Source organism: Odocoileus virginianus, chromosome X, assembly GCF_023699985.2.
Source record: "Odocoileus virginianus isolate 20LAN1187 ecotype Illinois chromosome X, Ovbor_1.2, whole genome shotgun sequence".
Taxonomy (NCBI): Eukaryota; Metazoa; Chordata; class Mammalia; order Artiodactyla; family Cervidae; genus Odocoileus; species Odocoileus virginianus.
This window is the reverse complement of record NC_069708.1, coordinates 15095554-15167642: the sequence shown is the minus strand read 5'-3', so window position 1 is coordinate 15167642 and position 72089 is coordinate 15095554. Positions and strand designations below refer to the sequence as shown.

Genomic DNA, 72089 nt, shown 5'->3' with positions numbered 1-72089 from the left:
AGAAAGTGTGATTTTAAAATATCATTTTACCTGTGTTCTCCTTTAAACTTTCTGACACTCAAGTCCCAGCCAAAGAAAAAGTTTAAAAGTAAATTATAAAAGTAAAGTAAACTCGCTCAGTTGTGTCCGACTCTTTGCTACCCCATGGACTGTAGCCTACCAGGCTCCTCCTGTGGATTTCCCAGGCAAGGGTACTGGAGTGGGTTGCCATTTCCTTCTCCAGAGGATCTTCCCCACCCAGGGATCGAACCCGGGTCTCCCACATTGTAGGCAGATGCTCTTCCCTTTTGAGCCACCAGGGAAGTCAAAAGTAAATTATAGGGTTGGCCAAATAGCAGGAAGCTGAGTCCATGTGTTGGCTAGAACTTCTCCAATACAAATGCATAAGGATTTACAGTAAAATAAACTAACATATAAATATTCTCCTAGAATATATGTTTAGATTGTAAGTTTTATTGTTTTTTAAATTGAAGTTTTACATTTACAATGTTGTGTTAATTTCTGCTGTACAGCAAAGTAATTCAGTTATGTGTGTGTATGTGTGTGTGTGTGTGTGTGTGTGTGTTAGTTGCTCAGTCATATCCAACTCTGCAATCCCATGGACTGTAGCCCACAAGGCTACTCTGTCCATGGAATTCTCCAGGCAAGAATATTGGCACGGGTTGCCATTCTTTTCTCCAGGGCATCTTCACAACCCACAGATTAAACCCAGGTTTCCTGCATTTCAGGCAGATTCTTTACTATCTGAGCCACCAGGGAAGCCCAATTCAGTTACACACACACACACACACACACACACACATATATATATATATTCTTTTTCACATTCAGTTCCATTATGATTTAGTACAGGATATTGAATATAGTTCTCTGTGCTATACAGCAGGACATTGTTTATCTATCTTGTGTATCAGTCAGTTCAGTTCAGTCACTCAGTTGTGTCCTACTCATTGCAACCCCATGGACTGCAGCACGCCAGGCCTCCCTGTCCATCACCAAATCCCAGAGGTTACTCAAACTCATCCACTGAGTCAGTGATGCCCTACAACCATCTCATCCTCTGTTGTTCCCTTCTCCTCCCGCCTTCGATCTTTCCCAACATCAAGGTCTTTTCAAATGAGTCAGTTCTTCACATCAGGTGGCCAAAGTATTGGCGTTTCAGCTTCAATATCAGTATATATCAGTGTGTGTGTGTGTGTGTGTATACATATATATATATATACACTTATATATAAGTATACAGTATGTATATATGAATATACACATATATGTTTATATGTATACAGTATGTATATGCATATACACATATGTATGTATATATGTATACAATATATACGTATACAGTATATATGTATACAGTATATACAAGTCAAGTGGGCCTTAGAAAGCTTCACTACGAAAAAAGCTAGTGGAGGTAATGGAATTCCAGTTGAGCTCTTTCAAATCCTGAAAGATGATGCTGTGAAAGTGCTGCACTCAATATGCCAGCAAATGTGAAAAACTCAGCAGTGGCCACAGGACTGGAAAAGGTCAGTTTTCATTCCAATCCCAAAGAAAGGCAATCCCAAAGAATGTTCAAACTACCACACAAATGCACTCTTCTCACACGCTAGTAAAGTAAGCTCAAAATTCCCCAAGCCAGGCTTCAGCAATATGTGAATCGTGAACTTCCAGATGTTCAAGTTGATTTTAGAAAAGGCAGAGGAACCAGAGATCAAATTGCCAACATCTGCTGGATCATCAAAAAAGCAAGAGAGTTCCAGAAAAACATCTATTTCTGCTTTATTGACTACGCCAAAGCCTTTGACTGTGTGGATCAAAATAAACTGTGGAAAATTCTAAAAGAGATGGGAATACTAGATCACCTGACCTGCCTCTTGAGAAAACTATATGCAGGTCAGGAAGCAACAGTTAGAACTGGACATGGACAAACAGACTGGTTCCAAATAGGAAAAGGAGTACGCCAAGGCTGTATATTGTCACCCTGCTTGTTTAACTTATATGCAGGGTACATCATGAGAAACGCTGGGCTGGAGGAAGCACAAGCTGGAATCAAGATTGCCGGGAGAAATAGCAATAACCACAGAAATGCAGATGACACCACCCTTATGGCAGAAAGTGAAGAGGAACTAAAAAGTCTCCTGATGGAAGTGAAAGAGGAGAGTGAAAAAGTTGGCTTAGAGCTAAACATTCAGAAAACTAAGATCATGGCATCTGGTCCCACCACTTCATGGCAAATAGATGGGGAGACAGTGGAAACAGTGTCAGACTTTATTTTTTGGGCTCCAAAATCACTGCAGATGGTGACTGCAGCCATGAAATTAAAAGACGTTTACTCCTTGGCAGGAAAGTTATGACCAACCTAGATAGCATATTAAAAAGCAGAGACATTACTTTGCCAACAAAGGTCCATCTAGTCAAGGATATGGTTTTTCCCGTGGTCATGTATGGATGTGAGAGTTGGACTGTGAAGAAAGCTGAGCACCGAAAAATTGATGCTTTTGAACTGTGGTGTTGGAGAAGACTCTTGAGAGTCCCTTGGACTGCAAGGAGACTCAACCAGTCCATCCTAAAGGAGATCAGTCCTGAATATTCATTGGAAGGACTGATTCTGAAGCTGAAACTCCAATACTTTGGCCACCTCATGCAAAAAGTTGACTCATTGGAAAAGACCCTGATGCTGGGAGGGATTGGGGGCAGGAGCAGAAGGGGATGACAGAGGATGAGATGGCTGGATGGCATCGCCGACTCGCTGGACATGAGTTTGAGTAAACTCCGGGAGTTGGTGATGGGCAGGGAGGCCTGGCATGTTGCAGTTCATGGGGTCGCAAAGAGTCAAACGCGACTGAGTGACTGAACTGACCTGAACTGAACTGATATATATACTTGTATATAGTATGTTCTAATGCCAAATTTATCCCTTCCACTTGTTTTATTCTCATCAGTAGTAATACTAGTTGACCTTGCTGGCCACTTACTGCATGCCAGGAGCTGAGCTAATGTTCCACACAAAATCTCAGTTGATCCTTTCTACAACTCTGTCAAGATCTTGCTATTAGCAGGTATTCCCTGTGTCCAAGCAAAAACAGAGGCTCAGAATGGTTAAGTAATTTCTTAGGTTCACAAATATTCTAAGCTACAGAAATAAGGATGGAATCTGGCCACCTCCATCATTCCTGCAGTCACTAAATTGCAACAAAATTTATCAGAAATTATTGCCCTTTCATTAACTCCAAGTAGCATCAAAATGAGATCACCTGACATGACCCACACTACACAAGGTAATGTTCTGAAAATGGGCCTTTTATTAAACTGCCAAAGTCCACAACAGTTTTTCAACAGATCTCCTCTGGTTTATCTGACAAAATGATTTGCATCTTAAAAGGTGTAGAATTACATACAAACAAGTTCAATGCTTGAAGGAATCTTTATAACTAATTCCCCTGAAGCAAGGAGTCTTTGTTCTCCTCTTCGAAAAGCAACTTCAAAATTCTAGAATGTCCTAGATCATCTAAAAAAAATCACATCACTAGATGATTTTTTTTGTCCTCAGATGGAGCCAAAATCCAAGGAAGAGTATATTTAAGGTTTACTGGCACAGTACAAAATATGGCCAAGCATCTTTTTCTCCTAATTCACACAGTAAATACTCAGATTTCTCATACTTGGAGGTTGAGCATGATAGTTACTGAGTGACTGTGAAAATTTCCAGCATTCTGAGCTAAGGACAAGGACCCTTATTATATTGGTATTTCCTCCATCCTGCCCTCATTCCCTAATTCTATGCCAAGATAGATATGTGTGTCTGCTAGGTCTTTGGGCTAAAAATAGAAATATTTGTTCAATGAATGAATGAAATTCTGAAGATTGGAAAGAACTGGGGGTAAAAACTTTTATAAATATAATTGAGTAATTAAGTTCTATCATGTGATTTATTGATATTCTCTTCCCTGATAATCATACATATATATACATACATAATACATATATATGTACTCAATTATATAGTGTTTTCCAGTTTCCTTATAGTAATCTTAGTACATTAAAAAGGCAAACAAAGTGCTGATTTACTTTATCACAATTCTAGAATCAAGAAGAATCACTGTATTATAAGATCAGTCATTAAACAAAATTGAGATAAAGACAAAATTCATCTAACTAATGTGTTGATTCTTACTGGATGATGTCAAGGTCAAACATTTAATGGATATAAATTATGCCCAGGGCTTCCCAGGTGGCTCTAATGGTAAAGAATCTGCCTGTCAATGAAGGAGATGCAAGAGACATGACTTTGATCCCTGGGTCTGGAAGATTCCCTCTAGTAGGAAATGTCAACCCACTCCAGTATTCTTGCCTGGGAAATCCCATGGACAGAGGAGTCCATGGAGCCGCAAAGAGTCAGACCTGACTGAGCACACACACATACAGACATGCCTCAGCCCTTTCTTTGACAGTCTATTCATCTACCTACTTCCCAATTGTCCTGATACTGCAGGAATAACACTGATTTATTAAAGACATATTTCTCAGGCACTTACAACTTATCAGGCTTCATTGTAGGATATTGGGATACATCTGATCCAGACAAAGATCTTGGCATTCATAGAACTTATATTCTACTGTACTGGGAAAACACTATGATTGATATTCATCATCCTCTTAATAAAACTAGTTTGGATTACGAAAATGGAATTAAAGCTCAAGAAAATTGCTTGAGAAAATTAGAAAAATGCTTGGTTGCTTTTTTCTAATAGACCTGCAATTTTTGTTTCCAAAATATTAAATCAGAACAGCAACTTGCAGAGAAATTTATATACTTTGTTAAAAGTATGTTTATATAAATAGAAAAATGCCATCAGGAAGTACACACCACAGTTAATGGAGGGTTGGATGGAATACATAGAGTTGATCATTTCTTCCTTTGCACAGATATTCACTGTTTCAAGTTGCTGAATGGAGGTACATTATTTTGGTAAGTGAAAGATATCCAGTACAGGTTTATGTATTTATTTAATGTGACCTGATTTTCAAATTACCAATTGAGAGATTAAACTAAATTATCAAATCTCAACTGTTTCTCTACTCATGGCAGATGACTTTCACCTGTTTAACACATTCTCAAAGGCATAACCAGACCTATATGTAATTACCTGGCAGGAGTCTAGCTTTACTCTTCCACTAAGGAGGGCATATCAGAAGTTAGATGTCAAGGAGAATAATATTATTAGGGGGATAACCTTAAATGACTTTCATTCATAGATACAGATACAAACAGAGACAGAGATAGAAGTAGGCAATAGATACAGCTACTTGAGGGAGTCACAAAGAGTCAGATACAACTGAGTGACTGAGCACACACACAAACAAAATCTTATAGTTACAGTGGGAGAAAAAACTTTGGTGATTCCCTAATATTGGTAACAAATTACCTGTGACACAATTACAAAACACTAGAATGTCTGAGAAGTGAAAGCAAAGCAGAAATGGTCTTAGACCTTGCTACTCAATAGGTGCTCCACTGACCAGCAGTATCGGCCTCACCTGAGAGCTTGTTGCATGCCTGCTAAGTTGCTTCAGTGGTTGTGACCATTGGACTGTAGCCTACCAGGCTCCTCTGTCCATGTGACTCTTCAGGCAAGAATACTGGAGTGGGTGGCCATGCCCTCCTCCAGGGGATCTTCCCGAATCAGATACAACTCTCCTCTCTTGCATCTCCTGCATTGGCAGGTGGGTTATTTACCACTATGGCCACCTGGGAAGCCTGTGAGCTTGTTAGACCTACAGAATCTCAGGACCTTCCTCCATGCCTGCTGAATCAAAATCTGCATTTTAACAAGATCACCATATGATTCATGAGCACATTAAAGTTTGAGAAACACTGGCCTAAATGTTGAGTCCCTTCCAACTCAGAGATTTCGGGAACCTAGGTAAAAATAGACCAGATATGACCTCAGTCTCTGCAATAAAATCTGACCCACTATATACCGACTTCCTTTATTCTTTCAAGCACTAACCATGCTACCAAAGGAGACAAACTATTTCTGGATAACAGTTGCTATTCAGCATTAAGTAGCTGCAGGATCGCTTGCACACAAAATTGCAATTCATAACTCAGGCATCTGCTTTGACTTTCAAGATTCCAAGCATTAGGTGCAACAGTTTTGAGTTTGTGATTTCATCTTCGTACCCATCCTCACCCCCAGGACTGTTGGCACATAGCTAAAGATCAATCAGAAAATAAAACCATAAAACAAAATGGTACTATAATTTGAAAGACAAGAGTGCTTTGAAATTTTTCATTATGTTGTCAAAAAAGAAAATTGGTGTTTGTAAGCATTCAATACTTTATGGTGGTTTTCTCATACAACACTTCGTATCTACTTTGTGATACCCAGTATCAATTTTGCAGCAATGCATTATGCATAGGGCTTCCCAGGTGTCACTAGTGGTAGAAAACCCACCTGCCAATGCAGGAGACATAAGAGATGTGCATTCAATCCCTGGGTTGGGAAGATCCCCTGAAGAAGGGCATGGCAACCCACTCCAGTATTCTTGCCTAGAGAATCCTCATGGACAGAGGAGACTAGGGGGCTACAGTCCATAGGGTCACACACAGTTAGACAAGACTGAAGTGACTTAGCACCCACACATGCACTCATTACGTATATACATAGGTCATATGAATGATTTTTGCCTTGTAGTTTGGCACTGATCTGGAAAAACCTTTCTCTAGTCTCTCTGATGAATAGACAAATGGGAAGAATTTTTTGTATATGTGTGAGAAGATTGGGTCACTAATGCAAGAAGCTTACTGAAAAGTAATAAACCTCATGATATACCGAATCTCACTTTCATCATGTCTCTTTGCATTACTCTGTTTTTCTCTATAGGAAATTTTTCCAAATGCCTTGGAAAACGTTACCAGATCAAGCCTAAATTTGTAAACCTAATTCATCTATTTTTCTTTCAGCTATTGTCTTCTCTTTGGTCCTTCATGTTTTTGTTTTAGAGTCCATGCATCTCAGTTTCTTGTTGATAAGCAGAGGGGAAAATGTCATCTTAATAATAGTTATAAGTTGCCCAACAGCCATTTCTCATTAGGTGATGACAGGCCCTGTCATATTCAATACTTATCCATGAAAATGTAAAATGAAAAAGAAAAGGGACTTTATTTCTGAAATAGTTGGAAGTATTGTGGCACAGAGAAACAGGAAATGGAATAATTCAGGACACAACTGACCCTAGTAAGACTTCAACAAACAATAGAGACAGAGATATATTGCTTGAGCCATGAAGCAATATTCTGTTTTGTCTCTGTATAAGTGCACATTTCTCAAAGAAAAAAAAACTGATGATAAAACATGTCATTTTGAGCACAATTATTGAAAGTGAGGGGTTCCCTGGTAACTCAGACTGTAAAGAATCTGCCTGCAATGCAGGAGACCTGGGTTCAGTTCCTGGGTTGGGAAGATCCCTTGAAGGAGGGCATGGCAACCCACTCCAGTATTCCTGCCTGGAGAATCCCATGGACAGTGGAGCCTGTGGGCTACAGTCCATGGGGACACAAATGAGCAACTAACACACACATGCACACACACACACTGAAAGTGACAGTTTTTCATTGAGATTGTGGCTAATCTCTTTGAAAAGTTGAGTCTGTCCACTGCAGGAAGATTTTCTATTAAGTCTAAGTCAGCCCTCAGAACAACCCGAAACAATGGACCATCTGATGGGTTCACCTGCATTGACCCCTGCTATTTATTAATGAGAGCATGTCTCGAGCCCCTCCTGTGTGCATTAACAGCTATGGGAACACATAGGATATCGGAAACGTGATGTCCACATGTTATGTACTTTCCACCTAGTGTTAATTGGAGCTTTTGTGAAAATTGAGCCATGGGAGTCACTGAGATTGGCTGTTGGATGCTTGGATGAATATGGCCAGCCTTACCTGCAGGGGATCATCTGGGAGATAAGATTTCAGAGGTGTCAAGAAGGCAATGGCAACTCCCTCCAGTACTCTTGCCTGGAAAATCCCATGGACAGAGGAGCCTGGTTGGCTGCAGCCCATGGGGTCGCTACGAGTCAGACATGACTGAGTGACTTCACTTTCACTTTTCATTTTCATGCATTGGAGAAGGACGTGGCAACCCACTCCAGTATTCTTGCCTGGAGAATCCCAGGGACGGGGGAGCCTGGTGGGCTGCCGTCTATGGGGTCGCACAGAGTCGGACACAACTGAAGTGACTTAGCAGCAGCAGCAAGAAAGTTGCACTGTCCAAAAGAACATACCCCTCAACCACTGTTTAGATGCCTAAAATACCACCAGCCTGCCATACTATTAAGTATGCATAGGTCTGTGCAACCTGTTACATGACAACTCCCTGGGGGAAAGCTATCAGCTAAGAGAAATTTGCTCTGCCTTTGCAGAATAATTATTCCTGTGGTTCTAGTTTGTACTGAGAAAAATGCAGACAACAGTGGAGCACCCATTGGAGGGAATGCCAGGGAACCCACCCTGCCAATTTCTTCTTGTACTTTTCTTTCTACACATGCAATCACCTCAAGTCATCAATGCGAAGATTTAATTAAGCAGAAAAGGATGGCCTCCTTCTTGTATCTCCTTATAAAATGAATAGCCACCCTACAGCTGCAGTGTGCGTGTGTACTCAGTAGCTTCAGTAGTGTTCGACTCTTTGTGACCCCAAAAACTGGAGCCCGCCAGGCTCCTCCACCCATGGGATTTCCCAGGTAAAAATACTGAAGTGGGCTGTCATGCCCTCCTCCAGGGGATCTTCCCAACCCAGGGATAGAACCTGTGTCTCCTGTGACTCCGGCACTGCAGGCAAATTTTTTACCACTGAGCCACTGGGGAAGCCCTTACTGCTGCTGTGTATCATAAATCAATCCCCAAAGCCATTTGTACTCATCTGCAATGGGCCACCTTCGCCACCCTCTACATGATATCACCTTACCTGGCCATCCTTCACCTCAGTGCCTGGTTCAAAAAAAGACCTATATATGAAGCCTTCTTTGTCCCCCTCAGGCAGAATGAATTTCTCTCCCTTGGTACCCTGTTTTGCGCTTGCTTGGCTTTCCAGAGAATAGAGAGTATTATCTCCAGCTGCGGATCTTGACTTGTCTGAGTCACCTGCCTGATGGAGCAAGATGTTTTCTGAGACTCCAGTACCTATACTGGCTCCTGGATCAACTCATCCACATTACCTGGGAGTTTGTTAGAAATACAACTTCTCAGACTCAGCCTGCCCCAGCCCTAACTGAATCAAAAGCTCTGGGGGTGGGGCCCAGTACTATGTGTTTTAACAAGTCTCCTCCCCGCTGCAGGGGGTTCTGATGTCCAGCCAAGTTTGACAGCCACTGTTCTCTGTCTCTGACTCCCTCCTTTCTGTCACAGTGTCGGAGCGGCCACCATAAACTCTTTTGCTGACTCTGTTTAAACACAACCAACATGTTGGCACAACTAAGATAGAACCAAAATCCACTGCTAGTTTACTTCTGTTGATGAGAGTTGAAATGTATTAACCTTAGCTACTGGACTGATTGTCAGAAAGGAAGAAGATTCTGTTGGTTTACATCAGCCAGAATAAATTGCCAGCTGATACTCTTTGTATGTGGTAATCACAAATACTCTAAATCATTGACTGGAATTTGGTGACAGCTTTCCTGCCCTACCTCCCGGCAGACAGCATCTTGTTAGTGTGTCATGGGGATGCTAACAATATATTTACTGCATCTTCTAAGAAATCTGACGATACTGGGAATTATTTTTCTTTTTGTGTGTGGAACATCATAAAAAAGAATTGCAGCGTTTCATTTCTTTTTCTATTACACTCTCTTGCTGCTTTTATAATGCTCTTTCTAAAAAATATAGATATATAATAACAACAAAATTTGTTTCCAGAAGAGAATGGATCACACATCGTGTTATATCTCTGTGTGTGTGTTTTTCTCCCCAGCCATATTTGTACACATGGGAAATAATCCTGCTATAATGTCATCTTTAAAGGTCTGCCTCAAGGAATCTCAGTGTTGTTGGCAAAATTGAATTTTGCTGACCTAGATCACATTATTGCTTTTCTAATTTGACTATGGCTCATCCAGAGCTAGAAAACTTGGTCAGCTGGCCTATTGATTCGTTGCCCCAAAACTTTTGCACTTGTGCCTCCAGCTGAACTTGCCTCTAATATTTTAACTTGTTCTACAGAGGACCCAAGTTTCAGGTTTGTAATCCTTTTGAAAATGGTGGTTTTGTTCTTTATTTTCTTCATTTAAGTGCTGGTGCTACTGGAGAATGGCACAGGCCCAAGAAGGCAGGGATGAGAAGGGAAATTCCTATCAATAGCTGGTTAGAATATGAGACCCATGCTGGGACCCCTTCTAGAGGTGGCAGGTAGCAATTAGGAAAGTGTACATCCAGAGCAGGCCCAGAGGACATGAAGACTTAGTGCTGGCTGTGCCACTAACCACCTGTGTGACCCTGGGCAAGTCACCATACCATTCTGGTCCTTAGTCTTCACAGCCAGGCACTGGGAACTTGGAGGATCTGACTTTCAGGATTTCCATCTAAGCCTTAATAATACTTTCTGGACTCTAATTTTATAATGCTTATAAATAAAAATAGTTGATAAGATTTTTAAGGATTATATGGCAGCTCTATTTTTAGTTTGTTAAGTAATATAATCAAGATTGCCAGGAGAAATATGAATAACAATAACGTCAGATATGTGGATGACACAAACCTTATGGCAGAAAGCAAAGAGGAATTAAAGAGCCTCTTAATGGAAGTTAAAGAGTGAAAAAGCTGACTTAAAACTCAACATTCAAAAAACTAAGATCATGGCATCCGGTCTAATCACCTCATGGCAAATAGATAGGGAAACAGTGCAAACAGTGAGAGATTTTATTTTGGGGGGCTCCAAAATCACAGCAGATGGTGACTGCAGTCATGAAATTAAAAGATGCTTGCTGCTTGGAAGAAAAACTATGACCAACCTAGACAGCATATTCAAAAGCAGAGACATTACTTTGCCAACAAAGGTCCATCTGGTCAAAGCTATGGTTTTTCCAGTAGTCACGTGTGAATGTGAGAGTTGGACCATAAAGAAAGCTGAGTGCCAAAGAATTGACGCTTTTGAACTGTGGTGTTGGAGAAGACTCTTGAGAGTCCCTTGGACTGCAAGGAGATCCAACCAGTCCATCCTAAAGGAAATCAGTCCTGAATATTCATTGGAAGGACTGATGCTGAAGCTGAAACTCCAATACTTTGGCCACCTGATGTAAGGAATTGACTCATGGGAAAAGACCCTGATGCTGGGAGGGATTGAAGGCAGGAGGAGAAGGGGACAACAGAGGATGAGATGGTTGAATGACATCACTGACTCGATGGACATGAGTTTGAGCAAGCTCCAGGAGTTGATGATGGATGGGGAAGCCTGGCGTGCTGCAGTCCATGGGGTCGCAAAGAGTCAGACACAACTGAGTGACTGAACTTAACTGAACTGATATCCATAGAAAACCATAATTAGAAAAGATATATGCACCCCAATGTTCATAGAAGCACTATTTACAATAGCCAAGACATGGAAGTAAACTAAATGTCCACTGACAGGTGAATGGATCAAGAAGATGTGGTATATATATATATATATGTTCAGGCTTCCCTGATAGCTCAGTTGGTAAAGAATCCGCCTGCAATGCGGGAGACCTGGGTTCGATCCCTGGGTTGGGAAGATCCCCTAGAGAAGGGAAAGGCTACCCACTCCAGTATTCTGGCCTGGAGAATTCCATGGACTGTATAGTCCATGGGTCGCAAAGAGTTGGACACGACTGAGCAACTTTCACTTTTATATATGGAATTCTCTGTGTGTGTGCTAAGTTGTGTCTGACCCCTTGCAACCCCAAGGACTGTAGTCCACCAGGCTCCTCTGTCCATGGAATTTTCCAGGCAAGAATACTGGAGCAGCTTGCCATTTCCTCCTTCAGGGGATCTTTCCAATCTAGAGATCAAATTCATGTCTCCTGCATCTCCTACGTTGGCAGGTGAATTCTTTACCACAGAGTCACCTGGGAAGACCAATGGAATACTACTGGGCCATTAAAAAAGAATGAAGTGATGCTATTTGCAGCAACATGGATGGACCTACAGATCATTATGCTAATGCAAGTCAGACAGACAGAGAAAGACAAATATCATATGATATTATGGATATATGGAATCTGAAAAACGGCTACAAGTGCACTTATCTACAAAATCAAAATAGAGCTATAGATATAGAAAATAAACTTATGGCTACCAGGGGTTAGGAGGGGAGGGATAAACTGGAAGATTGGGATTGACACATAACATTATTATATATAAAATAAACAACAAACACCCACCACATGGCACAGAAAAGTACTCAATATATTATAATAATGTATAAGGGAAAAGAATCTGAAAAATAATATATGTATTTATATAGCTGAATATGTATATACTGAATATGTATAACTATAAGTGAAAGAGGAGAGTGAAAAAATTGGCTTAAAGCTTAACATTCAAAACTAAGATCATGGCATCTGGTCCCATCACCTCATGGGAAATAGATGGAGAGACAGTGGAAACAGTGTCAGACTTTATTTTTGGGGGCTCCAAAATCACTGCAGATGGTGATTGCAGCTCTGAAATTAAAAGACGCTTACTCCTTGGCAGGAAAGTTATGACCAACCTAGATAGCATATTAAAAAGCAGAGACATTACTTTGCCAACAAAGGTCCGTCTGGTCAAGGCTATGGTTTTTCCAGTGGTCATGTATGGATGTGAGAGTTGGACTGTGAAGAAAGCCGAGTGCCAAAAAATTGATGCTTTTGAACTGTGATGTTGGAGAAGACTCTTGAAAGTCCCTTGGACTGCAAGGAGATCCAACCAGTCCATCCTAAAGGAAAGCAGTCCTGGGTGTTCATTGGAAGGACTGATGCTGAAGCTGAAACTCCAATACTTTGGCCACCTCATGCGAAGAGTTGACTCATTGGAAAAGACCCTGATGCTGGGAGGGATTGGGGGCAGGAGGAGAAGGGGATGACAGAGGATGAGATGGCTGGATGGCATCACCAGCATGAGTTTGAGTGGACTCCGGGAGTTTGTGATGGACAGGGAGGCCTGGCGTGCTGTGATTCATGGGGTCACAAAGAGTTGGACATGACTGAGCGACTGAACTCAACTGATATATAATACATATATATGTATGTATAACTGAATTACTTTCCTATAACCTGAAACTAACACAGCATTGTAAATCAACTAAACTTTAGTTAAAATAAAATAAATAGTTGATAAGTGAAACCTCAATTTTATCAATAGCAGGGTCAAGTGCAAGAGGAGGTTGAACATCTTTTTATTTCCCTAGCCATGAAACCTTCAGGTACTTTAGGAAGCAGGAAGAACATTTCTCTACTACAGACTCTTTAGCCCATTTCTACAGGGCCTGCCTTCTGATATCTTTGCCATTATTTTCTATGTAACTCCTGGCAGACATTCCCACTGATGACATTTTTCTTTACTGAACATTCCCAAACTAGATTACACTTTTGGAAGGAGGCAAAGTTGATGTTTACCATGTAACTTCAGAAATTCTCACTGATGTCCTGGCTCCTTTGTGACCCACTCTCAACAAAAATGTTAGTCTGTTTTTCCTGAAAATTTTACCTTCATTTTAGTTGCAAAGGATTTGTTACCAAAAGAAACCTCTCATTATACACAAATATACAATTTCAATGTTTTAGAGGAGATTATTTGACTTAATTTCAATAAACAGTCATTAGAAAGAAAGAAATAGAAACAATAGAGAGAAGTAACAGCACATACGTCATCAAATTGGACTGAGCTACATCCAGACTTAAACAGTGCTGGGAAGTCCCGAATAACAGCAATCTTGAATCCCAATAGGGAAAGGGTCCTGGGCAGTGCATCCACCCCATGGATGAGATTTCAAAGTGCAGTTTTGTGGGCTCCTGCTTATAATTCCAAGCTGAAAACTGACATCAGTTTACACACAAAAATGCAGCTTCTTTTTTTAAGTTTTACAATGTTGTTTGTTTCATTTTGTGAATCATAAGACTTAGACCCCGGGGGGGCTGGCCAGATCCTCAGGGGCTTAAGAGATTCTAAGACACATTCCCTTTCTTATCTAAATCACCATCTGACTTGTGCTTGCCAGAAGGCATGAAACTGGGCAGTGTCCAGGCAGGTCAGAAGCAGGTCAGAGGCCTTCTCTCCTGCTTCTAAAGCCTAAACAAGATTTCCTCCATTTTAATTTCCCTAACATGATCTGAATCTCCTCACTCCTACTCTCAGCTCCCATTCTTAAAAGAGGTGATCACACAGAAAATCAACCCTTGGGATCACATTGCTTTGGGCAATGACTCTCTCTTACAAGGATTTTCCAATTGATCCCTCTCCCCGAGTGCCAAGTGCCTGTGATGCCTCAGGAGCCATGTCTGAGATCCTAAGAAGTGAGAACTCTGGTGTCTCCACCTCCATTCAGACAGACCAACTCCATTGCTTCCTAGCTCCAATTGACCAAATTTTATTCTGGAGTTCTACATAAGGTTGAATTTGGAAAAAAAAAAAAAGATTTATTGCCTTAAAACTTAACAATGGAAAAGATGGAAAACCACTGTCTTACTGAACACCTCTAGATCTGCCAATACTTCCAGGCTTTTCCTTTCAAAGGATTTTTGCTCACTTCCCTCAGTTCATTCATCCACTTAATAGAAATATGAACATCTGCCACAGAATAAGGACATGTTCCAATTATTGTTTATGTAGGTGGTGGTAATAAAGATGAAATGCGCAATCCTTGCTTTTGTTTGGATTCCTTACTGCAAAGACAGAGCTGGAGAAAAAGGCTTTCCTTTAGGACTTGGATCCCAGGAAGCAGGATAGCAAGACAGGGTTTGTGAAACAGGGAATAAAAGAAAGCAGCATGGGTCTGCATCAGCAAGTTGGCCATCCACTTCCCAAGCTTCAGCCGGAATCCAAAGTGGCAGGGATTCATGCCTCTCCCTACTCCCAGCAGGCCTGAAGTCAAGATGGCAGCAATTGATGTACGAATATACTCTCCCTCCCTCACCAATGGGGTGGGGGTAGGCCATGGAGATAACTCTTCTACACTGGCATCTAGAATTTCTCAGGAGCATTAGGCTCTGGTTGCTTATGGTAGGAACTGTTTTTTTAATGCATCCTTTGCTTCCTGCCCTTCTCTGTCTCACTTCTCCACTCCCCTTACCAGTGCTTTGGGCAAATCTCCTCCCAAGTAAACTACTTGCACTTGAATCCTTATCTCATGATCAGTTTCTAAGGGAACCCAATCTAAAACAGTGATATTTAATAGAATATCAGAAATTTGAGTTTGGAATATGAGAGAGAGACAATAGGCAAATATATAGATTCAAAACCAAACAGCAGTTTTATTTTTATACTACACAATATCCAACATAATTCTCCAAGTACTGTAGACAATTCTTGGATGGACTGATGTATACCTTTGGATGCTACATGGTTGACTAGTATTAAGCTCCACTTCTGGCAGCATGATTGATCCTGAAAACCCTGACTGCCTCTCAGTGTTTTAACAATTTCTCACCAATAGTACCCAGTAGGACATCAGGGATAACTTCTCTGTGGTAGCTTTTGGTTTCCTAGGTGTTCCCACTTTTGGCTGAAAATTTCTTGGATCCTGACTTAGATCACCTTTTAACCAATCCCCGTATTTACACATTTTGAAAACGTCTCCATGGAAGGGAGGTAATTCTCAGTGGAAGAAACAAAGTTGTGGAGTTATCTACTGCCAGGCCGAACAATCATTTAATTTAAATATAAGTGATATTTTAAATGTATTTAAAAGTTGTGATGATAGAACAGCATGTATATTTAGATGTATTTATCACATATTAATCCAATGAAGACCACTGACACACAACCTCACTTTCTGTGCATTTAGAATAAAGGTTCTCTTACTAGACATAGTTGATGGTCACTAAATATTTGCTAGAAGAAGGGCTTTCTAAGACAGTATCTAAATTTCATGTAATGTGTCATTGACTGGGAAAGTTTTAGTCAGTTTTGAGTGTGTGTGTGTGTGTGTGTGTGTGTGTGTGTGATGGAACCACAGAGCAATCTGCCCAGGCATTGCCCTAGGCAATAGCAAGTGAGTCATGTAAGGAGCAATGTTGAAAGAAGTGTCAATCTTTTCTTTTAGGCTGGTGATAACATTGACTAGACTGAGAATTTTTAGTTCAATGGCAAAATCTCAAAATATGATTTTTTCTTAGGGCAATTTTCATGAAGCAAATTATTAACAAATGGTAGGTGAGAGGGATTACTTTGAAATAATGTGCAACTGAGATCTGCAACACTTGGTGATTTCTTTAAAAGATTTTGTTTGTGACCCAGGTCAGAAGGTCACAATTAAAATCCTCTTGCCCTAGTATGAACTACCATTGTGTTACTGAGTGATGAATTTCAGAAAACTCAAGAACTTTGCCATGGCTGAATGAGTGAGTGAAAGTCAATCTTTGCGACCCCATGGACTATAGCCTATGGAATTCTCTAGACCAGAACACTAGAGTAGGTAGCCTTTCCCTTCTCCAGGGGATCTTTCCAACCCATGGATCGAACCCGGGTCTCCCACATTGCAGGCAGATTCTTTACCAGCTGAGCCACAAAGGAAGACCTTGGGATGCCTGACTCATTCTGTATTGAACAGTTTGGATATTCAGACCACAGTATGTGGGGGTGGGTGCTGTGTACACACAAAAGCAAAATCCCAATGCACAGGAATCAGCATCTCCCTCAACACCCTGTTTACAGCTATACATGCACAGACCCACTGTGCCTACCAGCCAGGACCAATTGCATTTGTGCAGGTCTGTGCTGCCTTTCAGACAGGTTTTGAAAAGAGTAGCCTGGAGTATTTCTGAATACAGTGATGAAAGTTGTTTTTTCCCCCTTACATACCGGAGGGTTTTCCTATAGCCTTGAATATCAGCTTTTGAATCCCTGAAAGCTCTTACCACACAATACAGTTTTTTTTTTATTTAAAGAGTACAGTATCAGGAAATTCTTTTTCTGAGATGAATAATATAGTTTTAAAGTGATTGCAGAGTTCCTGAAGTTAGTAGGACTTTGGAGAATACAGGACAACTTGAACCTAAGGTGCTTAAGACCATTGTAAAAGTTTTACGGTTCTTTCATGCTTTTGCTTTTGTGTTTTAAAATGTTTGGAAAGACCTTGAGGGAGAGAAGAGGAAGCAAAACGTTATCAGAAGAGGGAAAAAAAAATCTTGTGAATGCTACCTGGAGGGGAAAATGTGAAACTGGATCTGAATTTCCTTTTTGTTTTTGAGAAGTATGTTACTGCCTATGAAATATGAGGCCTGTGAAGGACAAAATGTTTCAAAGTCACTCTTTTGGAACAGCCCCCAAATTCCACATGTGGGATGTTTTTGTCACGTGACTGAACAACTTGTAACTGACAGTGAAAGCTCTAGAGTCCCCTTTTCTGCACTCAGAAATCTCAGACTTCCAATTACCTATCACCTATCACTTATTATGGGGTTCCCAGGTGGCTCAGTGGTAAAGAATCTGCCTGCCAGTGCAGGAGACACAAGAGATTAAGGTTCAATCCCTGGGTCAGGAAGATTCCCTGGAGGAGGAAATGGCAAACCACTCCAGTATTCTTGCCTGGAGAATCCCCATGGATAGAGGAGCCTAGCAGGCTACAGTCCATGGGGTCACAAAGGGTCAGAAACGGCTGAGGATGCACATAGTAGCACTAGCCTATCACTTATTATTCATTCTGTAAAAATTGTGGTAATATCTACGATCTACCAGGTACAGCATCATGTTGTGAAGACGAAGATAATGGTGAGAAATCCAGTGTACACAGATAACAGACATAATGGCCACAACTCTGACTGCTGCCAGAGACAATAGGAGAGGCCATGAAAACAAGGAAGGCTGATATGCTTTGGAGGTCAGGAAACAGGTACCTGTAAGGCAGTCAGGACTGAGGTGAAATGTCAAAGGACATTCCAGGTTGTGGAAAGAACCTAGGGAGAAACTTTGGGATATGAAGGAAGGAAGGGGACTGCTCCTGGAACTAAAAGGTGGGGAGGAAAAGAGGTAGAGGTAGGGTGGAGAGAAATGGCAGGGAGAGGGCTCCAAATTGGTATCACAGCCCCTCATAGAGCCGCTTTTCCACCTCTTCTGGATTTCTGACTTTACGTTAAAAGAAAAAGGAACACCAATAAACGGTTTGAAAGAGAGATGTGACAAGATTTGATGGTGTTTCTAAAAATCCACACTGAATCTAAAGTAAATGAGAAGTTGGAAGCCAGCAGGAGACCTGATGGGGTGAGCAATGGGGGCTAGTTCAAAGGCTGTGGCTGTAACCCTGACCAGAGATGGTAGTGGCAGAAGAGATAGAATTGGAGTTTCTTGAAATATTAATAGTTAAGCCAGTAGCGAAGGACCAGATGGGAGAGGAAGCAATACGTGATCAGGGAAGATGTTGGGGTGGGCAGGAAAGGAGGATGCAGCGAAGTTACCCATGGTACCCGTGAGTGGCTGGGCATCCGGACCATTAATCGCGGGGCTGGTCAGAAGGGTTTGTGGAGGTGTGTAGGTACAGGGAAAGGGAGGGGTGGGTGGCAACAGGAGAGAGGGGCAGGGGTCGTGTTTGTGGGGGAGGGGTGGAAGTGAATGGCCCCTCTAGCACCTAGGCCTCCAGTCTTTCCAACCAAAGGAGTGGCTTTGAAACTTTGGACCGTGTCCCCCAGGGAGAAATACATTCTACACAGTCCGCCTGCACACAGACAGGGGATAGAGAAATTCACAAGACAGTGTTTCCAGTTTCATGCACAATGAAGGTAGATTTCCTATTTTGTGTGTTAGTGGTTCAGTCATGTCCAACTCTTTGCGACCCCATGGGCTATGTAGCCCACCAGGCTCCTCTGTCCATGGCATTCTCCAGGCAAGAATACTGGAGTGGGTTGCCATGCCCTTCTCCAGATTTCCTAATCTTACACTTTAAAAAAAAAAGAGGTCAGCTTGGGCATCCCCCCCACTCTCCCACCCCCTTCCCCTAGGCGATGACAGCGGTGCTGACGGAGGTGCTGACGGAGGTGCTGAGGGCGGTGCTGACGGAGGTGCTGACTGCGGTGCTGATGGCTGTCCCGACCATTGTGGCGTCACCCGCGGGGTACTTTATGACGCACGAGCTGGAACTAGGCCTTTAGGGCAGTCGGCACAGTCCGGCAGCCAGACAGAGTAGCAGTTTGTGCCTGAAGCTCAGCGGGCAGCTGCGGCGACCCAACACTCAGCGGAGGCCCTTCACTCTCCGAAGATGTCAGCCTCTCGCCGGCCCATCAAGGGTATCCTGAAAAACAAAGGTTCCACCACTTCCTCAGTCGCAGGCTCGGCCCAGCAGTCTGGTGGACCACTCCAGGTGGCCCGTAGAAAGAAGTCTCAGAAGTGGGACGAGTCGAACATCTTGGCGACCTACCATCAAGAGTACAGAGACAACGATTTCATGAGGATGAATGAGCCCAGCACTTCCCAGTTCGGTCTGCAGGACTACGGGGAAGAAACTGAAGAGGATGAAACCACGACCATCGACAACTTAGCCAAGAGATTATCCTCTATCTATACCTTCGATTCCAACTATCCAGTGCGGGAGCCAGAATTGGATGGAGCGCACAGCAGCAATATCTACCCTGACAGGCAAGAGAAACGTCGGCTGTTCGAACTGAAGAGGAAACTTCACTGCAGCGAAGGAAAGAACATCAAATTCGCCCGACTATTGATTTCCAGAGATGATCTGCATGACTACGAGGATGATAAATATGAAAAAAGTTCGCTTGTCACCAGCCACGGCAAGACTACCACCCAGGAAGAAGCCGAGCAAGGCACCACCAGCGACAAAGGCCTGCAGACAAAGACCTGCTGCTACGACAATTATGATGATGAAGACGACGACGACGAGTAGACCGCATTTGCTGAGTAGATAACGCTCGATCCACGCTGCAGTTGTTGGATCCACAACTTGTTCCCGTAATTTGCAACTTATTGTTTGGTGCAGCTCGTGCAAGTACTGAAATATTAGCAGTTACATTGCACTGGGATAATTCAATGGTAAACATAGTAAATAAGAGCTTAATTGGAAAAATCTCTGCTTGGTACTCTGGTTCTTTGCCGTAAATACCGATTCTGATATTCGTCTAAAACCCCATTACTTTGAGAAAATTGTTTGTTAACGTACATGTACATAGTATATAGCTTTTGATGTGTTAAAGTTTTAAAAAGGGTGGGGTGGGGGGACTAATTTATATTCACTTCTAGACATACTAGCTTTAATAGAAACGGTTTTGTTACAAAGGGAAAATGCGATTGGTACGGTGGGTTATGTAGTCTGATGAATATTCAGGCTGCAAAACACTTGTCTTCAGGGTGATCAGCCTGTTTGAGAGTGAATATATTATAAGAGTTATTGTTGCATTTTAGCTTTAAATTTTATCTTAATTTGCTTTCAGTGTTTACAATAAAATGACTAAATGTTTTCTTGTTAAAAAATGTCTTTTTCCCATGAATTATCAGGTTAAAATTGTCCCAATATTCTACTCTGTCTTTGTGCACTATATCAGCAGATTTGATATCAATTATCCTTGAAAGTCTAATGTTATCTCAGTGGTCCCTTCTCCAGACCTGTCTTGCCCTCTCCTCTCCACTCTTTATTTCCTCATCCCCAGGAAGTCTTGCCCTCTCACCCTTTGTTCCCTCATGCCCCGGGAGGACTGAGGAAACAAAGGGTGGAGAGAGTAAGACAGGTCTGAGAAGGAACCACTGAGATAATATTAGACTTTTAAGAATAACTGATATCAAATCTGCCTGTATAGTGCACACAGGCAGAGTAGACATTGGAACAATTTTAACCTGATAATTCATGGGAAAAGGACTATTTTTTAATAAGAAAACATTTAGTCATTTTCTTGTAAACACTGAAAGCAAAGATAACATTCACTTTCACTTTTCTGGGGCATACACAGCACATTTTTTATGGAGTCTCATAGATGGTCAAAACATTAGAAATGCTTCCTTCTCTCAAATATTCTTTCATTTGTTGCCACAGTGTCACTTCTGTTTCAACCATCATGGCTCCTTCAGTGTTCTAAGATGTAGAGAAAATAGACTGCATAGCAGAAGTGTAATAGTCAGGAAATAGAATTCAGTTGCTAAATTTCTGCACCTTTTTGTTTTACAGCCTGCTAAATAATTTGCTATTATTAGTTCATCGTTTGTTCTAATTACCTTTTAGAGAACAACTGAGGGTTTTTTTTTCACAACAGACTCCTGTGCAACCAGTGACATGATTACAGTCCCAGAATGTACGTGGACAGAAGACAATTCAAAGGTTTCATGTGTGTGTGTATTTCCTTTTTTCTCTTTGAAACATTACTGAGGTAATTGTGGGTTCACATGCCGTTGTGAGAAATAATACAGAGAGAGCCTGTGTACCCTTCACCCGGATTCCCCCTGGTAACATATTGCAAAACTAGTACAACGTCACAACAAGATATTGACATCATCACTACAATCAAGATACAGAACATTCCATCACAGCAAGAATCCCTCAGGTTGCCCTTTTGTAGCCACGTGGTCTCCATTTCTATAATGTTGTCATTTCAAGAATGTTATATAAATGAAAACATATAGCATGTAATCTTTTGGGATATACCAGATTTTCTAGCCTTTTATCCATTCAAGGACATATGGACTAGTTCCAGGTTTTGGTATTATAAATGAAGCTGCTATGAACATTCATGTACAGGTTTTTGTGTGAACATAAGTTTTCACTTCTCTGGGATAAATGCCCAGGAGTGCAATTGCTGGCTTGCATGGTAGTTGCAGTTTCCTAAGAAACTGCCAAATTGTTTTACAGAGTGACTGTGCCATTTTACATTCCCACCAGCACCCAGCAACGTGTGAGCATTCCAGTTTCTCTGCATCCTCACCAGCATTTGGTGTTATCTCTATTTTTTATTTGTCATTTTTATATATGTGTATTGGTGTCTTAATTTGCCTTTTGCTAATAGCTAATGATGTTGAACATCTTTCCATATACTTATTTGCAATCTGTAGATTCTCTTCAGTGAAATGCTTTCTGCTCATTTTCTATTTTGATTATTTTACTATTCAGCTTTGAGAGTTCTTTGCAATTTTTTTTCACAATTGGTAGCTTCTTATCCTCTTATAGACACTTTTGCAAAGCAAAAGATTTTGATTTTGATTTGATTCACTTTATCAAGTTTTCCTTTTCTTTGTGGTGATTTTGGTACCCTTGTCAAATGTAATCTAGAAAGATTTTTTTTTCCATATGATGATTTCCTAATTAAGTGACATGGTATTAGGATGCATAGAAAATAGACCTTTATTATTTAAGTTTGATTTTCCTTTTGAAAAAGGTATCTGAGAATGTTCAGTTCCAGTTTCAACTTTTTATCAACATCACCTCCTCTGCTTAACTCCTTTGATGTCACCATTTGTTCACTCATTTTAAAGTATGAAATTCAGCCAGGCTGGCTATTTAAAACCTGGGACAGAAAATGGTATAAATGAATTGCTAAAAAAGAGTAACTTTCACTTGAAGGCCAAAGCAAATCCATTTTCCCCCTAGATTTTGAAATTGCTTCCATTGTTTCCCCTCTACATTAGTACACTAAATAACATGCTATAATAAGGCAGAGTATTATTTTTAATAAATGATAGTCAAGAGTCACTAAATTGGTTCCTTTAAATTACAACTTCAATTTGACAAACACTGAACTCAAAGGATCAGAATTTTTTCTCTTAAAGGATTTTGTTCTGGGAGTAACACTGTAGGTACTTATCAACCCTTCACACCTTAGAGTAAATGAAGAACATGGTATGAATATTGATGAAAGGGATGGGATTATAAAAGTGAGAGAAAGAAGTGCCCAGAAGTGAAGAGCTGGGAAGGGAAGGGGTAAAATAAGAAAAAAAAAGTGGAGATTTAAGCTCACTAGCTTTAAAAGTTATGACTCGCTCTCAATGAGTCATTAACTCTGAACTGTCATCAAGAGGACACAAAATCTTAGTGAAGAAGTGATGAGGAAAAGAAGAGTTCTCCACTCAGCCAAATAATTAAAGCAATACTATTACCACTGCCACTACTACTAATCACCATTTATTGAGCATATGCAGTGTATCAGACATGGTACCAGGGCTTTGAAAGCTTTATCTCTTTCAGTGATGCCAATGATCCTTTGAAACAGTATTTTACCCATTTGAGAAATGAGAAAATTTCAAATAAAAAGCATTGCATAATTGGCCCAAATGTATAGCTGCTAGGTGGTAGAATCAGGGTTCATACCCAGACCTGTCTGGCTGACTCAGGCATGATGTTTTCCCCACCATAAAACACTGGCTCTGTGCAGGTCCTTAATGGTGGTGGAAGCCACCCCACCCCACCCTACCCCACCCCACCCCACCCCTCCCCCCTAATCACACACGTCTGCCCTGACCTTCTAGTAGGGGCTGCTTTTCTGTATAGATAGTGCAACTGGTCTAAGGACAATGTCCTCCAATCTATTCTAAGAGGTGCCTGTGACCTCTGCCACACTGCCCACATCCTTCTGCTGCCACCTCCCATCCCCTGCTCTGAGCTTGTGCTCAGCCAGGAGCCTGAGACATTCATTCATACAAAGATGCCACCAGGGGCAAGTATATTTGTCAACTGCACTTTGAAGTGCACAAATATTTTTGTGTGCATTTATCAAGTACGGCCCTGTGTCAGGTGCAGTAGCCAGGGAAAAAAAAGATGAATGAAACACAATCTCTGCCCTCAAGGAGGTCTAAGTCTAGTGCGGGAGAACTGTATGGTTCTGAAATGTTCATTGATGAAGACTTTCAAAGAAGAGGATGCCTGTATTTAAAGAAGGACAAGTCCTGATTTAGATTACATTAACGGCTTGAAAGCAACGAAGGGATTTCCACGTGCCTGGGGAGCAAGCAGCAGCCTTCAGAGGAACTCTGGTCTCCTGAAGGTGAGGACAGAGGGAGCCTAGCCTTTGAGACCTGATCTAGTTCAGCAGCATCAGACGCCTTGCTCACACCAGGCTGGGGCTGGGGAGGCGGGCAGTAAAGAGGGATTACGGGCCAACCATGGAAGGATTCACAAGTAGGGAGGTAAACAAACAGAGATGAGGACCTCTGAGGCAGTAACAAATGGTTCTGTGTTGTTTTCTGGGAGAATCCTTTTCTGCAATGCTCAGAGTTTTTATCTTATTTGAATGAGGAATTGTAGATACTTTGTCTCAGAAGTGAAGCAGTTATGTAAAATGTGAACCATGCTTCCTTTATTTGACTCCTGCTTTATGCCACTGTATTGTCCCCGTTTGGAACATTGGGGCTCATGGTTGAAACCATGGGTTGGAGAAGGTGCTGGCTTGTGCTCGGAGGAGAGAGGGACCCATCTTCATCCCTTCATCCCTCCCCAGATGGCTGGAGAGGAGGGGTGGAGGAAAGCCAGGAGAGTGGCAGCAAGAGAGACCAGCCAGGCTGGAGCCTGACTGAAGGAAAACACTAAGGGAGGAAAATAGAAGACGAAAGACTCCAGTTGTGTAGGGAAATACTGAGGTAGAAATGATAACATTCAAGACCATAAAGCTCTTGCATTTTTCTACTGTGTTAAAATTTTATGTCCCTTACTTGGGCCATTGAGCCAGTTCCTGTCTGTTTTACAAATGAGTTCTGCCACTCCTGTGCTACCCTGGTGACAAATCAGGGCTTTGGGGAGGGCCACCTGGCAAGAGGCTGGCGAGTGGGGACAAAAGTGAGGAGTGGGGAAGAGCCAAGGTGAACAGAATGAGGTGTCTGGACAGGTGATTTGGGGGTCTCAGGGGAATAAGATGACGTCCTGTGTAAGGCCACACCACTCAGGAGTCATTTTTTAGAAACTGAAGTATAGTTGATTTACAGTGTTGTATTAGTTTCTGGTGTACAGGAAAGTGATTCAGTTATATAACTATATACTGTGAAGTAAAAATGAAAGTGTTAGTTGATCAGTTGTGTGCAACTCTTTGCAACCCCAGGGACTGTAGCCCGCCAGGCTCCTCTGTCCTTGGGATTCTCCAGTAAGAATACTGAAGTGGGTTGCCATGTCCTTCTCCAGGGGAACTTCCTGACCCAGGCAGGGACTCAAACCCAGGTCTCCTGCATTGCAGGCAGATTCTTTACCACCTGAGCCACCAGGGAAGCCCTATATACTATACTATACTTCAATTAAATGTATATATTCTTTTCCATTATGGCTTATTACAGGATATCAAGTCTAGTTCCTCATGCTATACAGTAGTAGTTCCTTGTTTATCTATTTTATCTGTAATAGCTTGTATCTACTAATCCCCAGGAGCCACTTCTGTGCACTGCCCCTCTCCCCAGCTTGCTCTGGCTTCTTTACTGCCCCTCGCTTCTGCCTCAGGTGGCAGCCTACACTTTCCCCCAGGGGAATTGTTGACTACTTACATTATTGTTGGCCCTGCTTGCGTGCTCAGTGCTGTCTGACTCTTTGCCACCCCGTGGTCTGTAGCCTGCTAAGCTTCTCTGTCCATGGGGTTTTCCAGGCAAGAATACTGGAGTGGGTTGCCATTTCCTCCTCCAGGGTATCTTCCCCACCCAAGGATCAAACCCGCCTCTCCTGTGTCTCCTGCATCGTAGGCAGATTCTTTATCGCTTGAGCCATCAGGGAAGCCCAACAATATCATACTTCAATCATTAAGGTTATTAGGAAGAAAGGTGGACAGGGAGAGGGATGAGGGATGGAACCTCCAAAAACCAAATTTAAGGAAGAATACACCCAGAAATCTTTGATAAGAAACTTGATCAAATTAGCACTATCATTTTTAAATGGAAAAGTCAGTCCCTAAGCTGAAAAAGGCAGCATTAATAGACATTTGTAGGCGATGGGGTCGGGGGAGGAGAGGTTGAACTCTTTGCTGGTGTCCACATGGGTTGGGCTTTAGCAGCTGAAGCTGCATGTGCAGGGGCTTTGGGGGGATTTAAGGACACAGGCTGCAAAAAATCTGGGGAAAACTGAAAATTGCTGGTGTGTGTCTGTGTTTGTGGCAGGGAGGGGGACTGGGGTGAAAGCTGCCTTGGGCATTTTTTCTCACCAGTATAAACACAGCTCTCTAATATAAGGTTTTACATTATTAGCTCTTAAAAATATTTAAAAAAATTGTTTTTATCATTGTGTAGGCAGAGCATATTTGCATCACTGAACCTGCCTATGCATGCTGGGTACAAATATCTTATTCTTTCCTCTTCTTTTTTTTCTTGTTTTAAAGCAGACTTTGAAAGGTGCATATGAGCCCAGTTTCCATAGCAATTGCAAGCATCAGTGATAACCCAGAGCTTCTAAGTTATAATATACAGGCTACCCTATTAATGAGTTTCAAACTGCATTTCCCTGAGACAACGGCTCAGCCACTGATAGATAAGGTCAAACCCCATCTCCAAACTTTAAATTAAATCAGGATAGATCAAAATGCAACAGAAGGAGTGTCCTTTTGGAAAGTGTGCTGGTAAAAAAAAATACATTCTTTGTGGAGGCAAAACAGTTGCTTTTCTGGTTTGTAGTGCCCAGATGGAAAAATCCTAAAACAGATACTGCTTCTTCTGGGTTATTAATGGCATGTTGTCATTTCCTTATGCTATTTGTGAGTGAGTTTTTCCCATGGTAGCTCAGACTCTAAGAAAGCACATAATTCTTTACCCCAGGAAGAGCAGATATGATGGTTAATACTTGGTAGATCTGAAATGACACTAGTTCAACTGTAATTGATCAACTTGCTTATTCATGTACTTAGTGCCAAGACTCAGTGCCTGCCTTCAAGGAGCCCCCGGATTAGTGACAACTCAGCCTTGTCACCAGACCATTTCTATACTGTGCAAGAGAGCTTTAAAGAGGCCTTCAAGTGGCATTGCCAAGGTCTTAAAAGCCCTTCCCATGGAGTTGATTTCAAGGACAATACTTCCAAGTAAAGTGGAACTTAGCCAAATGCAGAGAAGTGGGCCAAGGGAGATTGGCATTACAGATGTAGGTCAAAAACAATGTGGTTTGTTTCAGGGACCTGCATGGTGTCTTATGAAAGAGAATGTGAGGGATTAAAGAGGTAAGATGGGTGCTGAAAGGTTTCACCTACAGTGCCAAGGTCAAGGGAGCCATTGCCATTTTATTTACTTATTTTTAATTGGACGACAATTATTTTACAATGTTGTGGTGGTTTCTGCCATACATCAACATGAATCAGTCATTGTTATACGTATGTCCCCTCCCTCTTGAGCCTCCCTCCCAACTCGTACCCCATCCCACCCCTCTAGCTTGTCACAGAGCACCAGGTTTGAGCTCCCTGCATCATATAGCAAATTTCCACTGGCTATCTAATTTTACATATGGTAATGTATATGTTTCAATACTACTCTCTCAATTTGTCCCACCTTCTCCTCCCACCCCCGCCCCCGTGTCCACAAGTGTGCCACTGCCATTTTTAAGAAGGAGGGTGACGTAATCAGACGCCTGCTTTTGAAAAACTATATGCTACAGGATGGGGCCTGGAAGAAACAGGGTGGAGAGGGGAAAGCTGGAGACAGGAACACAGACCTGACATTGGTCTCAGGAAGCTGATGATTTTTAACATTCTATTGTGGACCCTCTTCACTTCTCACTCACAGCAAAGGCACACCCCACTCTCCACCAGCGCCAGGCAAAGCTTTGTCCCCAGAACAGCAGCATCAGCATCACCCAGAAGCTGGTTAGAAATGCAAATTCTCAGGGCCCACCCCAGACTTATGAAATCATCATCTCCAGGACTAGTGCCCAGCAATCTCAGCAGGCTTTAACAAGCTTCCTGGGGGATGCTCATGGATGTTCAAGTTTGAGAACTTCTGCCGTACTGTACAGCTTTTTAATGAGCTGACCTCAACTCTCTGTGGGACAAATCTCACTGTTACTCTGTGTGTGTGTGTGTAAAGTGTATACAATTTTGCCAAAATTCATCACATTAGGTGTCACGACAACGCACAGATTTGGTGAGAATGAACAGGTATGCGTCCTGATTCAGATTACAACTCTACTCCAGCTGTCCCCCACCTGTCCATATGTAACTCTTCCCCAGCCCCTCCTCCTCATCTTTCTGTATACTGCCCCCCAATACACATCCACACACTCACTTATGCAGTGGATGTCCCTGTCGCCCCCCGCTCAGAGTCCCAGGATTTATCTGTATTTTCATCTTCTCTTGGGCTATTCATTTTCCCCAGAATATGTGTCTTCCTGTTTTTATCACATATCTTATTCAGTCTTCCACATTTCGTATCAACCACCTCAATCTCCTAAGCCAGAATAGTAGATGCCAACCTTGGGGGAATGCAAAAGAAAATAGTAATTGACAGTGAAACATTTAGAGTCAAAAAAATCTAGGTGTGCCCTATGTTCATAGCAGCACTATTCACAATAGTCAAGACATGGAAACAACCTAAATGTCCATCAACAGATAGATGGATAAAGAAGATGTGGTTCATATAGACAACTGAATACTCCTCAGCTGCAAAAAAAGGAATGAAATAATGCCATTTGCAGCAACATGGATGGAGCTAGAGATTATCATGCTAAGTGAAATAAGTCATAAAGTGAAAAACAAATGTCATGTGATATCACTTGGTTGTAGAATATAAAATATAACACAAATGAATCTGTCTACAAAACAGAAAAAGACTCACAGAAACAGAGAAGAGACTTGTGGTTGCCAAGGGGGAGGGGAGAGATGGGCTAGGACTCTGGGGTTAGTAAATGCAAACTATTATGTATAGGATGGATAAACAACAAGGTCCTACTGTATAGCACAGGAAACTATATTCAATATCCTGGGATAAATCATAATGGAAAAAATATAGGAAAGAATTATATATGTGTATAACTGAGTCACCTTGCTGTACAGCAGAAGTTAATACAACATTCAGTTCAGTTCCGTTCAGTCGCTCAGTCGTGTCCAACTCTTTGAGACCCCATGAACCACGGCACACCAGGCCTCCCTGTCCATCACCAACTCCCGGAGTCCACCCAAACTCATGTCCACTGAGTCAGTGATGCCATCCAACCATCTCATCCTCTGTTGTCCCCTGCTCCTCCCGCCCTCAGTCTTTCCCAGCATCAGGGTCTTTTCAAATGAGTCAGCTCTTCACATCAGGTGGCCAAAGTATTGGAGTTTCAGCTTCAGTATCAGTACTTCCAATGAATATTCAGGACTGATTTCCCTTAGGATAGATTGGTTGAATCTCCTTGCAGTTCAAGGGACTCTCAAGAGTCTTCTCCAACACCACAGTTCAAAAGCATCAATTCTTCAGCGCTCAGTTTTCTTTATGGTCCAACTCTCACATCCATACATGACTACTGGAAAAACCATAGCCTTGACTAGATGGACCTTTGTTGACAAAGTAATGTCTCTGCTTTTTAATACAACATTGTAAATTATAATTCAATAAAAATAGATTTATTTTACACATGGTATATATGTCAATACTACTCTCTCCATTAGTCCCACCCTCTCCTTCCCCTACTGTATCCACAGTCTGTTCTTTATGCCTGCATCTCTATTCCTGCTCTGCAAACAGGTTCGTCAGTACCATATTTCTAGTTTATATATATGTGTGTGTGTGTGTGTGTGTGTGTGTTAATATACAAAAGTTATTTTTCTCTTTCTGACTTACTTTACTCTGTATAACAAGCTCTAGGTTCATCCAGTGGGAAGAGGCTATATGGGCACAGGGAGCTCAACCTGGTGCTCTGTGACAACTCAGAGGGGTGGGATAGGGTGGGAGAGGGGGGGAATTCAGGAGGGAGGAAACATATGCATACTTGTGGCTGATTCACGTTGTTGTATGGCAGAAGCCAACACAAGACTGTAAAGCAATTATCTCTAATTAAAAAAAGAATAATTTATTCTTTAGCAGGATAGTTCTCAGACAAGTAAAACAAAACTAATACATTTTAACAATTGAAGTTTGAATCCAAGCTTTACCATTAATTAGGTGAGTGACCTAAGGGAAACCATGTTACCTCTTTAAAGCAAGTTTAATAATAACAGTGGCTTTCATGTATGATTGTTGGAACGATTAAGTGAAAAGAGGTCAGTGAAACACACGGCCTCTAATAAGTACTCCATAAGTGGGGGCCGTTACTGTTATTTTTCTCATCTGCCCACATTCCTTTTCTCCATCTGTTAAACTGCTGATCATTTCTGGAAGAGTGCTGGACATACCCGAGTCTATCTCTTCTCTCCCCCTAGACTGAGAGCCACTCGAAGACAGGAACTGTGACCACATGTCTGATGCCCCCCAGCACAGTGCTTTCTACCCAATAGATGTGAGAGAACTGAGCTGAGAAGTTGAATCTGGAAACTTCTTCCTCCTGTCCAAATTGGATTCTCTTATTCACCTACCATTTACCTATTCAAACACGCTTGTTTCTTCCCTGAGGCTCCTCAAGCTTCAGCACCATAAGCTGTGAGGGGCACAGGTGAAAACAAAGTGAAAAGGTGACAGTCCCCAAAGCCACGCTTGAGTGGCAGCTGCTTCAAGTAACCTTCTCTTTGAAGATGTCCTTGGTGTTTTCATCACCACTAAGTCTGCAAAGTAGGAGATGAAATGGAAGGGCAGCAAGCAGGATTTAGATATAAAGCCAGTCTTAATTTTAATTTTAAAATGCATTGAAACTTCTAGGACACAGCCAAGTTTATGAAATAAAGGAATTAATTCTGTCTCATGAATCCAAACCACCGGTAAGAACTGCATTCCGTTATTAATAGCAATACCTGACACTTTATATTCTCAGGGTGTTTCTAAATCTTTTTTCTTCTGAATTTGCTGTATTAATTGTTATCAATTTTGATAGCAACATAAAATTTTTAGAGCTGGGAGGAGTCTTAAAGTCCCTTTAGTCCAACTAAAGGGTTACCTCTAGCTCACCTTAGAGGTTAGTTTCTCTGTTTCATAAGTAGTTACAGAGACCAAAAAGGCACCCAAGGCATGTGAAGCCAAGGGGAAGTGATATTTGTATCTAGCCACACAATCTCTCCCTTTATATCTGGGAAACATAAATTGAAGACAGATTGAAGCATGTTTTCAAATTGATTAGGGCACTGCTCTTGTATTTAGAACTCAGAAAAGCCTTCAGGGAGACTGTCCTTTCTCAGAAAGCCTGACTCCAGACCAGCCCCTTATACCCTCTCAGGCTGACATTCTGCCTCTTCCAGCTGTGCAGGGAGGAGCACCTTGTTACTCTGGGAGTATCCAAGCATAAAGACAATGTGGGAAAATAAGAAAGATGGGCAGTGCACATGGAACCATGCATGACTCCTGAATTCCTCATCTTCTCTGAGTGAGGGAAGAGGAGACACCCCTGGTCTCTTCCCTGCCTGTGTCCCTTCAGCTTCCTTAACAAATGTGAGATGCAAAACTACCTGTGCCATGGGGTTGAGTGGAAGATTCATGAAGTAACACCTGGAGAGGGCATAGGACAGTATCAGACACCGTTAGCATAACTTAATATTCTCGCTGTTGTGAGAACTGTCATGAAGCACTCCATGGAGCTCTGGGATCAGTCCCAGTCATCCAGGGCCCTACCTTTAGATGTGGCCTGAAACAAAGGCAAAGTTTGCTGCTCACAGTCGAGGCAGTGCAGATCCCAGGAGACAATGTTACTTAGGGTTAGTCGTTCAGTCATGTCTGACTCTTTGTGACCCCATGGGGTTTTGTTTTACTTGTCTCCAAATCTTCCTGACTCAGGGATCAAACCCTGGTCTCCTGCATTGCAGGTTGATTCTTTACCGTCTGAGCTACCAGGAAAACCCTGTATGCTAATGTCTAAATCAGAATCTCTTTCCCCAGGAAAACCAACCTGGGATTGACCTCTACCACATGCTGAGCTGAGTATGATATAATGTCAAACCTGAAGCTGTCTGCCCAGTCCTCAGAAATGGGCCATCTGAAGTCCTAGAAATTCTAGCTGCTGAAGTTTCAGAGGTATGTCTGGCTACTGGGTTTTTCATAGCAGAGCAGCACACAAAGCAAGGACTAGAAGGTTGTTAGCAGCAGGAAATAAACAAGGGACAGATCACCCACCTTAAGCATTGCTACACTTAAGTACTGCTTTGACAAGACCCTCCTGCCCCCAAATTTTGACATGAGACCCAGAAAAAGCCAATGCTGCTTTTTCCCAGTTGGCTCTGTTGGAGCCTTAATCAGTTTGTTCTCAGGACCCTCCACTTTCCTTTTATCCAGAATTTATTAGGGATTTCTGACCCATGAGTTCATCTGACTCTGGTTGAGTTGTGATTGTCAGTATGGACACTGTTTTGACGACAATCTTAAGTTCAACTGACAATAAATAAACACATTTTAAAAAATCTCTCCAACATACATAAAAATGTGAATGGCCATGCCATCTGTTAGAAAGTACATGCAAGTTATCATCATGAGATGGAAGCTCTTCCATGTTTTGAAATTTTAGTTTTAGTTTTGAAATTCACTAAAAGTTTCTCACTGTATTTGAATGCTATTTATGGCTTTGGTGTATCAATTCCAAGACTTTAATCTTTGCCCTTCTGATCCCCTGTGATAAGGAAGAAAAATTATATTCTAATGTTCGGTCTGCCTCTTCTATTGCTAAAAATGATCTTCTGTTTGTGACATAGGATTTATAGCTCAGACGGTAAAGCATCTGCCTACAATGCGGGAGACCTGGGTTCGATCCCTGGGTTGGGAAGATCCCCTGGAGAAGGAAACAGCAACCCACTCCAGTATTCTTGCCTGGAAAATCCCATGGACCGAGGAACCTGGTAGGCTACTGTCCGTGGGGTCGCAAAGAGTCGGACATGACTGAGCGTCTTCACTTTATGATGGAGAAGAGTGAAAGTAATGTGTGTGCTCTTTAGATATACTTATTTATTTTCATGAAACATCATTAATATCCCCGGTGTATCCAAACCTGTTTATATCCCATCTGTTTTCTTCCTGCCACAAACAAAACTTCCGTGCCCTGGAAGACTTTGATCCCACTGTTTTGAAGCTTCAGAGACAATGTGTGCAAACATTCTGCATTATGTCAGCATCATGTGAGCAGAAGAAAAAAAAATTGGAAAAGAAAAACAATGAAAGCAAAGGTATTCTAGAATCTATAAAGTTAAATCTCATCTTAGGATCAGAAATGAGAGCAATCACAAGTGGAAGATCATATGTGCATTGGTGGATTCATGACCTGTTGAGCCTACAACCATTTTGTTTGCTTAAACTTTAATCCTTCATGTATTGATGTGCTGCAAGTTTAACTCATCTGGGTTCATAATGGCATGTAATGGCATGCCACTTTCCTAAAGAACAGCAATGGAATGAACTTTCCTAAAAAATCCACATAGTGAGTCTCACTTTTTTAAGTTCATTGGCTCTAGAGGGCCCAAGAATGTAGAAGTGTGTATATAGATTTGGTATTGTCACTAATGTCCCTTTGGCTAAGTAACTTTCATCGAATATCCTTAAACTTGAAATGTTATATATGTTTTGTTTATGTGGCTCTGAGAATGCAAAAATGAATAATCAGATCCACGCTCTCAATGAGCTCCTTTAACTGGGGCAAAGGTTTGCTTAATAGATAGAGCCATTTCCTTCTCCAGGGGATCTTCCCAGTTCAGGGATTGAACTCGGGTCTCCCGCATTCCAGGCAGACGCTTTATCCTCTGAGCCACCAGGGAAGCCCAATAGATAGAGCATGTTGTGGCAAATATTTAATAGGTTAGTGTTGAGGAAGCACAGATAAAAGATATTGAATGTCTATTTCAAATAGACTATCTCCCTTCTCCCTAGCCAAATTTCTATCTGGAGCAGCACATCTTTGGTAAATGATTAAGGACAGCAGAATTTTCTGATCACCCCAATGTCCATCTTTAATCTTCTTAGCATGTTGAAGCAACATGTTGTATTGGAAATAACTTGAATTTGGAGTCAGAACACATTAATTTGTATCCAGGATCTGTGTCTTATTAACTGAGCCTAAGACTTAACTGATGTCACGTAATTTTGTCATCTGTTAAAGGGTATAAGAGACAATTATGGAGAAAAATAATAACAATAGGTAATATTTCTTGAGTTCTTACTATGTACCAGGCCCTGTTCTAAGTGTTTACAGGTGTTTGCATTTATTATCATCAACCTTTGAGGTAACTAACATTATTAATCTAAGTTTTCTGTGCTGCGTGCTGTACTTAGTCACTCAGTCACATCTGACTCTTTGCAATCCCATGGACTATAGCTCGCCAGTCTCCTCTGCCCATGGGATTCTCCAGGCAAGAATACTGGAGTGGGTTGCCATGTCCTCCCCCAGGGGATCTTCCCCACCCAGGGATTGAACCCAGGTCTCCTGCATTGCAGGCGAATTCTTTACCAGCTGAGCTACCAGGGAAGTCAAGTCTAATAAGTTTACAGATGAGAAATTGGATGTAAGAAAAGTTGAGTAGTTTATATGACATTAAGATAGTTTTCTGCAAGTTAACTGGCTAATCCAGGACTAGAAACAGGACAGTCTAATTGTCTTCACCACTATGCAGAAGCTAATATAACCTGATATACCTATCTCAAAGGCTTGTAATGATGCTCAACTGAGATATATGTAAATACTTTGTAAGTTATAAACTTTATAAACATGTGAATAGAGATTTTAATAGTGCAGTATGAGTAGTTTAACAACAATTAGCATTTGCATACAATTGTTAAATTTGCATTATGTATAATTTAGTAATAGAGTATGCCAACCAACATTTTAATATTTAGAATGCCACAGGACCTTCTGGGAACAGAATTTGAAAGATGGAACTACTACATAAAAATTAGCATAAATAGCCTGACTACTTTCTGTAATTCTCTTTCCCTTGGAGCAGACTTCAATAGAATGAGGTTTATCTAAAATTCATTCAGCCTGCTTCAGGATGGCAGGCTTTACTTTTTTTTCCAAACCTCACTGAAATGACAGTAAAGAAGTATAAAAGGGAATACATTTATAATAGAACTAAAAAGGGGATAAAGGACCAAGGATTGGCCAGAGATTTTGACAAATGTCTGAAAGACTGAAAACATATGGAGTTATTTAACAGATAAACTAGTTGTGGAAGTATCAGCTCACAACACAGAAAGCAGATGGGGAAGAGGCAGCTGAAGGTAGAGGACTTCTGAACGAGGAACTCATAGATACAAAGAGTTGAATTGAGAAATGGTGTGGAACTCACAGTGATTAATTGAAATACTACGTCAAAAATAGTTATACCATGTCCTTCACCCCCACGTCCTCATGTGAAGAGGCTGTCTCTACTTCCAAAAAGGAGAGTAGTTGTATAAAGGAATTGAAAGGTCTGGAGTCCTATTGTGGTTCTTGGGTACCCTATGATAAAGGTCTCTTTGTTTTGACTATATGAAAGATGTCCAATCTGCCTCCCTTATTTCTGCCCCTTCACACTCCAAAACAAAGCTTCCCAACAAATTATATGCCTTCCCTTTCATGTGGAGAAATATCTACTTAGCACCAAAGAAAATCAATGCCAATTATTTTTTTTAATCAACCTATTTCTATACTTTAAAAAAAAAATACTTCTTTGGCTGCCCTGCAGTATGTGGGATCTTAGGTCCCTAATCAGGGATCGAAGCTGTGCCCCTTGCACTGGAAGCACTGAGTCTCAACAACTGGACTGCCAGGGAAGTCTCTATTTCCACATTTCTAAGTCCAAATATACAATGTAGGATGACATGTCCTTTGAAGAAACCAACAACTCACATTAGAAGAACCTAATGTAATTTTTTTTAACCCAGAGGAGAGAATTGAGGGAATAAAAAATAAGCTAAAATCAAATCTATTAAAAGTCATTCAAGAAATTTGAGAAAATATTGCATAGGTAAAACAATAATAAGATGTTTTAAAGAGGAACATGCAAAAAATAAAATCATGGAAGTTTAAAATATGATTTGTTAAATACATATTAGAAAAGAAAAAGAAAGAGAAAACTAAGATACAAAGAAAATCACAAATTGGAGGCTAGATATCTAATCAGAGTTCCAGAAAGATAGAGCAAGAAAATGGAGAAAAGGAAATAAGCAGAGAAATAATAGAAGAAAATTTCCTAGAGTTTAATTAAATATCATCAACTTTAAGGAGCCCAATAAATGTTCAGCAGAATAAACACAGAAAAGCTCACATTGAGACATGTAACTAAAATTTTGTAATAACAGTGATAAAGGCATAATCCTAAAAGCTTCTGGTGATAAAAGGTCAGTGGGAAATGGAAAAAGAAACCATCGTGATAAATAATATTACAAACACCACTTGCTAGAAGACAATGGGACAATGTCTCAAAATTGCAAAGCAAAATGTTTTCAACATACTATTCTTTATCCTAAATAAAGACCTTTTCAGGCAAGCAAGGACTGAGGAAGTTTAACAACTACACACACTCCTGGGAAAAAAAATAAAGTTGCTTAAGAATGTGGTTCAGTAAAACCCAAAATAGAAGGAATCCAAGAATAAGAAAAATTAGGAAGACTTGAGAGCCAAGGATCAACACAATGAAAATAAATTCCAGGGCAACAATTTTATAGCAAGCCTCTAACACAACAAGTCATTAAATACAGACATATGAGGGTTCTATAAAGAATTTCTAAGCACATGGATTTATTTTAACAAAGTGTATGATTTTGAAGTGGGTAGTCTTGCTGTTCAGGTGAAAACATGGACTGCATTTGTGAACAAGGAAAAAACTGGACAATTAAAAACACAAAGAAAAAAGATAATAAAAAAGAACATGGTCAATGGGAGTTCCGTGGTGGTCTGCTGATGAGGACTCTGCACTCTCACTGTCGAGGGCCCCAGTTTAATCCCTGGTTGGAGGAAAGAAAAGAAAGTACCACAAAATTCTATATAGGTTTTACCAGGTGAGATAGGGAAGGCAACAGAGGGCAGAGGGTTTGAGGGTGTGTTTTGGTTGGGAGGGAAAAGTTGTGAAATAATAGTGTTCTAACAAGGGCTAATGCATTTCCTTTTATCTAAAATGTTATTAATAGGAATCGAATGTCCACTAGCTAGAAACAAACTAACTACACCACAGTTGTGTCCAACTCTTTGCAATCTCTTGTACTGTAGACCCTCTGTCCATGGGGTTTCCCAGGCAAGAAAATTGGAGTAGGTTGCCATTTCCTCCTGCCGGGGATCTTCCTGACATAGGATGAAACCTGTGTCTCCTGCATCTCCTGCATTACAGGTGGATTCTTTACTACTGAGCCACTAGGGAAGTGCAACTACACCTCATAGACATTTACAACTTTGCAAAGAAGTGATATGTAGAAAAATGCATTTAACACTAAAACCACTTTGAATGTAATTTAGTCTTGGATAATGCACAAGAAATTCTAAGATCAGGTGTTGATCAAAGGTCATGATTGTGAATGTCTAATCCTGATGTGGTATAGACATATTGGGTAGTTTGTCTGGAGGATAAAAAGCTAGATGTTTTACCCGTAGTCCGAGTCCCCGGTCGGGAAAGAAGACTCCTTGAAACAATGCAACTTGCAATAGGGGAATTTATTACTGACTCGAGCCAGGGCCTCCCACCCTCACGAAGGGTGTGAGGATGAAAAGGCCCCAAGCCCCAGTTCTCTTGGGTATTTATTAGGTTAAAAAAAGCAGCAGGTAGTTGGCGCAAGCAGATTGGTTACACAGTTGCAAAGCAATTTTTGTTGGCCCAACGTGGGGCTTTCAGCTTTCCCCTGATAGGTTCCCTTTTTTCTTGCTAGGCATATGTTGATTGGCTAGCTCCAGGAGGCCTGATAATTATGTTACCCCGGGAAACCAGGCCTACTCCTAATCTAGGCTGCCTGTCATGGCGTTAGCCATGACAGCCTCACACTAGAAAGAGGTCTTTATTTTAAATACTGAGGAATAGCATTCAAGACTATCAGAGTTTTCTAAACAATGACTGGTGCTAAGAACACTCACACATGTTCTCCACGGACATTGCACTCTAGAATGTTCTAATCATAAATTCATCAGTGGCATGAAGAATGGGAACCATCTGCTTCAACTCTTCACCCCACCACCACCTCCACAAATGCTTTCATCTGCTCTTGAGCAGCAGAGAATTTTTTTTTTTCAAAGAATAACCCATGGAACATAGAAATGGCATAGAAGGGATTCAGGTGCTCAGATTTTGGAATGGGTGGAGAAACACCTAATCTATTCATCTGTACTACTTCTTAATTATCAGGGAGGGAACACAGCCCCACCCATAAACAAAAAATTGGGTTAAAGACATACTGAGCATGGTCCTGCCCATCAGAACAAAACCCAGTTTCCCATGCAGTTAGTCTCTTCCATCAGGAAGCTTCCAAAAACCCCTTATCCTTCTCCAACAGAGGGCATACAAACTGAAAACCACAATTACCAGTCTCATCACATGGACCACAACCTTGTCTAACCCAATGAAACTATGAGCCATGCCGTGTAGGGCCACCCAAGATGAGCAGGTCATGTTGGAGAGTTCTGACAACACGTGGTCAACTGGAGAAGGGAATGGTAAACCACTTCTGTATTCTTGCCTTGAGAACCCCATGAACACTATGAAAAGGCAAAAAGATAGGAAACTGGAAGAATTCCCCAGGTCAGTAGGTGCCCAATATGATACTAGAGAAGAGTGGAACAACATGATTCTGGAGAAGAGTAGAGAATAACTCCAGAAAGAATAAAGAGACAGACCCAAAGCAAAAACAACATCCCATTGTGTATGTAACTGGTTATGGAAGTAAAGTCTGATGCTGTAAGTGTAATATTGCATAGGAACCTGGAATGTTAGGTCCATGAATCAAGGCAAATTGGAAGTGGTCAAACAGGGGATGGCAAGAGTGAACACTGACAGTTTAGGAATCAGCAAACTAAAATGGAATGGAATGGGTGAATTTGACTCAGATGAGCATTATATCTACTACTATGAGCAAGAATCCCTTAGAAGAAATGGAGTAGCCATCATGGTCAACAAAAGAGTCTGAAATGCAGTACTTGGATGCAATCTCAAAAACAACACAATGATCTCTGTTTGTTTCCAAGGCAAACCATTCAAAACCACAGTAATCCAAATCTATGCCCCAAATAGTAATGCTGAAGAAGCTGAAGTTAAACAGTTCTATGAAGACCTACAAGACCTTCTAGAACTAACACCAAAAAAAGATGTCCTTTTTATTATAGGGACTGGAATGCAAAAGTAGGAAGTCAAGAAATATCTGGAGTAACAGGCAAATTTGGCCTTGGAGTACAGAATGAAGGAGGGCAAAGGCTAATAGAGTTTTGCCAAGAGAATGCACGGTCATAGCAAACACCCTCTTCCAACAACAAAAAAGAAGACTCTACACATGGACATCACCAGATGGTCAATACCAAAATCAGACTAATTGTATTCTTTGCAGCCAAAGATGGAGAAGCTCAATACAGTCAGCAAAAACAAGACCAGGAGCTGACTGTGGCTCAGATCATTAACTCCTTATTGCCAAATTCAGACTTAATTTGAAGAAAGTAAGGAAAACCACTAGACCACTCAGGTATGACCTAAATCAAATCCCTTACAATTATACAGTGGAAGTGACAAATAGATTCAAGGAATTAGATCTGATAGAGTGCCTGAAGAACTATGGACAGAAGTTCGTGACATTGTACAAGCGGCAGGGATCAAGAACATCCCCAAGAAAAAGAAATGCAAAAGGCAAAATGGTTGTCTGAGGAGGCCTTACAAATAGCTGAGAAAAGAAGTGAAGCTAAAGGCAAAGGAGAAAAGGAAAGATATACCCATTTGAATGCAGAGTTCCAAAGAATAGCGAGGAGAGATAAGAAAGCCATCCTTAGTGATCAATGCAAAGAAATAGAGGAAAACAATAGAATGCAAAAGACTAGAGATCTCTTCAAGAAAATTAGAAATATCAAGATAACTTTTCATCCAAAGATGGGCACAATAAAAGACAGAAATGGTATGTGCCTAACAGAAGCAGAAAATATTAAGAAGAGGTGATGAGAATATACAGAAGAACTATATATAAAAAAGATCTTCACAACCCAGATAATCATGATGGTATGATCACTCACCTAGAGCCAGACATCCTGGAATGCAAAGTCAAGTGGGCCTTAGAAAGCATCACTATGAACAAAGCTAGTGGCAGTGATGGAATTCCAACTGGCATATTTCAAATCCTAAAAGATGATGTTGTGAAAGTGCTGCACTCAATATGCCAGCAAATTTGGAAAACTCAGCAGTGACCACAGGACTGGAAAAGGTGAGTTTTCATTCCAATCCCAAAGAAAGGCAATGCCAAAGAATGCTCAAACTACTGCACAATTGCACTCATCTCACACGCTAGCAAAGTAATGCTCAAAATTCTCCAAGCCAGGCTTCAACAGTACCTGAACTGTGAAATTCCAGATGTTCAAGCTGGTTTTAGAAAAGGCAGAAGAACCAGAGATCAAATTGCCAATGTCTGTTTGATCATAGAAAAAGCAAAGGAAGTCTCAGAAAATCATCTACATCTGCTTTATTGACTACACCAAAGCCTTTGACTGTGCAGATCATGATAAACTGTGGAAAATTCTGAAAGAGATGGGAATACCAGACCACCTGACCTGCCTCTTGAGAAATCTGTATGCAGGTCAAGAAGCAACAGTTAGAACTGGACATGGAACAACAGACTAGTTCCAAATTGGGAAAGGAGTACATCAAGGCTATATATTATCACCCTGCTTATTTAACATATATGCAAAGTACATCATGAGAAATGCTGGGGTGGATGAAGCACAAGCTGGAATCAAGATTGCAGGGAGAAATATGAATAACCTCAGATATGCAGATGATACCACCCTTATGGCAGAAAGCAAAGAACTAAAGAGCCTCTTGATGAAAGTGAAAGAGGAGAGTGAAAAAGTTGGCTTAAAACTCAACATTCAAAAAACTAAGATCATGGCATCTGGTCCCATCACTTCATGGCAAATAGATGGGGAAACAGTGGAAACAGTGGCAGACTTAATTTTGGGGCTCCAATATCCCTGCTGATGATAACTGCAGCCATGAAATTAAAAGATGCTTACTCCAAGCAAGAAAAGTTATGACCAACCTAGACAGCATATTAAAAAGCAGAGATATGACTTCACCAACAAAGGTCTATCTTGTCAAAGTTATGTTTTTTCCAGTAGCCTTGTATGGATATGAGAGTTGGACTATAAAGAAAGCTGAGAGCTGAAGAATAGATGCTTTTGGACTGTGGTGTTGGAGAGGACTCTTGAGAGTCCCTTGGACTGCAAGGAGATCCAGCCAGTCAATCCTAAAGGAAATGAGTCTTGAATATACACTGGAAGGACTGATACTGAAGCTCAAACTCCAATACTTTGACCACCTGTTGCAAAGAACTGATTCATTGGAAAAGACCCTGATGCTGGGAAAGATTGAAGGCAGGAGGAGAAGGGGATGACAGAGGATGAGATGGTTGTATGGCATCACTGACTCGATGGACATGAGTTTGAGCAAGCTCTAGGAATTGGTGATGGATGGGGAAGCCTGGAGTGCTGCAGTCCATGGGGTCGAAAAGAGTCGGACATGACTGAGAGACTGAACTGAAACTGAAATCATGAAGTATTGGACTGTAAGTCTGTCTCCGACATGGAAAGCTATAACATATTGTTTGACTTAGGGCAGTATCTCTGCTGCCTCTGGTCCTTTGAATCACATGGAACTGCCCAGTTTCATAGGGGCTTCCCCTATAGCTCAGCGGTAAAGAATTTGCCTGCCAATGTAGGAGATGCAAGGAGTGTGGATTCACTTTTGATCTCTGGGTAGGGAAGATCTCCTGGAGAAGGGCATGGCAACCCACTCCAGTATTCTTGCTTGGGAAATCCCATGGACAGACGATCCTTACTGGCTACAGTCCAGGGGCTTTCAAAAAGAGTCAGACATGACTGAGAAACTGAGCATGCACTCAGTTCCATAAATACCCAGCTGCAGAGAGCATCATTCTGAAGATCGCACTACACAGGGTCCCTTTCCTTTTCCCCTTAAGACTGTCTCCTTCTTGAATTCCTTCTCAAGCACTTCCTACCATTGGCACTGCACATTGGTCTCAAGACCTAGCTTTGGATTTCCTGCTATGGCATCCCATTGAGCTGTTGTCAACTCACATCACTCAAATTTCTACTTTGCCCCCACAGTTTGGCATTGCTTCAGATTGGGGGGTATCCCTTAAGAACCTCAGACTCAACTCTGCCTCCCCTAAGGTTTCAGTAAGATGGCTGATCAAACACAATGATGAACTCCCTCTGAAAACTCAGTTTGTGGCAGGCATGAGAAGAGAACCAGAAAGCATCCATCTACATGGATATGCGAATTCTGCAGGCTGCCTTCTGCCTGACATAGTCTGGGATTCAGGAAGTCATGCAGGCTGAGCATCCTCCAGGGGCCACAGGTCCGCCTACATGATCGCATTCCCTGAAAGGCAAACTCTGTCCTACTTATTCTATGACTCACTCATCGCCTGTTCCTTCTTGGAATTCACCCAAGGAAAAGAGTCCTCTCAGCAAAACAAAGTTTGCCTGCTTCCATGTGTGTGGCCTGCTTATGTTATTTTTTTGGAGCTTTACTTTACAAGTGTTCAGCAGCCTAAGGGCCCTTTCTCTCCATTTTGTTTTGTGTGTCTTCTTCAAATTGGATCTTGACTAGAACTACTTTTTCTTCATTGGTGGTTTTAAAACTCACAAGGTGAACTGTGACCCTGAAAGATCATAAGGAATCCCCTCGGGGTAAGTAAAAAGAGTATCATGTATCTGATAAACATGCTTCCCAGGGCTAGAACGGGGGCCTCAGGAAGGATTCCAATTCTTTCTTGGTAATTGGAAAATGGGACCAAGAGGACTAGAAGTATTAATATTTCAGGGTAACCTCAGGGCAGAGTTTATAACCCAGTAGATACCTGAGGCCAGGGAGAAGTATATTTGAAAAATGCTCTGTGTTTGGGAATGAGATGACAAGACTATTTCCTCATTCCTCTGAATGGCAAATTCTGATGATTGGATTTTACAGGTCTTAGCCTGGGCTATGTACGAAACAGAATTTTAGGCAAAAAGCTTATATGGTGACTTTATCAGAGGGAGCAAATCCGAGAATCCCGGAGTGAGCAGAAAGGGAAGAAGTACTTCCCTGAAGTAGGGAAGGCAGGACACAAATAAAGGAGATCATGTTTTCAAGCTAGTCACAGCTTCACAACTAGTGGAAGCAGTTGCCTGAACTTACGAGGCCTCTTCAGAAAGGCTGTATGAGCTATTGCATTTCAGAACAGTTCATCGTAATGGAAGAAAGAAAAAAAAAAATGTATCCTCTGGACAAAGCAGACTCCTGGCATGCGAGAAGTTCTCAAACGAAGAGATATAGACCCTGGCAGTTGGAAATCAGGCCAGGGTGCACTAAAACTGTTTGTGCAAAGGAGAATATGAAGATTTCAATCGTATCTGCTGGGCTGATTTGGAAAATGTGCTCATTTTCAATTTCTATTAGTTATGTTTTAGAGATCATTTTTGGGTTATAGAACAATTGTGATGGAGAGATTCCAAGATGGCCCCCAATTTTCCCTGCCTCTTGCTATTCATATCTTTGTGTGATCTCCTCCACTCTAGTGTATGAGGGACCTGTGAGTTTCTTCCAACTGCTGGGATAATTGATGGGCTGGCTCTTCCACAATCAGGCCACATAAAATTGTGACTTTTATCGGCCTAGCACATTTTCTGCCTTTCTGTATTTGATGAAGTAAGCCACCACATTGGAGAGGTCCACATGTCAAGGAAACAAAGGTGGTCTTTTGGCTAACAGCCCCCAAGGAACTGAATCCTGTCACAATACATGCACCTAGTGTTACCTAGTGTTAACACCTAGAGTTACCAAACTTGGGACTGGTCACCTGCGCTTAGTAAAGCCAATTGACTGACATCGGGTTGTGGTGAAGGAAAGTGCAGTGTTTATTGTAAAGCACCATAGGAGTCATCTGGGCCAGCTAGTGATAAAAAAAACCCAACTGCCCAGTGGGTTTCAGCAAAGCATTTTTAAAGGCCAGGTGAGGCAAGGGAGTCCCAGGGTACAAGGTCAGCTTGGGCACAATTCTCTGATTGGTCTATGGTGAGATAACTGGGCAGTTTCACAGGTGTTAACATTCTCTACTCCTTGGCACCAGTAGGTCTAGGGGCTCATAGTCATGATGTAGTTACCATCTTCCATTTAGTGGGAGTGTTAATATCTGTAAAACAACTCAGGAAATGTGCATCAGATGCTGTTATCTAGGTACTTCAGAGAGGAGCTACAGCAGAGGATCTGGGGGAGAAGTCTGTCCAGGGAAGGCCCCCGTAACATCCCACTCAATTATACTAGAAGCAAATCCTTCCCATTTGAGCTTTAGATGAGACTCTAGCTCTGGCCAACACCCAGGCTTCATGATGCAATGTTGTTGTTATTTAGTCACTCAGTCATGCCTCACTCTTTGTGACCCCATAGACTGTAGCCTGCCAGTCTCCTATCCATGGAACTTCCCAACCAAGAATACTGAAGTGGGCTGTCATTCCCTTCTCCAGAGGATCTTCCCATCCCAAAGATCTAACCTGCTTCTCCTGCATTCGCAGGCAGATTCTTTACCACTGAGCCACCAGGGAAGCCCTTCATGACACACAGGACCCAGCTAAGCCATGCTGGATTCCTGACCTATAGACAGTGAGATAATAAGTGTGTATTGTTTTAAGCTGCTAAGTTTATGGTAATATTGTTATTCAGCAACAGATAACTAATATAGAAGGAAGCATGGCTATGAAGTTTGGTTACGGGACAAGATGAGCCTCTGGTGAATATTAGAAAATGTAAAATAAAAAAGACCTGGAGAATGGAACAGCCTGGAGTTCAAGTGCAGACACGATGATCCTTTCAGCAACAGGAAGGATCCTGAAATGCTACTGCCAAGTGGAAAGAAATTTTTAGGACATTGTAATTAGAAATGCTCAATGGACAGAAACAGACTCACAGACATAGAAAACAAACTCATGATCACCAAAGGGGGAAGAGGGTGGGGGAGGGGTGAATTAGGAGTTTGTGATTATCAGATACACACTATTATATGCAAAAAAGATAACCAGCAAAATCCTACTGTATAGCATAAAAAACTGTATTCAATATCCTGTGTAACCTATAAGGAAAACAAATATGAAAAATAATATATATATGTATTACTGAATCATTTTGCTATACACTAACACAACATTGGAAATCAACTATACTTCAATTTTTTTAAAAGGAAATAATCAATGATAAGAGTGTTCAGTGAGAACGTGTGATTCGTGTGTTAGAGCTCATTAGACACTGAAGAAGAAACATGTTTGGAGGGCTTCCCTGGTGGTCCAGTGGCTAAAACTGTGAGCTCGCAATGCAGGGGGCCCAGGTTCAATCCCTGGTCAGGGAACTAAAGCCCACATGCTGCAACCAAGAGTTTGAATGCCACAACTAAAGATTATGCATGCCACAATGAAATGTTTACATCAAGATTTGCACATAGTAAGACTTCTACGGATGACTTTGAGTTGACTGTGTCCCTTTGCTATAAGGAACTGTAAGCTTACAGTGATGATGCAGCTGGGCTGGGGGTTCAATGAAGCAAAGATTTCTCAAAGCCCATACGCTCTAGGAGAGACACTGAGAAAAGGGGAGTGCAGTAGTAAAAGGAAGACTGCACTTAAGGCTGAGTGCTGAAGAGTTGATGCTTTTGAACTGTGGTGTTGGAGAAGACTCTTGAGAGTCCCTTGGACTATGAACAGATCAAACCAGTCAATCCTAAAGGAAATCAACCCTGAATATTCATTGGAAGGACTAATGCTGAAGCTGAAACTCCAATGCTTTGGTTACCTGATGAGCTGACTCATTGGAAAAGACCCCAATGCTAGGAAAGGTTGAAAGCAGGAGAAGAAGGGGATGACAGAGGATGAGATGGTTGGACGGTATCACTGATTCAATGGACATGAGTTTGAGCAAGCTCCAGGAGATGGTGAAAGACAGGGAAACCTGGCATACTGCAGTCCATGGGGTCGCAAAGAGTCAGACATGACTGAGCAACTAAACAGCAACAACCTGTCCCAGGGGGACTCAGAAAAGAAGAGACGATGGAAGAGTCTCACTAGATGCATAGGACATGATAGTGCAGCCCTGAAAGATGATGGTGCATGTGTGCATGCTCAGTCACTTCTGTAGTGTCTGACTCTTTGTGACCCTATGGACTGTAGCCTGCCAGGTTCCTCTGCCCATGGGGTTCCCCAGGCAAGAATACTGGAGTAGGTTGCCATGCCCTCCTCCAGGGGATCTTCCTGACCCAGGGATGGAGCCAGGGTTTCCTGTGTCTGCTGCATTACAGGCAGAGTCTTTACCACTAAGCTACTGGGGAAGCCTGAAAGATGATGGTAGGATAATTTAAATTTTTTTCCTGTATTTGATGCTGTAGTAAGATAATGCATACATGCAAGGGAGAATCTCTGGTCTCAGGAAGACATGGTATGGTAGTTAGGATCATGAGGGAATATTGTTTTATTCAGGCTTTCTTTAGCCACAGAAGCCAGTAGCAATAAGGATTTTGTGTGCTCAGAAGGAGAGAAAGGGGAAATTTTTCACCTGTAATCCATATTTCCTACATATAGGCTGAAGCATCCTGTTCTTTTTTCTCTGCCATTTTGTGATGGTTCGATTTCCTACAACTAGTTCTGAGGCTTAAGCTACAAAATAGTTACTTTATAGCTAAATGAGGGATTTGAGGATTATCAGATGTGATATCCATGGTTGATTTGGGGCTAGGGAGTGGCCAGAGGGGGAGTATTCTAAATCCCAGAATACAGTGTTTTATTTCTTCCTCTAAGACTATGGCTGTTTATAAAATACTGTCGAAATTATAGAGTTCCTTCTATATTTGAAAGCACTGTCTTGGGCCTTCTAGAATAATCAAAGAAATAGCTCAAGGTAAAAAAAAAAAAAAAAGCGCTTAGCAAGCACCTGAAGCACTGAGCTAACACCATCAAAACACTTTGGGTTAGAACACTTGGTGGGGAAACCATCACCAGAACAATTGATTTTTCAGTACATTCAACAACCGCTGAATAGTTATACCCATCAGCTTAATGGGGAAAATATACACTGCCGTATAAACCTCTGAATGTGTTTTACAATAGCTACAATTTGAAAGAAGTGAGACCTTATTTAAAAGATGGATTCTTAAAGCTGTTGCAATTTTTGAGTAACACTAATGAGCAGGGGAGGAGCTGGCTTCCATAACAGTGCTTTATTTAAAAAAAAATGCCACTCAACAGCCCACATCCTGTTTCTTGTTCTAAACAATTCCTGTTACCCAAGGCAGGGTGCCAGGGAGAGGGGAAAGATCTAACAGAAAGATCAAATCACAGAGGACCCCAGCAAACAGGACCCCTCCTGACACTCTCACCAGCCAGTCATCTTCCTATATAATATTGCTTTTAGAATGTGAACAATGTACAGATGTCTCTTAAAGGGAAAGAAACAAACACAAGTGTTACCTTCACTTATTTCTTCTTGTATTATTTAAATATGTAAGGAGATTATGCTAGGTATAAAAATCTATTCATAGGTATTGTTATTGTGCAAATGCAAATCAAAACTAGCTTTACACATGAGATATAAGCAAAGCTACAAAACGACAAAGTACAACTTAACAACATTAATGTGATAAGTAAGGTAAATGTGATGAAGTCAAACTGGGACTCACAGTGTAGATATTCATTCACTCATGCATTTGTTCATTCATTCAACATGCAATCACAGAATATCTGTTTCCAATGGCATTCTCCTGGGGGCTGCAGATAAGTCAGTGAGTAAGACAAACTTTTCTACCTTCATGGAACTTACATTCTCGTGGGATAAGACAGATAATAAACCAAATAAATAAATGAAATATATAGTGTATCTGATGAAAATGAGTGCTCAGGAGAAAAATCTAGGGAAGGAGAGAGGAAGATGTGTGGGGCAAGGGAGTTGCAATTTGCAATATAAGAAAAACCTCAAAGAGAAGGTAGCATTTGTATAAAAACTTGAAGAAAGTGGGAGAGTGAATATTTGGGTATTATTTGGGGCAGGGGGAGGCAGTGGTGAGTGTTCCAGAGGGAACAGTGGGTGTGAAACTTCTTAGGCAGAGGTGAGCCTGTTTCTAAATGGTTCTGTTATAAGGATGGGTGCTTTTGAGTTTAGCGATCTTTTATTGCCACTTGCCATAGGACAACTCAGTTTCCCCACCATTTTTCCTTTTTTTAAGCCACTATGAAACCTTTGCTTTTATTGGGTGGCTGTTAGATCATTAGTATTTTACTTGAGGCTAAAGATGTTCTTATTACATCCATTTTTCTTTTTTAAAAAATTATGTAATGTAATGGTTGGGGCTTCCCTGGTAGCTCAGCCAATAAAGAATCTGCCTGCAATGCAGATGACCCAGGTTCAATCCCTGGGTCAGGTAGATCCCCTGGAGAAGGGAGTGGCAACCCACTCCAGTATTCTTGCCTGGAGAATCCCATGGACAGAGGAGCTAGGCAGGCTACAGTCCGTGGGGTCGCAAAGAATCAGACATGACTGAGCGACTAACACTTATTGTAATGGTTAATTGTGTGTCAACTTGACTGACCTCAAGGATGCCCAGACAGCTGGTAAAACATTATTTCTGGCTGTGTCTGTGAGGGTGTGTCTGAAAGAGATTAGCATTTGATTCAGCAGACTGAGTAGAGAGATTCATCCTCACCGATGTGGGTGGGCAATATCCAACCTCCACAGGCCCAAATGAGACAAAAAGGAAAAAAGGAAAAAGAAGGGCAAATTTTCTCTTCTTAAGCTGGAATGTCCATCTTCTCCTGCCCTTGGACCTCAGAGCTCCTTTGATCAGACTCCAAATGATCAGACTCCTGGGATTACATCCATGGCCCTGTGGTTCTCAGGCCTTTGGGGCTGTGCTGAATTATATCACTTACTTTCTCAGTCTTCCAGCTTGCAAATGGCAGATTGTGGGACTTCTTGGCCTCCACAACCATGTGAGCCAATTTCTATAATAAATTCCCTCTTCTATCTATCTATTCCCTATTGATTGATTCTCTGGAGAACCCTAATAGAGGTAATGACAGTACAGTGGTTGTGTAACATCAACATAAACTCCATCACATATAGAGGCATTGAAACACAGTGACACAGCTCACCAGTAATTGGTCAGTGGGGTTATATGGATGATGCTTAATTTAATGCTTTTTCATTACCATCAAAATTGAAATACTGAATTAGCAGAATTTCACAGAACATTCACAAACTTCTAATGATATGTCCATGGACCTTCTATGATCTGGGGAGTCCCACTTTAATAAGCAAGGAGAGATTACTTTGAAGGTGGCCTTCTTATGGGCTAGTTTGTGGCTGTGCATTACTCCAGTGTGTATGGATGATGGTATGGGTGAATGATTCAACACATGGTTGGGGAATTTTCAGGTTGTGTGACTAGAAAAGAAATCCATATCAACATTCTTGGTTCTTTTTTGTCATACTCACCTGTGAGAAATGCTTCTGTGATTTAGACTATGTTATCACCCAGATCCTCTGTTCACAATCATTAGGGCAGGAAACAACTTTGTCAGTTTTTCAGCATAGAGAGATGAAAGTCTTGGCAAAGCAACATCTGCACTTTTTCTATTGCACCTCAAATCTGTGACTTAGACAGGATGGAGAGCCTGAAAGCAAATTTTGCCATGCTGCCCCATTAGTCAAATGGCAAGACCAGGTCTTAGGCATGTGGGGGGAATGGCATGCCAGGTAATGAAAGCTCAGGCAGAATGTCTTTTCGCCCATGTCTAAGGAGGTTCACAGTTCTGAAAAAAATTCATTTCCAAAAAGCATAACATTAGAGTGGTAAGTAAGACCCCATCATTAGAAATGAATGTAGCTGGCAATATCTGTTACAACAAATGGTGCACGTTTAAGGTGAGATTGGAAGAACTCCAAGATACTTTGTAAAGGAATTGAGCATAATTAAAAAAAATTTACCATAGTTACATGTTCTTGACCAAAGTTAACTTTACATGAGAAGTTATTTTACAGATGAGTAAACTGAGGCACAGAGAAGGTTAAGTAATTCACTCAACTGATTTTAGTAGCAGAGATTGGGAAAGTGGATTGTTTTGATAGGCTATTCAGATTAAACTGAACTGGATAAAACTGGTTTAAGTTCTGTCCTTAAATTTTTTCTCATCAGGAGTAATCTTAGACCAATCCTCCTTAGACTAGTCCTCCTAACTTCTGATGTAGATGTCCATGATATTCTAGGGTATAATCTTGGCAGAACCATGTGATTATTGCCTTTTAGAATAAGAACATCAATTTTGTGGTACATATATACAATGGAATATTACTCTGACATAAAAAGGAAATCGTGCCATTTGCAGAGACACAGATGGACCTAGAGATTGCCATAGAGTGAAGTAAGTCAAAGAGAGAAAAACAAACACGGTATATTAACACATATATGTGGAATCTAGAAAAATGGTATAGGTGAACTTATTTGCAAAACAGAAACAGAGACACTGACATAGAGAACATATGGATATCAAAGAGGAAAGGGGAGTGAGATGGATTTGGAGATTGGTATCGGCATATATACACTACTCTATATAAAAGACATAATGAATAAGAACCAACTGTATAGCACAGGGAACTCTACTCAATGTTCTGTGCTCAGTCATTCAGTCCTGTCAGACTCTGCAACCCCATGGACTGCAGCCCGCCAGGCTCCTCTGTCCATGGAATTTTCCAGGCAAGAATACTGGAGTGGGTTGCCATTTCCTCCTCCAGGGGATCTTCTCAACTCAGGGATCGAACCTGAGTGTCTTGCATCTCCTGCATTGACAGGTGGATTCTTTATCACTGGGCCACCTGGGAAGCCCTACTCAGTGTTCTATGGTGACCTAAATGGTAAGGAAATCCAAGGAGGAGTGGACATATGTATACATGTGACTGATTTATTTTGCTGTATAGCAGAAAATAACACAACATTGTAAAGCAACTATACTCCATTAAAAAATATATATATATATATATTGCTTTATAGTTGAGATATATATATATATATATATATATAAATTTCATCTGTGCAAAAATCTTTTATTTATATCCTCTGCTTGTGCCCTTAACACCAGCACCACTTTCCTTCCAACACACACACATTACATACACAATGTACATTTAAGAGACAGAACTGTCTGGGATCCCAAAGGATTAACATATCATTTGATCAGCTCTAAGAGGTGAGAAATGGAAATCTCATATTCAAGAGCTTACTTCTTCTTTCCTGTGGGATATCAGAAGACACATGGCCTCAGCATTAGATAACATCAAGGAGCATAACATAAGGATGAGGAACAGGGACTCTAGAGATAGACTTCAGCTCAGTTCAGTTCAGTTCAGTTCGCTCAGTCATGTCCAATTCTTTGTGACCCCATGAATCGCAGCATGCCAGGCCTCCCTGTCCATCACAAACTTCCGGAGTTTACTCAAATTCATGCCCATCGAGTCGGTGATGCCACCCAGCCATCTTATCCTCTGTTGTCCCCTTCTCCTCCTGCCCCCAATCCCTCCCAGCATCAGAGTCTTTTCCAATGAGTCAACTCTTCGCATGAGGTGGCCAAAGTATTGGAGTTTCAGCTTCAACATCAGTCCTTCCAGTGAACATCCAGGACTTATCTCCTTTAGGATGGACTGGTTGGATCTCCTTGCAGTCCAAGGGACTCTCAAGAGTCTTCTCCAACACCATAGTTCAAGAGCATCAATTTTTCAGCACTCAGCTTTCTTCACAGTTCAACTCTCACATCCATACACGACCACTGGAAAAACAATAGCCTTGACTAGACGGAGATAGACTTACCTGTGTTGAAATCTCAGCTTTACTACTAACGAGGTGGGTGAGTTACTTAATCTTCTTTGTGCCTCAGTTTGCTCATCTGTAAAATGACTTTAATAATTTTACCTAATTCATCAGGTTATTATGAGAATTAAATGAATTAATATTTTCAAAGAACATAGAGCAGTGCCTGGCACATCATATGTACTATATAAGTAATACACTGAAATAAATAAGTAAATAAATAATACACTGAAATAAATAAGAAAAAAACAAATGAAAAAAATTAAGGTAATTATTATAAATTGTGAAGACATGACAATGAGGTTGTCAGAAAGTGTCAGAATCCTGAAATAACAGTAGATTTTTATTTCTCAATTTGTGTGGGGTTTTAGTTATGCAGATGGTATTGTTCTTGAGTAGAAAGCAATCAATGACCTTAGAACTATCAGGGATTTTTCCCCTTAAGGTGAGCATGAGTTGTAAGAAGAAAATAATACATATTCATGAAAATACACTGATAGGCTGAGAAATCAACAATTGCTTGATATTCCTAAAATGTCTTCTTTTGGTATATCATAAAGGACCTCAGGAATGAGTAACATTTGTAGAATAAGAACTCAGTAGGCATAAAGACCCAGAAAGGCCCAAATATCTTAATTGTTGCAGGAGTACTTGCTTTTTACTTTATAAGAACTGTATTACATGCTGTCATGCACTTCTAAGATACTACCTGAAGGTCGAAGCACTTGTTTTCTCAACTTTGGGGACTGTTGGCAGCTAAAAACCTTTAGCTGTTAGCCCACTCTAGAAATTATCCTCTGCTGAAGACATCTGCCTCAATCAAGGTCAGACCCCCTTCCTATGGGTCCTTCCTATGAGAAACCAGGATCCAGTGACTGCTCAGATGAATATATAAAAACCTCTCCCACTTGATCCATTTTGGAACAATTCTTCAGGGCCATCCTAGGTCTTCATCTCCCCCACAGGATTGGCTAAGGCCTTTGTTGTAACTGCTTCTCAATTCAATGGCTCCGTCTACCCAAACCTGCTTCTGTTCTCCCACAGTTGTTAATCCCCAAAGCACTCTGCAATAAACCTTCCTCACAGAAATCTCTGTCTCAGAGCCTAATTCTTGGGAACCTGACCTACAACAGATACTTATTGAGTAGAGTGTATACCAGCTGCAGCGATATGAAGCCATGGGCATTCTGATATTTAATTTCCCTTTTTTCCAGGATATCTTCATGTTTTCAATCTTCTTTAAGGGTTTCCTTAGTTTCTTTAACCAGGTTATTATTTATTGGTCCCTGGATCAGATCTCATCAAAGCACCAGGCTACAGTCAGAATCCAAGAATGCAAAATCTCCATAGAACAATGGCCAAGTCCAGGGTGAATAGAATTTCCAGTCAAAAGTCCTTTACTTAAACTGATCTTTGATGAATGAGTGTTTAAGTGGTTCTGATTATGATTGTTAAAGGACAGCTAAGGTCCAATCATGCAACACCCTCCCCTCAAAATTATACAAAGCAACTTTCAAATGGCCCAAAAAAAGGATAGTTCTGTTTAAATGCCTTGTTCTTCGAAGAGCCCACATAATCACATCAAACTTACTCTTATCATTGAGCATAAATGGAAGGTATAATCAGTGTAGCTGAGAAAACTTGGACAGTGTGTTTGGTTTAAAGACACCTTGTCTGAGTAAATGCTGAAGATTTTATTTTTCACCTTAGGCTTATAGAAATAGGTATACTTCTATTCTTCATGTGAAGTGGGGCAAGATCTGGATCCAGCAGAAATGGATTCGTTTATCTTTGTGAGTTCCTAAGTTCTCACACAGTGCCTTGAGAATGCTATTACAAAATTGTTGAAGATACATAATTCTGACAGTAGTAATGGCCTGAATCCTGATACCCAGTATGAGAAACCAGCCACGTCCCAAGTTTTCTGTAGTCTTTTGTAACAACACATAGTATCCAACAGTACAAGTATATTGGATAAGTATCACTGTTTACTAAACACACAAAAGAATAGCAATGGTAGCAAAGTTAATTATGTCAATTTAGTGTAGATTATAGCCACATGATGAATTCATAAAGTTATGATGAATGATATCTTGGTTTCTTGATGAGTACTTGGTAATTCTAACAACACTGACAAATAACATTTTGTAAAAATGAGATTGAAAATGTGATTACCAATTATGGATTCAACACATCAGAGACACCTCCATTTGGAATCCAGAGCCAGCACTACACATTACTAAAAAATACCACATAGTGCAAAAGCATGTTGATAGTGAAGTGGGATCATGTGACCTGCTCTCATACCTCTTGGACTGAATTTAACAGGTTTTGATTGGCGTCATCTTTCAAAGGCAGTCTGACAATCTGCATTTCACATCCTTGAAGGCATAAATATACACCTCCCTGTACCAGGATGGTTGATATATACCCAGGTTAATCAATAGACTTCCATGTTATGCCAGTCCAGATGACAAAAGGTCTAAGTCTCTGGCTTATGTATAACACTTGCTCCATAAAACAAACTGTGTCTCATCTCTGACCCCTGCCCTCAATAGATTTTACATTCTGTTGAAAGTTATTTCAAATCTTGGTGAAGAATGGGTCTCTCTTGCTGGATAATTTTCTTGAGCATCAAAAATTATAACATTTCCTTTCATCAAGAAACTCTATTGAATTGCTTTGTTGTCAACTCAATGTACAAGACATGCCTTTATATATTATGGAAGGATATTCTCTCAGATTGCAGTGCTGAAATAAATGACACAGAACTGTGAGGCAAACAGCAATTCCTTTAGCAGATTGATTCTGTTTGTGACATTTAAGTCTCTACACCATGACTGATTGCACTAGGGAAGAGGGTGTGGCAGATTACATTTTTCAAAAATGGCCCACCCCACAGATTCTTCTGCAATGTGACCTTGCTCCTGCCTCAGCAAGAGGTAGAGTCTATTTCTTTACCTTCTAAATCTGTAGGCCCAGTGACTGTCTAGATCTTTAGAATATGGGAGAAGTGACATTTCCAATTCTAGGCAAAGTCATTAGTTGGCCTGGCAAATTCTTCTTCCTACATACTGGAAGCCAGCCTCCAGGTTAGAAGTATCACAACACTGAAAGCACCATACTATGAGAAGTCCAAGCCACAGGGAGGATGAAATCCCATGTGAAGACAGAGAGACGGGGAAAGAGAAAGAACAAAGCACCAAGCATGTATATGAAGAAGTCACCTTGGAAGTTGTTCTAGCCCCAGTTATCCCAACTAATGCTGCATCGGTTCAGGTAGGGCCCAGCTAAACCTTCCCTGAATTTCTGACTCCTAAAATCATTAACCAAATAAAATGATTACTTTTTCCCATCCATGAAGTTTGGGGATAGCTTGTTACATAGCAACAGATAACTGAAGCAAAGGGCTTTGCTAATAACCTGATTAATGAAATGCTTAGGGATGCTGAACTGAACTAAGATCGAGAGACTGCCAACTTATTTTTTCCTGTGAACTTTCAGCATATATTGGCAGCATTGATCTTTCTTTATTCATCTAACTTTGGGCCTGCTACCCAGTTTTCTAAAAATAAGCAATTAATTTACTTATGGATAAAAAAAACCTGATTAATTGATTGAATATTCTGAAAAGTATAGGAGGTTAGGTGCATGATTGAGACAAAGAAGCCACATGCCTGCTTTTACGTTCCGGCAGTGCCACTTGGAAGCTCTATGGTGTTAAGCAATTCATGCTTCGCATCTGTAAAATAGGGCCAATAATAATAACTACCTCACTGGGTTGTTAAGGGGATTTAATTAATTCAAACTTAAAATCATGTCTGGAACTTTGGAAGTGTTATATAGATTTTAGCTGGTATTACTTGGATATGTAGCTTGGCCTCTACAATGTTGACCAGTGCAGTGCCCTTCTGTTCAGCATTGTGGGAGTTTATCTTCTGATTCAGACAGAGCTGAGGCTGAATCCTAGATCAACCATGTCTGTGTAAGTCTGGAACCCTGTCTGGGCCTCAATTTTCCCATCTGTAGTTTACAGATAGTAATACTGACTTCTCAAGGTTGTTGTGAAGATTAGATGTGCTCACCAGGCAAAGTAGTGGGTTCGGAGCCTGACATGTGGGTTAGTGTGACATCCTTGTTGATTTCTTTGGCACCCCAGCCTCCCTGTTTGTTTACACATAGGATGAGACTCACAGCTTCCCTGGTGGCTCAGATGGTAAAGAATCCTCCTGCAATGCGGGAGACCTGAGTTCAGTCCCTGGTTTGGGAAGATCCCCTGGAGAAGGGAATGGCGACCCACTCCAGTATTCTTGCCTGAAAAATTCCCGTGGGCGGAAGAGCCTGACAAGAAGAGGCCGACTGGTTTTCAACTCTTCAGCCATGTTAGGCAAAGAATGTATGTACTCAAGTCCATTCAGCCGTTTTCAAGAAAACCGTAGAAGCATACCTATTTCCAAGAGTAACCTGCTGATATCAGGCTTTCTTTTCTTTTAACAGAATGCCATTCTTGTCATACAAAACTGTACCATTTGGGTAGCAGTAACTGGCTGAGGATGAGTGGCATCAATTATCTATTACAACTCCAAGCTATCAGTCAAAACACATGCTATTTCCTATGCCCCAGGCAACCAAAGGCTTCACACTAACAAGAACTCACAGGAGCAAATAAACATGAATGTTGAGCTACAAAGTTCCCAGGAACACAAAGGCACAATAGCAGTCTTTAGTCCCCATCAGCTCACTCTGGCTGGTACCAGATACAGGTGGAAATAGAGGTGTTGTGGTGGAGGAAGAATGGGGTGAAAAAAAAATCCCATGATGGGGGCTGGCATAAACTTAAAAGAGAATATAAACACCAACTTTCTGGCAGGGAATAAACAAAACCTCATTGAAATCAAGTTAGGAGGGTTTGGCCAATGATTTCTGAAGACTTACCCCCCCTGGACAAAAGCAGTAAGAAAACTGAGAATGATGTCTACTCATGAGAAAATAATGGCCAAGTCAGAAAAAAATAGAGAAGTGGATCAGAATAAATCACCTTTTAAGTGAGCAGAGTCAGAGACCAGGAAGGACAAAATTCCCAATACCTGTTTTGTATCAGCATGGGAAACTAGCTCATTTTAACCTGTCACGGTACATAAATCACTCTTAAAAGTTGGTGGAGGCAAGAATTCTCCCTCTAATACATCATATTTACCTGAAAATGGGCTTCCATAAAACTATAATGGCAATGTAAAACCTGTAAGGATTAACCCCCAAGAGAAGATAATTTTGAGAGGAACAGGTGAAATGTATTCTTTAAAGACATTAAAGCATGATCAAATTCTTGGTATAATGGGGAAAATAAAGGAAAATGTAAAATCACAGCATAGAGAGTTCTAACTAATAGTAGTAGGTGCACTCAATTCCAGATTCCTCCATCAGAAGTAATCTAGTGATCTCGACCCTACATCAAGACCCCAATAAATCATTTCATAATGTGGTGTTTATTGAGTACCAATTGTGTGCTAGATTAAGTCCTCTTTTTTTCAAATGCCTGGCTTTATGTAATCCTTACAATAACTCTCTGGTGCAGGAACTGTTTCTAACCCTCATTATGTAGGGAAATAAACTGAGACAGAGAAATTGACTTACTTGCCCAAAATCACACCACTAAGTGTCTAAGTCAGGATTTGAATTTAAAACTCCTTGAATCCAGAGTCAATATTCTCAAGATCTGTGCTATACTACCTCTAGATAATACCTTCTAGATAATCCTTATGTGCTTTATGAAGACTTCTCTAACTTGATTACCTAGATCATTCCATGTCATCTGATCACTTTTACTTTCTACATTCTATAACTATAGAGTAAATAAAACTAAAAGTGAATATAAATTCCATGTATTATAACAGGAGAAGACAAGGCAAATGCTTTAGGAAATATTCAAGCATATTTTATACTATTCAAACACTTCCTACAAAGAAAAAAATACACAACAGATATTGTTCACTGACTGACAAACCACTATCTGGGCTTGGAAGAAACGTTTTTGTAAGGCTTAACAATGGAAACAGTGACAGACTTTATTTTCTTGGGTTCCAAAATCACTGCAGATGGTGACCGCAGCCATGAAATTAAAAGACACTTGCTCCTTGGAAGAAAAGCTATAACCAACCTAGACAGCATATTAAAAAGCAGAGACATTACTTTGCCAACAAAGATCCGTCTAGTCAAAGCTATAGTTTTTCCAGTAGTCATGTATGGATGTGAGAGTTGCATCATAAATAAGGCTGATCACCAAAGCATTGATGCTTTTGAACTGTGGTGTTGGAGAAGACTCTTGAGAGTCCCTTGGACTGCAAGAAGATCCAACCAGTCCATCCTAAAGGAAATCAGTCCTGAATATTCATTGGAAGTACTGATGCTGAAGCTGAAGCGCCAATACTTTGGCCACCTGCTACGAAGAGCCGACTCATTAGAAAAGACCCTGATGCTGGGAAAGATTGAAAGCAGGAAGAGAAGGGGATGACAGAGGGTGAGATGGTTGAATGGCATCACTGATTCAATGGACATGAGCTTGAGCAAGCTCCGGGGGATGGTGAAGGACAGGGAAGCCTGGCATGCTGCAGTCCACGGGGTTGTGAAGAGTTAGATACGACTGAGCGACTGAACAACAACAACAAACAAAGTGAGTTAAGAGCCTATGTTAGCCTCTAAGAGGACCCCTAGTGCGCTCCTGTCTCCTGGAATGCATGCCTTTGTGTAACCCCTTCCCCTTGAGGGTGGGCTGGATCTAGAAGCTTTATTCTAATTAATGGCAGCAGTCATGAGATGTCCCTTGTGAGTTGAGGTTACAGAAATCCTTCTGACTCTTTCTCTCAGAGTCCTCATTCTGGAGGAAGCAAACTGCCATGTTGTAAACTGCCCTATGGATATTTCCACATGGTGAGAAATTAAAGGTGGTCTCTGGCCAATAGCCAGCAAGAGCCTGAACCGTCAAACAATTACCCAAATGGAGTCCTGCCAAGAACTATGTGAGTGAGCTTAGAGTTTGATCCTCACAGAGGCAAGACACCTTGATTGCAGCCTACCAGGGATCTGGAGTCAGAGGACGCAGTTTAGCTGCTCTCAGATTCCAGATCCACAGAAAGCAGGGGGTAGTAAATGTTTGTCATTGGAAGACACTAAGTTTTGGGGTAATTTGTTATGCAGCCATAGGTAATGAACACAGTGTCCCTCTCTTCTTGTGATATAAGGGTGGTGGTGCTACAGATATTTCCATCTAAGTAAGTCAAGTTAGGAAAGGAAAAAAAAAAAAAAACCTCTCGGAGGAAATCTTATTGCCGTGGCAACAGTTACTGTTTTTCTTTGTCCAATGTAAACACTGGATAAGAATCCCAGTAGTTCTTAGCCCACAATTTCCTCCATTAAAAGGGGAATTAAATGTTGAGGGAAGCATAGCTAGTAGGCCTTTCATATGGCCTTTGGGCCAGGAATCATACCACAGTGGTTTCTCCCACATTCCAGTACTTACTCCAGGACTCAGTAGAAGAAACAGTACGGGGAGTTATTACTTAGTCTTTGGCCAGAAGAATGGTGGTAAATGCAAGCCACCTAGATCTCCCACTTCTAGCCAAATAAAGAGAATATTACTTTCAAAAAGAGAAATGGGAGTGGGGAAAACAAGCTGAATCCTTTGCATTTGTTAAATGCTCCATCCACTGACATGAAGCTGTCTCACTGGCCCCTCACTGATTTACACTTGAGGTGGTCAAAGTATATTTTTGTGATTTTGGCCTTGTATTCAAAATATTAAGAGTAACTATCAGAGAAGTGACCATTCAGATACACAAATTTTGGGGCAACAGAAGTAGGGTCAGAACTGAGTGTTCATTTCCCCATAGCTAAGCCTTTCCTTTCCATGGCCCCTCTCTACTGAGTAGATATCTCTCCAGCTAAAATTTCTGTCCTTCCCTGGTAATATGGAAGTACCACTTCAGGGACAGTGCCCCTGGGCCACCACTGGCCCCACAAAGTTCATATGCCTTTCCCAGGAATTTCTGCCCTTATGTCCCAGAGACTGTTCACATTGTACAAATTGAGGTCATTCTTGAAACTTGTTTATACACCAGCACTTTTTAAAACTTGATGTCCCCAGAGCTACACAGGAACAGAGTTAGTGTTCAGAATCACAGGCCCTGCATCCCAGAAATTCTGACTCATTAGAACTGAAATGGGGCCCAAGACTGCATTTTTCCAAGCATTTCCATGCAATTGATTCTGTTGGAGGTGATACACAGCCATCTTCGATGAATGTGGCCTGGAAAACTCCTTACCAGAACTGTGCTGTAACAAAGGGCTGAAAGATACACATGAGCACATATAGGAACACAGACACACAGAGGAGTATCTTGTTATATGCAGTAAATTGTTTCTAAAAAGGTTGTATGTGCATCACATTTTATATATCAGTTCACATGTGAAATGATTGGCATTCACATGGCATTTCCTTTCAGGAAAAGGACTGTACCTTCAAGTTATTTCATCCATAGCACCTAGCATGGTGCCTGGCACTTGGTTGAACTAGTATTCATTGAATGAATGACTGACTATTCAATTTGTTCAAAGTGAGGGTAAGTCCAAGGGTAATGGGATCATAAGTCAGCATATTCAATGTACAGCAGAGTATCTTAACATCATTTACTCCTATCTCCATTTAATAATGATAATGTACTGCTCTTATTTTATGTTTCAGAAGGGTGAAAACAAAATCTAAGAGGGACACTGAAACAGCTCTGTGAATGAGAAGCCTGTTTAGTGTCTTCTTTTCCTCTCTAACCTGAAAAGTTATAACCTAAGCCTTGCCAGGAGACTTTATGATCTATTATATTTGTAACTCCAAGGAGAAAGAGAAAGGATGTGATAAATGGAACCAATGTAAAGCCTCAAATTCCTCTTTTGCAAGTAACAGAGAAGACAAGCTTTCTTCTTAAACCAACAAATTACAAGATAGTAGAGAGCCAGGTGAAATCAGACTCTCTCAAATAGGTATGGAACAGTGGTACCGATTCTAAAACAGAAACTGGTGAGAATTTTGCTAGCCAAGCATATGAAACTAAAAAATACCACAAAGAATTGCCTTTGGTTGGCCTCTGGAGCAGACTTTTTTTTAAACTGCTAATAGGAGGTTTTTCAGCTAGTTTGTTTATGTGACAGCTTGCCTGTTAACAGAAAAATATTGATTCCTCTGGCTTAGCAATGAGGACCCTAAGACATTTCATCCCCAAACTCATAAATTTGTAATAAAAAAATTAAGCTTTCCCAAGGAATTTGCTTGGCCTCAAATGCTTGATTGAACAAGGCACAGATATTTTTCCTGATTCTTCAGTTAAAACCCAGACTTTCCACTTTCTCTAGTTTGACTTATTAAGTAAGCCTTTTGAAAAATGGAACTTGTACTCAGTGTGTTTTATTTTAACCTCACTGATGATCTGTATCTCAGCAGTAAATTTTTAAATAGCTGTATTATATATGCTGAATAAATGATGAACCCGATTGTGCTTTGAGCTATCCTCATAGAGCATCAGGCAGGGTCAAGATTGAGAGACAGAAAGAAAGGGAGGAAGAAAGATTTAATATATGGCATGTTCTGACAAGTGAAGAAATATTGATTGATGCCAAACTAGGCTCAAATAAACTAAAACCACCTTATATGGTGCAATCATTAGTGACATGTTCACCACATGCCAAGAAGGGTCTTCTGAAAAATGTGTGCAAATAAACGTCATAGTCAATGTTTAATAAAGGTGATCAGGTATAAGTGCGGATAATAACAGCTGCTCACATTGTGCCCTTTCAAATAAGAGTTATGATCATTTTTTTAAATTTTCAACAGCTTTATTGAGACATAATTGACATATGATAGTCTGCACATATTTTAAGTATATAATCTGATAAGTTTTGACATATGCACACACCTGTGAAGCTATTACCACAATCAGGAAGCTGAATATATGTATCACCTCTGAAAGGTTTCTTATGCTGCTTTATAATCTCTCCCTTCACTCCTCCCACCCCTTGCTCAAGTAGCCATTACTCTGCTTTCTGTCATAATGGATTAGTTTGCATTTTCTAAAATTTTATGTAAATAGAATAGTAGACTACATACTCTTCTTTTGTTGTTGCAGGATTCTTTTGAGTTTCATCCATGTTGCTGTATGTATCAAATTTCATTAAGTTTTTTTTTTCATTGTTGAGTAGCGTTCCATCATAAGGCCATATGACAATGTTGATACATCAACCTGTTGAGGACACTTGAGTGGTGTCCAGTTTGGGGCTATATTACAAATAAAGTTGCTAGGAACATTCATGCACACATCTCTGTAAGAATATATGCTTTCTTTTATCTCTTGGGTAAATTCTTGCTTGCGAAATACTTGCAGGAATCCAGACATGGCTTAGCTGGATGTCTCTGCTTCAGTAATTCTCATAAAGCTGTGATCAAGGTATTAGCTGTGTCTGTTGTTTTATCTGAAGTCTGAGTCTAGGGAGGATTTGTTTCCAAACTCACTCATGTGGTTGCTGGTAGGTTCATTTCCTCACAGGCTGTTTGATTATGGGTGTAAGTCCTTCTCTGGCTCTGGACCTGGGAATGCCGTCAGTTCTTTGATACATGGGGTTCTCCATAGGGCAGCTCATCTTCCCCCCAGAGCAAGCCAACAATAGAGCAAGAGAGGGCAAGCAAGAAGGAAGTCACGTTCATTTTATAAACTTATCTCAGAAGTGTCATCCTACTGCTTTTGCAGAATTCTATTTATAAAAAGTGAGTCACACCTGGGTCTGGCCCACACGCAGGGGAAGGGCTTATATAGAGATAAAGATCATTGGAAGCCATCTTAGAGTCAGTTGTCAGCCTACCACAATGCCCTTTATCGAGCTGAGGAAGTTTCCTTCTGTTCATTTTTTAAGGGATTGGAGTTTTTATTTAATTTTAAAAGATATTTATTTATTTATTCATTAGCTTCAGATGCACCTCTTGCAGGATCTTAGTTCCCCAGCCAGGGATTGAACCTGTGCCCTCAGCAGTGAAAGCCTGGACTCCTAACCACTGCACTGTCAAGAATTCCCAGAGTTTTTATCAGACAAGTATGATAGATGGTGTCAAATGAATTTTACTACTGTTGAAATAATCACTTTTTTTTTAGTTCATTAACATGTCGACTTTTCAAAGTTTGTTTACATTGATTGATTTTCAAATGTTACCAAAATGGAATCTCTGGGATAACATCACTCCACTTTGATGTATTAGTCTTTTTTATATATTGTTTGATTTTACTTGATAAAATTTTGTTTATAGTTTTTGCATCTATATTAATGCAGTATGAGGGATATTGGTCTGTACTTTTTTTACTTGTAATATATTTGCCATGTTTTCATGAGAGGATGGTAGTTGTTAGCCCCATAGAACCAGTTAAGAAATTTAAGTGCTTTGTGCTTCATCACTCAGTCATGTCCAACTCTATAGCCCATGGGTTCACAAAGAATCAGACATGACTGAACGACGAAGCACAAAGCATCTCCTCATAAATTTTGGGGGAAAGTTTGTATAAAATTGATATTATTTCTTCCTTATATATTTGGTAGAATTTATCAGTGAAGTTATTTGGGCCTAGAGTTTTCTTTGTGGGAAGTTTTTTCACTACAAGTTCAATTTTCTTAACAGATATAGGCCCATTCAGGTAATCTATATCTTCTTGAGTAAGCTTGGTAGTTCGGGTCCTTCAAGAAATCTTTTCATTTCATTTAGATTGTCAAATTTATTAATATAAAGTTGTTCATAACATTCTCTATTTGCCCTAGAGATTGTCATACTGAGTGAAGTCAGATAGAGAAAGACAAATATCTATGATAACTTTAAATGTGTGTGCTAAGTTTCTTCAGTCATGTCTGACTCTTTGCGACCCCATGGACTGTAGCCTGCCAGGCCTCCTCTGTCCATGGGATTCTCCAGGTAGGAATATTGGAGTGGGTTGCTATTTCTTCCTCCAGGGGATCTTCCTGAGCTAGGGATAGAACCCAAGTCTCTGATGTCTGCTGCATTGGCAGGCGGGTTCTTTACCACTAGCACCACCTGGGAAGCCCATATATAAAATAGATGACCAATAAGAACCTGATGAATAGCACAGGAAACTCTACTCAATACAATGTAATTACCTATATGGAAGGGCTTCCCTGGTGACTCAGATGGTGAAGAATCTGCCTGCAATGCAGGAGACCTGGGTTCAATCCCTGGGTTGGGAAGATCCCCTATAGGAGGGCCTGGCAACCCATTTTAGTAGTCTTGGACAAAGGAGCCCGGTGGGCTATAGTCCATGGGGTTCCAAAGAGTCAGACACAACAGAGCGACTAAGCACAAAGCACCTATATGGAAAAAGAATATAAAAAAGAGTAGATATATGTATATGTTTAACTGAATCATTTTGTTATACACCTGAAACTAATACATTATAAATCAACTATACATGAATAAAAATTTAAAAAACAAGACAAAACACTCACTTCTTACTCTTTTAATGTATATAGGATCTGTATTGCCACCTTTCTCATTTCTGATATTGGTAACTTGTGTCTTGTCTCTCTTTTTCCTGAACAGTCTGGGTAGAGGTTTATCAATTTTATCTTTTTTTCTTTAAAGAAATAATTATTGGTTTCATTGATTTACTTTTGTTTTTTGTTTTGTTTTCTATTTCACTGATTTTAGCTTTGACCTTTTATTAACTTCTTGCACTTACCTTACTCTTCTTTTTCTAGTGTCTTAGGGTGGAGGCTTAGGTCATTGATTGAGGCTGCCTTTTCTAATATAAGCATTTAGTGCTATAAATTTATTGCTGAGAATTGCTTTGGCAGCAGCCCATGAATTCTAATATGTTGAGTTTTCATGCTCATTTAACACAAAGTATTTTTTAATTTCTCTTTTGATTTCTTTTTTTATCCATAGGTTATTTAAAAGTGTGCTATGTTATTTAGTTTCAAAATATTTAGGAATGTTACAAATATTTCTGTTATTGATTTTTTTTCCATTTATTTTTATTAGTTGGAGGCTAGTTACTTTACATCATTGCAGTGGTTTTTGTCATACATTGAAATGAATTAGCCATGGATTTACATGTATTCCCCATCCCGGTCCCCCCTCCCACCTCCCTCTCCATCCGATCCCTCTGGGTCTTCCCAGTGCACCAGGCCCGAGCACTTGTCTCATGCACCCAACCTGAGCTGGTGATCTGTTTCACCCTAGATAATATACATGTTTCGATGCTGTTCTCTTGAAACATCCCACCCTCGCCTTCTCCCAGAGTCCACAAGTCTGTTCTATACATCTGAGTCTCTTTTTCTGTTTTGCATATAGGGTTATCGTTACCATCTTTAATTCCATTGCCATTATAGAATCTAATTTGTATGACTTAAATACTTTAAAATTTATTGACACTTGCATAATGAATGGCCCAAAATATGGTCTATCTTAGTAAATGTTCCTTGTGTACTTGAAAGAAAGATGTTTTGATGCTCCTATTGAGTGGATTGTTCTATAAACATAAATCAAGTTGCTTGATAGTATTGTTCAAGTCTTCTATATCCTTGTTAATTTTCCATCTACTTGTTCTATTAATTATTGAGAGAGAAGTAGTTTTAAAATCTCCAGAAAATTGTGTATTTTTCTATTTCTCCTTACAGCTCTATCAGTTTTTACTTCATGTATCTTAAAGCTGTTTTATCAGGTTAATACATGTTTAGAGTTGTTGTGTCCTCTTGTTGAATTAACCCTGTTTTCATTGTGAAATGACCTTCTCTATCCCTGGTAATATTCTTTGCTTTAAAACCGAGTTTGCAATGAATATAGCCACTAAAGCTTTCTTTGGGCTTCCCTTACTCACTGGTAAGGAATCTGACTGCCAAGCAGGAAACACAGGTTTGATCCCTGGAGAAGGAAATGGCAACCCACTCCAGTAATCTAGCCTGGAGAATCCCATGGACAGAGGAGCCTGGCAGACTACAGTCCATGAGGTCACAAAGAGTCAGACATAACTGAGCACGCACGTGAGTTTTCTTTTGATCACTGTTAGTATGATTAGCTTCCACTGTCCTTTTACTTTTAACCTATCTGTGTTATAATATAAAGCTGCCTTTAAATTGAATTTTTAAACCCTTACATTTAAGGTGATTATTGTCATTCTTTAGCTGATATCTACTGTCTTGCTATTAATATTTGTTTTCTATTATTTGTCACACTTGTTCATTGTTTCCATCTTTCTCCTTTTTCTGCCTTCTTTATATTGTATTAAAATTTTATATCTTCTGTTGACTGAGTAGCTGTGACTTTGTTTTGTTGCATTAGTAGTTGCTTTATGGTTTATACTATGCTTCTTTCATTTATCATAGTTTACCTTCATGTGATACTATATTACTTCACACACAATCTTACAATAGCACAGTTTTAACAATTCAACTTGATTAATTAATTGATTGATTAGTTATTCTCCTCATTATGAGTCTTATTTTCTGCTTCTTCATATGCCTTGCAGTCTTTGACTTGATGCCAGTCATTGTGAATTTCCCCTTGTTGGGTTCTGTATATTTTTGTATTCCTATAATAATTATTGAGTTTTGTTCAGGGATTTTTGTTGTTCAGTCACTCAGTCATGTCCGACTCTGCAACCATATGGACTGCAGCACACCAGGCTTCCCTGTCCTTCACTATCTCCTGGGGTTTGCTCAAACTCACCTCCATTGGGTTGGTGATGCTATCTAACCATCTCATCTTCTGATGCCTGATTACATTATTTGAAGAGTCAAACCTTTTCAGGTAGTGCTTTTATGACTTGTTAGGCAGGTCTGGAGCAGTGTTCAATTGAGAACTAATTATTCCCTATTCCAGAGGCAAGAATTTCCTGAGTACTCTACCCAACACCCCATAAATTATGATTTTTCTCAGCCTTGCAGGTGATAACACATTATCCTGGCTCAATGTGGGTATCAGGCACTGTTCTTCCTGATTCTTTCTGATGTTTTTCCCCCCAACCTCACTTCTACACTTCTACCCTCCCTGGAGCTCTGCCCAGCTATCTCTAGTTGCCTTGAGCCTCCCATACTCTAGGCTCTTTCTTTTCAACTCAGGCTCTGCCTGGATTCCCCTTCCTGCACCACGGCCTGAAAACACTCTTAAATGGTGGATTGGGGCTAATCATAGTTTTCACCTCATTTCTTTCCCTCTCTCAATGATCATCATCCTTTACTGTCTGATTTCCAGTGACTTGAACAGTGTTGTTTCACATATTTTGTCTAGTTTCTGTGGTTGTTTCAGGCAGGAATACAAATCCTGTCCATCTTGCTCTTTCCTGGCTAGAGGTAGAGATATGATTGTTCCATTTTAAGATGAAGAAATGATCTCAAGTCTGAGAACTTCAAGATGACTTAGTGTGACAGTAAATGACAGTGCTGGAATTCATGTGCAGTTCTTTTGACCCCTTCTTTAAAAACATTATCTTGGAAGTATCTGTATGACCAGAAAAACTACAGGTTCTTTTCCTCCCAGTGTACAGTTTTGTTTGTTTGTTTTAATAATTGTTCACTTTATGTTTAACCCTTGGGTTGTTTGTTTTTAGGAATAAAGGTTAGTAGCTATTTGGGGCTGTTTATCTACTGTTCATCTTTCTTTTCAAGGAAAATAACAACCTTAAGAGTACCATCCCTTAATGCTTGGGGTTTGCTGTGAATCAATAGAGAAACTTTTCTATGTTTGGACCTTGGGTAAAAGTTCAGCCTCTGCTCTTACCTCTTAGGCTCCCTTATAGGTTATACCCTTGCCCAGTTCAGTTCCTTTGTTCATTCCTTCCGCTGGTAGAGTACTCTTCTATCATTCTTCTCCACCAATTCCACCCACCATTTCAACCCCAACTGAAGCTCTGTTTCTACTCTAAAGCTTTCCCAGCTACTTAGTCAAATCAGGTTCATTTGGACAAGATACTATTGGGGGGTTCCTTCCAGCCCTGAAACAAGTTTTGTGGGGAGCTAATATGCTCTCCCCCTTCCTTAAATAACATCATATGGCATTAATTGACCCTGTTCTGTGTGCTTGGTTGCTCAGTTGTGTCCCACTCTTTGTGACCTCATGGACTGCAGCCTGCCAGGCTCCTTGGTTCATGGGGATTCTCCAGGCAAGAATACTGGAGTGGGTTGCCATGCCCTCCTCGAGGGGATCTTCCCAACCCAAGGAAAGAACCCAGGTCTCCTGCATTTCAGGCGGATTCTTTACCAGCTGAGCTATTAAGGAAGCCCTAATTAACCCTGAATTATATTCTAAAATTGAACCATGTATCTTTCCACTCTGTCTGGCAAACTGTGCATCATTAATAAGTTCTGAATAAATCTTGTTGAAAGAGTGAGTGGCATTTATTTCCTAGTCATTAATTATTTTTTTCCTTTTTAACCAGAAAACAAGTTTCCTGAGGGCAGATTTAGTGTCTCTTGCTTATTTTATGTTACATACAGGACCTACACTATGCTGGAAGTAGTATCTGCGGACGTGTGTGCTCAGTTGTGTCCAACCCTTTGCAGGCTTATGGACTATAGCCCGCCAGGTTCCTCTGTCCATGGCAAGATTCTCCAGGCAACAGTACTGTAGTGGGTTGCCATTTCCTACTCCAGGGGATATTCCCAAGCCCAGAGATGGAACCTGCATCTCCCGCACCTCCTGCATTGCCAGGCAGATTCTTTACCACTGCACCACCTGAGAAGACCATTGAGTGTCTTCAAGGTTGTTAATTCCAAGAAACCACTGGCAACCTGATTTTCCAGAATCGTGGTACTAAGCTCAACTGATAATATATAGTCCCAAAGTAAATATATGTTGAATGTACAATGAGATGGTTTTGGAATAAAGAGTTTAGCAGGACATTCATGCTTACACAGAGAAACAAAGATGCAGATAGTGCAGACACACTCAAATTTTATTGTTTGTTTGATACATCTGCTGCTTTGAGGCTTATACTTAATGTGAGTCTGTTGAATGATTTACAGGTATACTCATGCACTGAGATGAAGGGCTTTATTATAAATCTTCCTCCTTGTGCTGTAGGATACTGTGCATTTTTCAATGCTGTAAACATAAATAGAAAAGTGTTTTGTCTGTGACAAGGACAAATGTCAGTTGGCAAAGCTCTTAAAGATGCAGAGTTTTGAATTTGAGTTCTCATTATTATAGTGTCCCGATTCAAGAGATAAGCATAAAAATGCCTTATTCTTATAAATTTTATTCCATAAACCTTTGCAAAGAAAAATGTAATAAAAGTTATTATACAAAAGAAATACATGTAGAAAATAGTGTTAAGCAAAAATAAGAAAATCCATCTCTATCTCCAACATAGTTAATGATGGATAACATTTTAGAGCATATTCTCCCAATCTTTTTATATACATATTTCATTCAAAAATGTAATTATACTGAACATATTATTTTGTTACATGATTTTTCATTTACTGTCATGGAAACTATTCAGTATATATTCATAAAAATTCGTCAGATCATCATTTCTCACTGCTGCTTAGAATTTTAATGTATGGATCTGCTGTAATTTACTTATCCAAACCCCTAATTTGGGTCATTTTGGTTGTTTTCAATATTTTTGCTGTAATGAAATTGGAGGAATGTGTCCTTGCAGCTAAAGCTGATTATTTCCTTAAAATAAATCTCTAAAAGTGGAATTCTTGGGTCAAGAAGTGTGCAAAATTCTAAGGCTTTTGACACCAAAACTACCCTCATTCCAATTTAATCTCCCAGCAATGCATGAAGCGCCTTTTAAATGTGGTTTCACCAGTACTTATAACCTTTATGCAGGAGAAGTTTAAAGCATTCACATTTAGTAGTTGGAGAAATCAGGGTGCAGAAGAATCAAGGGTACACAGCATCAAAAGCAGAACTATAACCCCACTTTCTACATTCCTTAGAATGTACTCTTAGAACAGTGCTCATTGCATCTATCCAAGTAGTGCTTGGAAAAAGTGAGTTTTGGAGATTCTCTGAGCAAAATTAGGGTCTTTTAGTCACACGTGTATTGAAAAGTTAAACTGGTTGCAAAGCCTATTGTGGTGATGGAATTAGTCCTGTCTGTAGGGTGGTCTCTGCAATTTAAGTTATTTGGCACCAGGAGGCAGCAGAAAGTCACTTTTGTTCTTTTTCCAAGGGTGAAGTGTGGTTTTCCTGAGAAGATGATCTCCTTTCCACCTTCCCACTTATGGCATAATCACAAGTTACAAAACTTGCCTTGTACCCATACTGATATTTATAAAATTAGGACTTTCATTTTGGTTCAGATAGAGATAGAAAAATAAATGTATGTGTTTCCTCATGAAATCTTAGCTCTTCTTAAACCTACTTTTTTTAAATAGGGGATTATTTCACTATATGCTTTGCACTAGACTTGAGAAAGTTGATTTCTTTTTAAAAACACGATTCTAACTCCAGTATAATTTATTGCTCTTGATCTAGATAGTTTTATGATCTCTAATTTTCCTGGATGTGATGGCAAATTAAAAAAAAGAAAAGAAAAGAAAAAGACACAGCATTAAATATAGATCAATGGAACAAAATAGAAAGCCCAGAGATAAATCCACCCACCTATGGGCACCTTATCTTTGACAAAGGAGGCAAAAATATATAATGGAGAAAAGACCATCTCTTTAACAAGTGGTGCTGGGAAAACTGGTCAACCACCTGTAAAAGAATGAAACGAACACTTTCTAACACCATACACAAAAGTAAACTCAAAATGGATTAAAGTTCTAAATGTAAGACCAGAAACTATAAAATCTCTTAGAGGAAAACATAGGCAGAACACTTTCTGACATAAATCACAGCAAGATCCTCTACAACCCACCTCCCAGAGTAATGGGGAAAAAAATAAATAAATGGGACCTAATTAAACTTAAAAGCTTTTGCACAATGAAGGAAACTATAAGCAAGATGAAAAGGCAGCCTTCATAATGAGAGAAAATAATAACAAATGAAGCAACTGACAAAGAACTAATCTCCAAACTATACAAGCATCTCAATACCAGAAAAATAAATGACCCAATCAAAACATGGGCCAAAGAATTAAACAGACATTTCTCCAAAGAAGACATACGGATGGCTAACAAACACATGAAAAGATGCTCAACATCACTCATTATCAGAGTAGTGCAAATCAAAACCACAATGAGGTACCATCTCATGCCAGTCAGAATGGCTGCTAGAATTGAAAGAGACAAATGTACCCCAATGTTCATTGCAGCACTGTTTACAATAGCTAGGACATGGAAGCAACCTAGATGTCCCTTGGGAGACAAATGGATAAGAGAGTTGTGATACATATACACAATGGAATATTACCCAGCTCTAAAAAAAGAACACATTTGAGTCAGTTCTAATGAGGTGGATGAAACTGGAACCTATTATACAGAGTGAAGTAAGCCAGAAAGAGAAATGCCAATATAGTACATTAACGCATATATATGGAATTTAGAAAGACGGTGATGACAACCCTATATACAAGACAGCAAAAGTGACACAGAAGTAAAAAACAGGCATTTGTACTCTGTGGGAAAAGGTGAAGATGGAACAATATGAAAGAACAGCATTGAAACAAGTATATAACCATATGTAAAATAGATAACCAATACAAGTTTGATGCATGAAGCAGGGCACTCAAAGCTGGTGCTCTCCAGCCCAGGTTGGGTACATGAGACAAGTGCTCGGGCCCGGTGCACTGGGAAGACCCAGAGGGATCGGGTGGAGAGGGAGGTGGGAGGAGGGACTGGGATGGGGAATACATATAAATCCATGGCTAATTCATTTCAATGTATGACAAAAACTACTGTAATGATGTAAAGTAATTAGCCTCCAAAT

The 72089-nt window shown here is 40.5% G+C and overlaps 1 protein-coding gene across 1 annotated transcript; it reads left to right on the top strand.

Moving 5' to 3' along the window:
* Nucleotides 1-19226: 19226 nt before the first annotated feature.
* PPP1R2C (PPP1R2 family member C) lies at nt 19227-20228 on the top strand. Its single transcript, XM_070461882.1, has one exon. It carries the CDS (start codon nt 19407-19409, stop codon nt 20046-20048), a length of 642 nt encoding a protein of 213 aa, XP_070317983.1. The 5' UTR covers nt 19227-19406; the 3' UTR covers nt 20049-20228.
* The last annotated feature ends 51861 nt before the right edge of the window (nt 20229-72089 follow it).

What these genes read in the sequence shown, in the direction of transcription:
- PPP1R2C (XM_070461882.1), top strand. Translation starts at nt 19,407, where the DNA reads ATGTCAGCCTCTCGCCGGCCCATCAAGGGTATCCTGAAAAACAAAGGT.